This window comes from Pantherophis guttatus, chromosome 6 (genome assembly GCF_059756535.1).
Source record: "Pantherophis guttatus breed Tessera chromosome 6, ASM5975653v1, whole genome shotgun sequence".
Lineage (NCBI taxonomy): Eukaryota > Metazoa > Chordata > Lepidosauria > Squamata > Colubridae > Pantherophis > Pantherophis guttatus.
In genome coordinates, this window is record NC_142068.1 from 62,529,035 (window position 1) to 62,601,123 (window position 72,089).

General features: G+C 36.9%; 1 protein-coding gene across 1 annotated transcript; it reads right to left on the minus strand.

Moving 5' to 3' along the window:
• Positions 1–859: 859 nt before the first annotated feature.
• On the minus strand, positions 860–32,164 carry LOC148113135 (uncharacterized). The gene is made up of 2 exons (XM_087872365.1): positions 31,221–32,164; positions 860–1,050 (listed from the first exon to the last, which is right to left on the minus strand). The coding sequence occupies exons 1-2, from the start codon at positions 32,107–32,109 to the stop codon at positions 860–862; spliced, it is 1,080 nt and encodes a 359-aa protein (XP_087728491.1). The 5' UTR covers positions 32,110–32,164.
• Between the last annotated feature and the right edge of the window lie 39,925 nt (positions 32,165–72,089).

Consider the following 72,089-nt stretch of genomic DNA (forward strand, 5'->3'; position numbering starts at 1 on the left):
AGGAGTCACATGGGAGCGCTCTCTACATGGGGCTCCCCTTGGGGTGCACCCGGAGGCTCCAACTGGTGCAGAATGCGGCCGCGCGGGGGATTATGGGAGCAACGGGGCGCTCCCATGTGACTCCTCTCCTGCGCAAGCTGCATTGGCTTCTGGTGGACTTCCGGGTGCGTTTCAAGGTGTTGGTGATCACCTTTAAAGCACTCCATGGCTTAGGGACGGGGTACTTACAGGACCACCTTCTGCCACCAATTGCCTCCCACCGGCCAGTTCGCTCCCACAGAGAGGGCCTCCTCAGGGTGCCGCCGGCCAGACAATGTCAGCTGGAGACCCCCAGGGGGAGAGCCCTCTCTGTGGTGGCACTCTGTGGTGTCACTCATATCACAGAGATACGAGTGATCCCAGACCTCCGGACTTTTCGTCGGGCCCTTAAAACCTATTTTTTTCAGTTAGCCGGGCTGTCCTGATTTTATGGTTGGTTTTTAAAATTTGATATTGATTTTAATTGAAATGTTTTAAATTATGGGCCAAACTTTATTTAATTATTTTTAAATCTACTTTAACTTTTGTGTACAAATGTTTTATCTTGGCTGTTCACCGCCCTGAGTCCGAAAGGAGAAGGGCAGTATAGAAATCTGAAAAATAAATAAATAATAAATAAATAAATAAAAGTTGGATAACTGTCATATTAATTTTTTGGATCATTGGCTCCATTCCATCCAAAATGGAGTTATAATCTTTGCTATAGCTTTCTTGACTATGAAAACAATACCATTCCTTTTTGTGTGTGTGTGTCATGAGGATTAAACTATACAATCTTCTGGTTCAAAGTGTCCAGCTCTTATTATATTCCATGTTCTTTTTATATTCCAGGTTCCCACTTTAATTCTGTCTTTGCAGCTTCCGATTTATTTTCTTTCACGACAGCTTCCTCAAATGACTGTGCTAAAGGCTTTAATCTCACCACATTGTAAATATCATTACATCTCTGAAAGGTCCTCAACTCCTCCTCAGTAGGACGTTGAACAGCATTATGAAAGGCTGAACCTTTAGCTGATTTTTACAAGTTGCCTGATGAAAATGAAATGATAAATTTCATTTTAAAAGAGAGAGAGAGAGAGAGAGAGGGAGGGAGGGAGGGAGGGAGGGAGGGAGGGAGAGAGAGAGAGAGAGAGAGAGAGAGAGAGAGAGAGAGAGAGAGAGAGAGAGAAGCACAAACAAGTTTTACTGTGGAACTGTGATACCACGGACCAGCTTTTTATTTTTTATTTTTTTGAACCCAGTGAAATTGACATGAATTCTGCCATTTCCAGTCCAGCAGTCCAGTCAAGCAGTAAAACTGGGCTGTTTTGTTTCTTTTCTTATCTGACTATAAAATAGAATCCTAGGCAAGAAATCCACTAGTCAGAGGCTGTGATCCACACAGGACATCAGGCCAAGACCACATCTAAGGCAGAGGAAGAGGTTGAAATAATTCATTTGTACTTATTTTACACATGGAAGACAAGCGGCCTAGGGGAGCATTGTGGAAAAGTCCTTTGTCTCTCACTGCTGTTTCGGTCTGGATGTACCAAATGAGGCTGTTCCAGATTGGGACTACGGTGAGAGAAAGAAATAAAGGTCACTACTACTATGCCAGGATTACAAAACCCCAGGCTTTTGATCCTTGTTGCTAATTGCAAGATTGGCATCTTGCCTACTTGGACTATTATTAGCGTTGTATTGAAAGAAGGCTGAAATTAGCAAATTGATTCTTTGGTTTTAAGATTGCGAAGAAGATTAAGTACCTGGGTATAACTATGACAAATATGAATATGTTATTTCAAAGGAACTATATTAAGACATGGAATGAAATAAAAAAAAGCATATTTTAAAATGGGATGAATTATAACTCTTATTGCTGGGGAGAATTTCTGTGACAAAAGGAATGTCTTGTCTAGAATGATCCTTTTGTTTCAGACAATCCCTGTTTCGACAACTGATGCTCCTTTTAAACGGTGGCTGGAGGATATATCTAAATTTGTGCAGCAGGAGGGAAAAAAACCCCTGAGTTAAATATAAGGTGTTATAGATGCAAAGAAAAAAAGAGAAGGATTGGGAGGATTTCAGTTTGCTGATTGGCTTGGATTAAAGAGTGGGTGTGGTTTCTTAATTGCTAAACAAATCTCCAGTTCCCTGGGCCCACCAGGCCTGATAGCATTACCAGATCTTGAGGGACTTCAGAAACATCAAAGGAGGTGGAGCTGAGAATAGGAGCTGGGAGGGAGAATGTTCCATAAACTGGCGTATGTATGTATGTATATATGTATGTATCAGTGATGAATTGCTCCTGGTTCGGCCTGGTTCAGGCGAGCTGGTAGTGGTGATGATGTGATGTCACCGAATGTTACAATATTTTGAGGATCAGACTCAATAATAAATTCAGAAGTAATTTCTTCAGTTAAAGAAGCATTTAGTCATAATAGGCATTCTACTTATTCTGTCAGATTTACAGTGAGAAGCAAGCATGAGGTAAAAGCACTCTCTATTTATATCAAAGGGGAGGAGTCAAGGATGAGGGTGATTACATATGAATACATTAATGGAGGAGGAATAAGTTAACTCTTAATATCCTGTACATATATACATATCTCTTGTTATAGAATAAGGCATTTACTTATGACAAATCCCCCTCTAAATGCCGATTCGATATATAACAATGATTGCATTCGGATTCAGAAATATATAGTACTTGTAATTTTGAGGTCAAGTATTTGTGTTGTTTAGAAGGTAAAGGTTTAGTTAATATATCAGCTATTTGTTCTGAGGTTTCGCAGTGGATTGCTTTAATGAATCCATCCTGAGATAATTGTCTCACGTGTTTAAATTTGATATCTATATGTCTGGACCTTTGACCAATGGCGTCAGATCTTGATATTTCAATAGCTGCCTTATTATCTTCATGTATGACAAATGGTAATATTGGATTTTTCCAGATATCAGATAATAAATCATTAAACCACACTAAATTATTTGAGGCTTTAGATAAACAGACGTATTCTGCCTCTGTTGTGGAAGTCGCTACTAAATCTTGCTTCCCAGTGTACCAGAATATTGGACAATCATTTAAAAATAATACATAACCTGAGGTGCTCTTTCTACATTTGATGTCACCTGCCCAGTCTGCATCTGCGTAACTGGTGATAATAGGCTCTTTAACATTATTGGGTTCTAAGAGTAGGCAGAAATCTATGCTGTGCTTTAGATATCTTAGTATTCGTTTAACTGCTTCCCAATGATACATGAGTGGTTTACTTACATGTCTAGATAATAGATTAAGTGGTAGAGCTATATCAGGCCTGGTCCAATTAGATATATACAAGAGAGAACCAATAATTGATCTATACAATGTATTGTTCTCGAATTCAGGAGAAGATTCATCCATATTCCTTAGAAAATCAGTCTGCATAGGAGTATCACAGGGTTTGGCATCTCTTAAATTGCATTTTTCCAGAAGTTCTATAATTTTATCTCTCTGAGATAATCTGAATCCCTTTCTTGTCTTATTGATTTGAACTCCAAGGTATTTGTTTACCTTTCCTAGCGACTTTAAAGAGAAATGTTCACTTAGCTTGGATACAAATAAGTCTTTCTTTTCTTTATGTTTGCCTATATACAAAATATCATCCACATAGATTAACACAAATTCTAATGATTCACCTTCCCTTCTAACAAAAAAACAATTGTCTGCAGTTGTGGCTTTGAAATCCATATTTTTAAGCACGCTGACTAGACATTCATACCAACGCTTGCCGGATTGTTTTAATCCGTACAAGCTTTTGTTAAGTAACCAGGTCTCATCTCTGTTTGTACATTGGCTATGAGGTGCCCTTACATATATCTCTTTATCGAGTTTTGCATGTAAGTATGCAGTCTGTACGTCATATTGGAAGACATCAAGGTTGAGTATAGCTGCTATGACCAAAGCTGTCTTAACACTTTCAGTTCTTACAGTGGGAGAGTATGTGTCAGTGTAATCCTCAGGATATTTTTGAGCGTAACCTTGTGCGACTAATCTAGCTTTATATAATTTATTACCCTCTTCTAAATCTTTAATTTTGAATATCCATCTGGTGCCTATAATTGTCTTGTCCTTAGGTGCAGGGACTGGTGTGAATACACCTAATTCATGCAAGCTGTTCATTTCTCTTGTTATGGCTGATTCCCATTTTTCTCTCTCCTCCATGGGAAGTTTCAACACTTCCTCGTATGTGTTAGGTGTTGGTATCTCGTCATTCACACACATTATATAATCCTTATACTTATTAGGTAATTGGTTTCTGTTGCACCTGATTGTTCTTATTGGTATGCTCTCATTATCGTGTAGATATCTTGCTTCCTTTTTGGTTAATGAATCTGTTTTTATCCTGGTATGGTTACCTGTCCATGTTTTGTTTTTGTCATCATGTGTGTTATGTTCATGTTTCTCTCTCTCTATTCTGTCTTGTTGTTTAATGTTTGATTTCGTATTTTGGATTATCTCGTTAAGATGTATCTTAGACCAGTTGGCCTGTTCATGAAACACTGCTGTTCTTGAGACTATGAATTTGTTATTACTGTCAATGAATCTATATCCTTTTGTGCCTGTTTCGTATCCCATGAATCTGAGCCTTCTGGATACGTTATCTCCCTTACGTCTTAATTGTTTTGGTATGTGTACGTCTGCTGTAACTCCAAATATGTGCATGTGTGATATTTTTGGTTTCCTATTGTACATCACTTCATATGGTGTTTTATTTAGGATGCTAGACCAGGTCCTATTTTGGGTATAGTTTGAATATAGTAATGCTTCTGACCAGAATTGTTTTCCTAAACCAGCATCTTCTAATGTACATCTAATCATGGTTTGCAGTGTCGAGTTCTTTCGTTCTGCTGTACCATTCTGAAAAGAAGAAAATGGGCTAGACGTGAAGTGTAGCATCCCTTTGTCTTTTATCCATTGTGAGAATTCTTTTGACATGAATTCGGATCCCCTATCTGTCATGATTTGTTTTATTTTGATATTGTGTTGTGTTTCTACACGTTTGTAAAATTCTTTGAATTTTTGGAAAGTTTCATCTTTGTGTTTTAAAGTAAAAACAAATCCATAACGGCTATAGTCGTCTACAATAGTTAGGAAATATCTTTTTTTGTATGTGATGGATGGTGTTAATGGGCCAACCAGATCCATATGTACCAGATCAAAAATTTGGTTAGAGGTTCTTGTTGCCCTCTTTGGTTTTGGGTTAGTTCTGAGTTTTGAGGATTTACATACTGAGCATTCCAAATAGTTTTTACAATCCTTTATTTTAACGCCATCAGCATGTTCAATCATTTTTTGTATTACAGGGAAACTTGCATGTCCCAATTTTCTATGCAACATGTGTGCACATTCATCATGAATTGGTTTGCCTATATTGGGCCTTCTGTTATTGTGTGTATCACTAGTGGGTGTGTCTTTGTGATTATAGTGTGTTTTGGGTTCTTCATTGTCATTGATGTTACTATGTTCACTGTCTATGTTAATGTCGTCATCAGTGTTTGCATTAATGTTATGCAACCATTTATCTTCTGTCACAAGAAAGGGTAGTCCCCCTTCGATAATCACACTATTCAATTTAGTCCCATCCTTTTCTAGTATTGCTTTTCCTCCAGAGAAGATTATATTTATGTTGAAATCTTGGCTTAATTTCACTGCACTAAGTATGTTATGTGATATTTCTGGTATCAACAATACCCCCTCTATTTTACCTAAACCAGGTATATTTACATTTCCTTTCCCTATGACTTGAACATTTTCTTGATTGGCTACTCTTATCATAAATTTATCATTTGTGAATGAAGACAGTATTTTCTTGTTATTTGTTGTATGATTGGTCGCCCCTGAATCTATGAGCCAAGCATTATTTTTTGAATTTTGTGTGATGACATTGTTATGTTTATCTAATCCATTTAATGATCCTGATTTTCTATCCCTTGAATTATCTCTATCCTTTCTGCGTTCTCTGTAGTTTGGGGAGTCCCTATATCTGTATCTATCAATAGATAATTACCTGTCTTGATATCTACCCCTATAATCACGGTTTTGTCTTTCCCTATGAAACATGGGGCAATCTCCCTTAGAGTGTTTTCTGGATCCACAATTGTAACATTCAATTGTTTTTTGGTGATTCTCTTGGAAGGCTACTCCTTTTGCCTGTCTGTGTTCTGTGTATGCATTGTATCGACTTTTCCTCAAATTATCTTCAGCTATTAACTTATTTGACAGACTTTCTATGGATAAGTATCCTAGATTGATTGAGTCTAAGTGTGATATGTAGTTATCCCATGATGAATCTAATGAGTTAAGGATAACGCTTTTCATTGTCTGTTCTGATATTATTTCTCCTCTTAGATGTAATTCTGCTCTGATTTTGTTTAAGGATATTAAATGTTCACTTATGGTGATTCCAGATCTTAATTTGGCTGAAAAGAAATCTTTAGACATTCTAGTGGTTGTTGCTACACTTTCACTATGAAACAATTTAAACATGCATTGAATTATTTCTGAAACAGTAAGATTATGCTTAATACTGTAGTACATGGCAGGTGATATGCTAGAAATTATTAAATAGAATGCTCTGTGATGCAGGCAGTCTATTTTTAGATTCCAAGGTCTTTTGGGAGGATTGGTTATAAAAAATAATAAATTTTCTTTCATAAAGACAACCTGAATTTGTTGACACCATTCCTGTAAATTGATGCCATCAATTCTAAGTTTTGGGAAATCATTAGGTAGATTCCCAATATTATTATTCCCACTACTTACAACTGTGGGTAGCCCATGGTCCTGTAGATGTTGAAAATTGCAGAATGGTGTGGGTATTCTGCTGATGAGCTTGAGAGGTTCTCCTTCTTCATAAAGTTCATTGTAGTTCTCTGTGTTCATCTGCGCATGCGCGTTGGTCATTTCTCTGCTGAAGCCGCTGGGAGAGGTTCTCTTTGCTGTAGCTCCCTCGTAGTGCTCTCCTTCTGATGATTCGGTCTCCGGCTCGATCTTGGGTGTTCTGCTGGCAGCTGTGGTTCGTCTCTTCTCTTTGGAGCTTTTTCGCTTGGGGTACTTTGTTCTTTGGATCGTTTGCAGTGTGGGGGAAAGTTCGCAGGGCCCTCTGGGTTCAGGCGTCGTCATCATCGTTGTCCGGATCGAGTCGTGCAGGCTTAGAGGTGTCTGTTTATTTCTTCGTCTCTTTTGTATTTTTGTATTATGGGCTTTCATCGATTCTTTTGAAATTGTTAGATTTGAGCTAAATGTTTTAAATAGTTTTCTCATGGGCGTTTCGATTTCTAGTTCGGTGGAGGATTCTTCTGTATCTGTTTCTGATTCTTCAGAAGAATAAGTATATTTTTTGTTATTTTTTGTGTTTTTTCGCACCAGAGTTTTTGAATGGTGCATTCTGATTGGTTCAGCCGTGTTCATTTCTGTTGCCGGTTGAAGAAAAGATGGCTGCCTTTCAAAATTTTGAGCGGGACTTCTGGTCTTGCTTCTGGTCATTTTTTCTTTCGTTGTAGGTTCGCTCACCATTTTTGTATTTTCGGGTTTGGCTTTTTCAATGTCTTTTTCTCTCGCTGCTCCGTTTTCTTCCAAGAAGCCTCGGAGTTCCGCAATGAGTTTGTGGTCATCTTTTTGAATTTTTATTAGCCTCAGTATCTCCGATCTGAGGTCTTTGTCTTTTATTTCGTTCTCTTCTTGGTTGTCGGTTTCATCTGCTGTTTCTTCAATGTCTGTGGTGTTATCTTCAGATTCTTTGATTGTTATATTTATTGGTTCGTCGATCATTTCTTGATCTGTTTTTGTTTCTTTATCATTTGCCCTGGTATTGGGTCTTTCTTTTTTATTCTTGAGGTTTTCTTTCTTAGGCATATTGGATTTTATTGAGTCAGTTCAACCATCGACTGCTACCAGTTTGTTACAATATTTTGAGGATCAGACTCAATAATAAATTCAGAAGTAATTTCTTCAGTTAAAGAAGCATTTATTCATAATAGGCATTCTACTTATTCTGTCAGATTTACAGTGAGAAGCAAGCATGAGGTAAAAGCACTCTCTATTTATATCAAAGGGGAGGAGTCAAGGATGAGGGTGATTACATATGAATACATTAATGGAGGAGGAATAAGTTAACTCTTAATATCCTGTACATATATACATATCTCTTGTTATAGAATAAGGCATTTACTTATGACACCGAACTGGTTCTCTTTGACTGGGAGCTGGGCCCTCCCACCCGCTCTCACGTTATTCCTACCTTTATTTCTTGTTTTTTAGCCCAGTTGATAGGCACGACAGAGTGGATTGCCGCACCTCAGCTGGGCAGAAACCTAATGCGCTTGTGCGGAACCTAAGTTTGATGTGCGTGCGAGCGAAGCGCGCATGTGCGCGGTGATCGTGCACAAAGCACATTTGCAAAGAGAACCGGTGGTAACACCGGTTGGAACCCAGCACTGGTATGTATGTGTGTGTGTGTGTGTGTGTGTGTGTGTGTGTGTATCTCTCTCTTTTTATCTGAGTCATCTATCTATGATCTGTCTGTCTGTCTGTCTATCTATCATCTATCTATCTATCTATCTATCTATCTATCTATCTATCTATCATGTCTGTCTGTCTCTCTCTCTCTGTCTCTCTCATCTCTTCTGTCTGTCTGTCTGTGGAATACTTTTTTATACTTTATAGTTTTGATTATTTGTAGCAGGACATGTGTGTTGTGGCCTGTCAGCGGCCTGTGCAGCTAGTAGCTGATTCCGACAGTGAGGAGGCTGGTGTGGTGCTGCGCCAGCAACCTGTGCAGCTGGCACTCGAGTCAAACAATGAGGAGGCTGGAGAAGATGTGGTGCCAGAGGCAGGGATTCAGCCAGAGCCTTCAGGATCTCCAGAAGCTCCCATAAGTGAAGAGGAAGAAGAGGAGGAGCCTCTTCTCGATGCACGGGCATGCAGAGCTGCCAAAAGGCAGGAGTGGCTCCTCAGGAGGAGGTCTCCTCGAGACTAAGGCTTGGGGCTAATTGGCCACTCCCTTAGCCTATTTAAGGAAGGACGACGACTGAAGCAATTTGCAGGGAACAACTTTGTTCACTCTTCTTCGCGTCTTAATCTTAGTTCTCTTATCAATTTCCTGCAAATTGCATCTGGGCTTTCTGCCAACCATAGTAAGATTACGATTATTTATTCTTTGTAGGCTGTTCAGAAAGTTAATTAACAGCCCTTTGTTTGAAAAAGACTGATTTAATTTAGTAAACTAAGGTTTGTAAAGACTTTGTGTGTGCTGTGTTCTTTGGGGTCCGTAGCTGGGGCAGAACAATGTGCATTTTTCCTGGGTCATCTTAATTCTCAGCATATTTTAGTACTATCGACCTTGGTATCTTTCTGGCCTGACTCAAGAAATTGGGAGTGGATGGCATAGTGTTAGGGTGGTTCTTCTCTTTCTCATGGTTAATTCCGGTCAGTGTTCATTGGAGAGAGGAGAGTCAAGAGATTTAGTTCTAGTCCTCTGCTTTGTGACATGCAAAAGGGCTCCACTCTCCCCACTTTTAACATCCAAATGAAGCTGCTGCATGAGGTCATCTGTAGCCACCAATTCCAGTTTGCTGATGACACTCAGCTGTAAATCTCTGCACCTGGATGACCATGTTATGTTATCTTGGTACCGTCTCAGTATTTGGAGGCAGTGGGGCAACTGAATAGGGAAGAACAGGTTTCTTCCCTAAGCCAGATAAGAACTAGTGGCTGTGGGGTTGTGAATCCCCCAGTACTAGAATCCTTGTCTCTGGGTGGGGTTCAGAGGTGGGCGGCACATGAATTAACAACTGGTTCGCCCAGGACCGAAAATGTGAGTGCACGGCCTTCGGTGCATGCACTTTGGTCATTCGTGCAGCTTGCACGCATGTGCACAGCTTAAAAAACGTGGCTAAATAGAATGGCATAGCGCTGGGCGCGTGGATGGGCCCACCCGCAGGTCACAACTACCAGGTCTCCCGAACTGGTCCAAACCAGCAGCAGCCCACTACTGGTGGGGTTACACTCCCCCATTTAGAATTATGCATAATTTGAAGGTCCCCCTGGATTCTCAATCCCTACTTGAGGATCAGGTGAAAATTATGGCCTTTCCCCAACTCTATATTGTATAGCTACTTCTGAATCAGGAATTTATACTTACAATCATTAATGCCTTGATTACCATCTTATTTGATTTCTGTAATTCACTGTATGTGGGATTGCTCTTGAAAACTATCTGGAAGCTGCAATTTGTCCAGAATGCAGGGGTGTATGCAGTAATAGTCATTCGTGTGCCTCTGTAACATCATAATTCTCAACTCACTGCTGAAGGTAGTTTCTGGGTCAAGTTAAGGTGTTAGTTATCACCTATAAACCCTATATTGCTCAGGCTGGATTATTTGAAGGACTTTCTATATCTAATTATTTCTTTGAAGGGGTACCTGCCCTTTGCAATGAACTCCATCACAAGATGTGGATGGACCTGGTGCTACTTTCCTTCTGTAGAACCATGAAGATCTGGTCCTTCTTGCTTGTATTAGACAAGGATGGCTATTGAGCCTACTGTGTTTGGAAAAGGAATATCTTGAATATTTTGTGTACTGTTGTGATTTGTCATACTGCTTTTATATTTGTTGGATTTTAATTTTATTTTGCTTTTATTAAAGTATGCCATCATAAATTATGACTTGGGCATATTTATAAATCATATAAATAAATATATAAATCTAACAGAACTAATAGGAATGGTATTCACACTGTAATCTTATCCACAGTTATAAGGGATATAGCCCATTGATTTCGGTGTTGCTTAATCCACAATTTGTGGACTAATTATGATTTAATCTTCACCTTTTCTAACAGAGAGATGTACTTACAAATCAGGAACTATCAGGTATGGGATAATTGATTGATTAGTGAAGAGAAGGATGTGAGGATACCAGAGTGCAAAAGATTTTCTTAAAACAACAACACTGTGACAAGATAGTCTTCATGCACTTAATGTGGCCATTGTCCTTTAGCTTTTAACACACTTCCTCAATTAAGCCGTTCATGGTTAGCACTTAAATAGCTAACCCTGCTGCTACAAATTGATTTATCCCCTGGTGCCAGTCAGAGCTGCTGACCAAATTGGAGGGAGGGAGGGAGAGAAAGAGAGAGAGAGAAGGAGAGAGAATCACCCTTTTAATTTTGCGAAATATCTGTCTGGATGATTCTGGTTTTCAACAGTTTTGCTTTTTTAAAAAAAAATATTTATGCAACCACACTTTTTTTGGAGCTAAAAAGAAATACACATAAACAAGACAAGATAATATGTGCTGCTGAGGTCAAAGTGTTAAGAGTGAACTTTGAGTAGACTTTCTGGTTTTCCAAATATATGATGTGATTTAACTGGTGATATCTTTTAGTCATTTTCCTAATTAAAGTCATTTTGATAAATGAAGTCAGACTGTGACCTGTCTATTAGATTTCTATACTATCATTCAACAGTGTGTGTGTGTGTGGGGAGTGGGGAGCAGTATCCTTTGGAATATAAAACCTCCATCATAAAAAAAGTAAAGAAATCAATAATGCAAGATAGTAAAAATGGTCATAAATAATCAGATGATAACATTCGTCAGATAACAAAAGCCTATCTACAATCTCTCTGGAGAGATACTTTCATAAATGTGTTCAGTATTAAAGAAATTTCATGTCATGTCATATCCATATCTTTTGGATCAGACATTTGGACAAGTGCTACCAAAAGTATAGCTGGACAAGTGGATGTGTAAGGAGACATTCTTGCATACATTTAGATCTCAAGCAGTTTAACAATGTAAGAGCCAAGCCAAGCCAAGCCAAGCCAAGCCAAGCCAAGCCAAGCCAAGCCTAGCCTAGCCTAGCCTAGCCTAGCCTAGCCTAGCCTAGATTAGATTAGGTCAAAAGTTGATCAGATCCAATGTCAAATGTTTCTGGGAAGTCAATCACAGAATACAAAATACAGAATATAAAACCAATTTTCTGACTGGGATCCAGGTTTACAGCATATGTTCCTGGGAAATAACAAGTAGCCGACTTCATTTTATAATGGTTAAGTTAGTGGCCATTGATATAGCATTTAATTACAAATTTCATGATGCAATATAACTTGTGTGGAAAAATACTACTTAGGGCTATAAAAATAAGCAAAAATATTTGAGGATGATATATGTATATATGTCTGAATCTATATACAGACATATATACATATACTTATATATCAATATACAATATGTACTGCATATTCATACTGCAATCTTACATTGTTCCAATGCAGCTAGACACTAATTTGGTTTAAGAAACTTCTATCCAGTGTACAATACCTCAGTAATTTGTGGCTAGGTTCAGTCTAGAGGGCTGGGTATAGTAGCCCCTACTGGACAATTCTTCTGTACTTTGGCCATCCCAGCTTTTTGTACTTTGCCAATTGTTTTTCTTTCTTTGAATGATTGTGAGTGTTTATGAGGCCCAGGCTGCACAGCTGATCCTCACCTGGCAGAACTGAAGTTCCCTATAAGGCAAATAAAACTTGTTTCCGATAGAGGTGAACATTCCCCATTAGTATCACCTTTATCAAATTTGAGGTTCATTTATTAGCCTTTATCTATAGTGCATTATTGCATTAATTCCAAGCACGAGTTTAGACCTTCATGTTTTACATTTTCTTTTATAGAGAGCTGCAAAGAGAACAGGAAAAGATAGAGTTGTACAAATGCGATTCAGAGAACACCAATAACCTAAAATATAAATGGTGCCTAGGATTGTTATTAAACTTCTCCATTTGTTAATATGCTATTTAAAAATCAAAAGATTTCATGCCTAAACTATTTTTAATGGTGCAAATATAACATTTTGCAAACATATTACCTAATCAAGTGAAGAAAAACTCCCACTAATTTTAATAGGACCTAAGTAATAGCCCAAAGTCTACACAAAAGCCTGCTTAATTTTCATTATTTCCTGTATTTACATAGCCTGTGTACAGTCTTTAACTTTAGGCTGAATTTTTGAATTTAGGAACTGGTTTTCACTTTTACAATGCAAAGCTGGTTCTGCAAAATGAATTAAAATTTAATTACATTTCAGGAACAAAACAGATTAATATTAAGAACAAAGATTTAAGTTAAATCCATTGAATTCTGTGGATAAGAAATACCCACCTCTGTACATATCATTATATATATATGCTTCATTTTAAATTTTTAACTCTATTGGCCCATATTGGAAATAACTTTAAAAGAAACATAGACTTTTTAGAATCGCATGAAGCTATGTACTGAAAATGTGTCATACTTGGAATTTTGGGAATATTCCATGGACTTTTCAGCTGTCATGTGTAGAGTGCCTGTTCATTGACAAAATGGCTCTCTTAACCAGTCCCAAAATAAACAAAGAAAATTTTAAAGAAATCAGGTAAAATGGTGATCCTAGAAGACTCCAGCAGGAATACTGATGCCCAGGTATATCATGGAATCAGTAGCCATGGAGCCAAGAAAAACCTCGCAGCACTCTGGATCCCAAAAGTTGTAAACAATATGTGCTGTGTTTAAAAGCTATGTTTGGAATATCATCATGAGAAGGCTTGACCAGGTAATTAAATATTAAGGCAAGGCAAGATTTTAGCCACCATGACTTCTGCTGTTTGACCCGAGAGATAGTTGTGCAGTGTCCACTGTGGCTTATTCAAAGCCACCTAGCAGGGAATTTTATAGGATTTGCAAAAGACTTTAAGACCTTGCTGTTAGCTACTTGAGAATCCTCTAGGCGCCACCTCACGTGGTCAGCAATATGTACCTGAGCTCAAAGTCTCAACATAAGGCCAGTTGTGGGAATTCTAAGTGCTCTGTGATCACCAGGAAGGAGCAAACTAATGGCATTTTCTTAAGCACAGGGAAATAGGTTGGGCAACGAGGCAGGTAATGAACAAGGGGGAATAGCAGATAGAATTAGAGATGACTGTCTACATGTCTTAAGCTTAGGGAGGGTGTACAAGAAAATGATTGGGAACAACAACAAAAAACAGAAGGATTAGATTTGGCCATTGTAGATGAGGTCAGTGGTTTGGGTTCCTTTTTTCCCAAGTAATATGGAAGAAGTGTCAAAATGAAAGAAGAAAGAAATAATTGAGGGCACTCCATCTTTTGAGTAGTCATTTAAAACTGAGAAAAATCAATTAGACTTTTCAGTCAAATTAAAGATACAAGAATGGAAATAAAGAGGACAACTTATATGGATGGCTTCTAAGATTGATTTTAATCTCATTTACAAAATACATTAAAAAAAATAATTTAAGCTTTTAATTGAAAAAAAACTTTCTGTGATCAACTAACAGTTGTCAGTATTTTAGCTAAGACTGTGCATGGATTGCCTAAACTGCATTGTTTATGGATCACTTTATGCTGGTCTCAGTTCTGTTAGTCAGCATTATTCAGAAAAAAACTAGAGCATTGTCTTTAATTATCTAACATAAGAACAACATAAACAATTAATGGCACCTATAAGAAAACCTTTTGTTTTGATTTTTTGATCAGATTTGATTAGAATCTGTCAGAAAATTAGACTATTATGAAGGGATGAAGCCTATTGAGTTCGTAGAAACTAGTTCAGATATTTTCCTATGTATATAGTATTTGATTACACAACAAAGACTTAACCATAGTTTCAACTGGAAAACTCTGAGCATCCTCCACCAAGTTAAGTCCAAAAATGCTAGAGAATATCTGGAAGCTTGACACTCAGACAAATCAGCCAACAACAGGCACAAAGAGATAAACAACATTTACATACTATTTAAAAGAGACAATTGAAAAGCTAAAAGGAAGTAGAAAGACCATACACCTCTCCACCAGCCATCAATATCCAAATAGGCAGAGATTAACACCAGAATTAATATCATACCAACAATAAAGCAGTAAACAATCAAGGAACTACCAATTTAAGCAAAAAACAATGAATAACAGCCTAATCAAGGAATTACCAAGAAGAAAACTTTCACCAACACTTCCTTCTGTATCTCTCTGGGTGAGCAGTTTCTTCTCAGAGATTCTCTAGTCTTAAACCATCAAGGACTTCAAATCACCAGCAACTTTAATTGCATCTGAATTGGTTGCCCACTAGCACACTGGACAAAGCCCATTATAACTTAGGTTGTTGCATTCAGCTGCAGCTTCCAAATGGACTTCAGTGTCAGTCCCATGTAAATCAAAGTTACCATACAGGCAGTTGTTTTTTTAGTAACCAGTTGGGCTTGGCATCTTGGCCATCAAGTGAAGCAGTCATTAAGTAAAACCACCACTGTGCTTATGATCCTACTTTGGTTTTCCTTTGCTTTACAGATCTGCAAAGGCCATAAATATAAAAATTGGTTGTGAAGTTAGTTTCTCATCATTGTTGTAATTGCAAATAGTTGCTAAATGAGGCAGTTGCTAAACAAGAGCTACAAATTTTCCAAACGGACTACGGGTGACCACAATTGGCACACATCGTGAAATTATGCAAAGGCCTTCTGACAAGGGCTTCACCTATTTTTCCAGAAACAGCTGCAAATCCAAGAGAAGCTCAGAAACAAACATCCAACTCTTTTGGAACCCATCAGTTTCTGAACCACCAGACACTTCATCTTGCTGGGATTGCGTTTAAATTTTGTTTTTCTCCAACCAGACTTTTACAGTCCTCACACACCAGGCTTTGCCTGTGTCTTTTGACTGACCCATTGTGGAACTATAGAACTATAGCACTTTGGTTATACCCCATTTTGTGTATAATTGAGGGAAATAGACAGTAACCTTTAAATTGGGGGATGAAACATTCTTTTAAACTTGAGAAGTAAGATAGTATTCAAAAGAACTTCAGGTAGGCTGAAGCTGGTGATGGTAATTCATTCTATAGAATTAGGCTTGCAGGATTTTGTCTCAGTATAAGATATAAAGTATAATTCTAATTCTCCTGTGGAGTCTGTTTTTTGATTGCTGCTGCCTCTGGGCTCAGAAATGGACAAGACTCCTGACAGAACTATCTCCTATACCTTGAGAAACCAAGACATCCTCTGGAAACAAATGGATCCATAAGGGATCTGGCATGGATCAACTAAATATGTCCTCCCAGAAGAGATCAGTCGCATGGGAAAAAACTGAGAAGGATCAAAACAGGACAAGGGGCTGATGTAAATACCTCCATCCTCATCATGTCTCATCTGCTTTAAGATATACAGTAAATTTAGGATGTAGATTTGGTTGGCTCAGGCTGATATGACCCAGGATGAATGCATGGCTGTGACTGGGACCATGAATTGCTTCCCACAGAAAAGGCAAATTCAAATCCCCAAAAGAAGTCAGAGAGATCTATCACTAACCAAGCAATGAGCTCCTGTAGCTATTTGGGATAACACTGTATAGTAGGAAGTGTATATATTGTCTCTGCTTAGGAAAAAAAAAGTTTCAAATTCTCAGAATTTTATTTTTTTGACAATGGAACATTTTTCTCTCTTTAGATTCCTGTCCCAATCTTTTGATCAAGAGTACAGCTGTAATTGTAATACTAAAATACTTCCCCAAATATAGATGATGTAAAAGATGTTAACCTGCTAATCTCAGAATTTTCAGGACACACAATTTTCAGGTACTTTCAAAATAACTGGATGCAAATAAGCTGAGCTAGTATCATCTTGTAGGAGGCATAATGAGGAAGGTGGGATAAAAATCTAATAAAATAAAAATGACAGGGAAGAATTATTACTAGCAATAATCTAGAGTTCAACGCATACATTATTTAGGCATATTTTAGTTTTTATTTTGTTTCCTTAATCAATTATTGAGAAGTATGTTTTTATAGTAATTGAATAATAACTTTGAGAACTTTTAAATGGCACAATCATACACAATCCCAGTGGCCTATGCCATCAATATAAGCAAATATAGAATTGCACTCAATAAAATAGCTCTGCTATGTCAATTCCTTTAGGTTATGTGAAGTTGTTTACTATCTTGCTTGGTGTAATACACTGCATTCTGCTGTAGTATTGTCTTCACAGGTATAAATGGATGCTGAAGTGAGAGGCAGTGGAGCATAAGACCTTACAAGTCTTAAAAGCTAATGAAAGCTCTTTCAATTTTCTGTTCTTATTTTGACTCCATGAAATAGTCAGTTGGAACATTTTTAAAAGCAGGCATAGGGAAATGTTATTTTCATGTTGTGAACTGATCTGTCAGCTAAGTCTTCTAGTTAAGCATTATGCACCCTCTCTCAGAGGGAGAAAGTGGAGTTGGGCGACTAATCAATTTAAATAAATAAATTTAAAAACACAGATATTTGACTTGATTAACTTTGTCACAATTGATGAAGCGGTTCTGTGTTCAGAAATCTTGTAGACCAGGCTTATCTAAATAACCTGGCACTCTGAACAATCCTTCAGGTCATACATACATATCTGCACCCACATTGGGACTTAAAACTCCTCATATTTTATAGAAAGTCACTCAGTATCAGCTAGTTACCACAGGTCTGTGAGAAAATGAATTTATGGATGAAAATGCTCAGATAGTCCTTTCATCTTTATCTATGCAGGACTCTGCCAAAAAGAGGCTCAGGCCTTTTTGAAAAGAGCTTATCAGTCTTGGAAGTCAGGCTATCAGGGACACCAAGAATGTGTTGCCATTAGAAACAGTAGGTGAAAAAACCTGGAAAGTAAGTTTATGTCCTGAGATTTCTGGAGGGAGGATATAGGTGGCTGCTACCAAGGAAAGAGATAAGGAGGAACACTGGATGCTGGCAAGGGACAATGAGAGATGCAAAGCACTGGCGGGGACCAGACAGGAACCTCAATGCCCATAGCCACAGCCTAGACCAGAGGTCTTCAAACTTGGCAGCTTTAAGACTTGAGGACTTCAACTCCCAGAATTCTCCAGCCAGTTGAAGTCCACAAGTCTTAAAGCTGCCAAGTTTGAAGACCTCTGGCCTAGACAGATGTGTATTCCTCCAAGTGACCTGTCACCTTAGAAGTCCAGAGCAGCATCAGCAGAATTGGCTGGCATCGATAAGGATATGATAGAAGTAATTATTCCAAGGCCACACAATCTCAAGGACACTATAGAGTTTGGTAGAGTAAAGTTAAGGTAAGTTAAGTAAAGTTAAAGTAAGTTAAGCCACACAATCAAGGACAATATAGAGTTTGGTAGAGTAAAGTTAAGGTAAGGTAACTTAAGAAAGCATTATTAAGATGTTTGGAGTCCAACTTCCAGAATTCCCCAGCCAGCACTTCTGTAGACTATAGACAATAGCATAAAGGAAAACAAGATTGCACTCTGGTCTATTCTTGGGCAAGACACCAATGGAATAAAAGACAGGCGCAATGTGTTGCTATAAGGCAGTATTTCGTTTTGTTTTTTCACCTGTATCTCAATCCTGGTTCCAAACTTCCTCAAAGGTATTAACACAAACACTTTTATGTGGTATAGGTTTTTCATTTGTAACAAGATTGTGAGGTCTCTCTGTGATCTTGTTGTTTCCTTAGTTCATTGAAAGTTAGGTACAGGCACAGGATAAATATACTAAAGAGTATTACTAAAATAGATACGTATCCTCTCCTTCTTGTATTAAGTATCCTAAACCTCTGTATGAAAACAAACTCCCACAGTGTTCAGGTAGCATTAGATTCCCCTTTGTCTGATTTGAATTGGATTTATATGTACACAAGCGACCTACTGTTAATAAAGTTAAGCCTGTCTAACCCAGCAATAATGACTGTGTTTTCTTTTCAGTAGTCTCCCTACAGTTTATAATATTGATTTTACAGACTTTATATACCAGATTAAGGGTTTTAATTTAGATAGAAATGAAGAGAATGATCTTGCAAAATTTAAGTGTAAAGGTCCCCTGATTTCCACAAAAGAATCAAATATATTTCAGGATCTGCCTGAACAGAATATGTTCATATTTTCCTTGAAAATGAACCAGGAACTTGAAATATAAGTAACTTTGCATGTTGGCATAGGAAGCCAAACTTCCCAATCAAGAAATTGTAGAAATGTATTTATGCTCAAAGGAATTTGCATTTCAATGAACATTTTAAGAAATGAAATATTTCAGGACCAGATAATGCACAAAGTATAACTTAACTTATTGTCAGGTTTCGATGCTATCTCAAAATAAATGAATTTCCAAACTGCCGATCTTTAAGGAAATTTTCTCTTTATTCGAGCACAGCAATCTGATCCTGACTCTTTCGCAGTCAGTACTGACCTTTGCCCCCCAATCCCTCCCTTTCCGATCCCCAATTCTCTGCTTCTCATTGGCTATCTTCCAAGTCACTTTCCTGATTCCTTCTTCGTCAGATCACAGGAATGTCTCCCCCCTCCCCATCTCCGAGGAGACAGAATCTTCAAAGGGATTTAGTAGGCAAAAGTTCAGGCTTCTCCTCTTTTTATTGTATTCAGTGCTGGGACGCTGACATTTATTTTATAAGAAAGTCAGCATATTATAACAGGAAAAAACACAGAAAGTTTCAGCTTCGGTTTAATCAGATTTAAACTGATTTCAGGAAGAAAGTAAAAAAGGATGGGTCAATTTATGTCTGTTCCAGAGCAGTTTTTCATATGCTTAGCTGTATTTCTGCATTAATCTATAATGTTATTTTTAAAAACAATCCATAAATATATTTCTGTCATAACATGTGCATCTCTAAATATATTTTTTCTTTTAACCCTTTAAGTAAAGGGTCCCAATTCACTAACATATGAGAATAGTTCCAACATATTTTGGCCTATGAACTGAAGAGCTGAGGATTTATTATCAATTTTTCTGAAAAATGGAGGATATGAAAACTCTAACAAAAAAATAGGAACTGGGCTCTTCTAAACATTTAAATCTTTTTATCAAACAGCATCCAGAATTCTTTGAAGAACACCATGGCTATCAAATTGGTGTACATATATTGCGTACTCAACTTGTATCAACCCAACATTATACAGTAGGTAATGAACTAAAGGTTCTGTCTTGCAAAGGTCCTACAATCAACATTAAAGTCCTACAACAAATATTAAAGAGCTTTCTATTCAGTATGAATGGACTGACACTCCTCTCCCAATTCAAGCCAGTTTAATGTTAAGTGTTATAACTTGGGGGAAAAAAAACCCTCAAAAAGCAATAAATAAATAAATGGATGTGTATTCGTGAAGATAGCATTGACGGCTGTCTTAAATGCATTTATATTTAATCCTGCTATCATCCCAACTATGTGTCATCTTCCAATTCACCTCCACTGATGGAGCTTCCTCCTCCCTCATTTTTTGCCCTCCCTTGTAAATCCATGTAGCCCTCCACCTCTTACAGGGGTATTAACCAAGCAAACCAGGAATATCAAAAGTGTGTGCATTTGTTCACTAGGGAAGCAGGAGATTCATCTGAGGGACAGTCAGTCTGGTATCACTACCTTCCTGATTAGGCTGAAGCATTAAGGAGGGACTATGCATCTTGATCAGTTAATTAGAAACCTGAGCCTGTAGGAGGCTCACCCTGGTGAGCTGCTTTCTGCTTTCGAACATGCAAAGAAATTGTGGTCCCAGCTGCTGTACACTGGCCCCAATCATTCAAACTAGCCAGCAAGTGAAGCCCTCCTCCCTTCAAACTGCTTATCTTTGATCTCATCAATATCAAACTAGGGATGGCCTCAGTAGGATGGGAAGAAGGCAGCAGGCACCACGGTAGTTAGTGGTGGCATGTGGCTTAGGGCAGGTACCTTAGCTCTGTGCTGTAACACCAGCTTCCAATCTGCAGCTCAACATCAAGGCAGATCTGGGGTTCTGGCCGACTAGCACGTTAATTAGGAGGCTGAAATTATAATATTATGTTAAAGAACAAAGAGTCTCCAAAGGGGGAAGAATATGTGCCGCATATCTGACAAAGATAAATTGGATTATTCAAACTATTCCTGATGAAATGTTACATTTTGCAACTAATTATCAATCTGTTTTATCTCCAGACCAGCTGGGCATTTTTTTTTCCCATGCAGGCAGGACCTGCCTTGTCAATGATCTTAAGATGTCACTGTAGCATTTTACATCTTTTATTTTAAGATTTCAATAACTAGGAAGTAGCTCACGTAATTCACTGCTGAGAAGAAAGGCTAGTTAAGTTCAATTCTTTCCAAGTGATCTTTCTTTTCTACCTTTCTTCTTGTTCTTTTTTTTCCTGCACTTTTCTTTTAGTTTAATTTGTGTTAGTTTTTATAGCATTTGTTAAAAACTTTAATAAAAATGAGTAAAGAAACAAAACAATGTGTTCTTCTAATGAAGTTCTGTGAACTGGGAGTAATGGGGCTTTATTGAAATAAATCTTTAGAAAAAGTTTTGCCATGTAATGTTTAAAGAACTCCCAATGTTTAAAACATTGAGAACATTTTAGTGTATTCTGTCTCATGTTGAAATGAAGTAAGAATGAATAGGTTTGGGGCCAGATTTTGGCACTGTACTTGCACTTTGCTTTCAAACAGATTATTGAACAGATCAGGAAAATCTAGTATTTGGTTCTGAAAAGTTCCATGATGTGAAATATCAGTACAGAATGATACTTAATACTTAGACAATAGAATAGAATAACAGAGTTGGAAGGGAACTTGGAGGTCTTCTAGTCCAACCCCCTGCTTAGGCAGGAAACCCTATACCATTTCAGCAGTGGTGAAATCCAGCTGGTACTATCCAGCTCTGGAGAACCGTTAGTGCCGGTGGCGGGAGGCTCCACCCAGCAGCCCTGACGTCATCATATCCTGTTTTTTACCCTCTGCACGGAGGAGGCATGTGTGTGCATGCTCACATTTGCGGACCGGTAGCGAAGGTAAGTAAATTTCCCCCTGCATTTCAGACAAACAGTTGTCCAATCTCTTCTTAAAAACTTCCAGTGTTGGAGCATTCACAACTTCTGGAGGCAAATTGTTCCACTGATTAATTGTTCTGTCAGGAAATTTCCCCTTAGTTCTAGGTTGCTTCTCTCCTTGATTGGTTAATTGCACCTCATAATATAGATGAAAATATGCAATCTGTGAATATGTTTACATATATTAATTATGTGATTTATAAATAAAAAATACAGTAAATGGTCACCAGCACTATCTTTAATTTTGTTAAAGAAATGATGTTAGAATAAAGATAACTTACTAAATCACCTGTATGGTTTTCTCCCTTCTTCCAGAGTTGCTTAGATACTTGAAAAAAGGAAGACTTCAAGCGCTCTGAAACTTTGAAATACCTAGATCAAAAAACCTGGATCAGTGGTGCTGTTAAAAAACAAACAAATCAGTCAATCCTTAAATGTAGTGATATGCTTTTATGCTTCACCCCAAACAATACGATGGACTTTAAAAGTTTGAAATTTTGAAAGTTTATTAGATTTCTATACCGCCCTTCTCCCAGGGGACTCAGGGCAGTGTACAGCCATATTAAAACACACAAAAGATCTTATGTGAACAGAAGATATTTCTTTTGATAGAAAGGGGTTCTTAATTTCTCTGGATTCTACATGTCATGCTTCTAGTTTTCAGAGATGTATTTTAGAATGAATTTACCTTTCATAGTTTGCCATTGTGGAGGCCAGAATTTTAATAGAGGAATATTATAATTGAAAACCAGTGTACTAAAATAAATTGCTGTAGAAAAATGAGATACAACAATAAACCCTATCATCTATAAATGACACTTTTCAATGTGTAACATGGGTGTAATACTTTTCTTTCAGTTTTCAAGAGCCTGAAATCTAAGAAGGAATCCATATATTTATAAATCCTTGATAGCGCAATGTATTTAAAAACCATATATGCTTAAATAGATCCCTAAATGTTTGAACATTATTAATTATAAAAGTTATTCCATACTTTCATGACTTGACAATGAAACCCAAATGTTTTTTCAGATTTCCTGATTTCGGTATTGTTAACTTTGCTTTTATATTCTCCTTTTACTTTGATGTTAAGGGCAATATAGATGTATAAAAGGCAATATTATTTATAATCAGATTAAATTTAAAAACAAAGTTAATCCTGGAAGTAGTTAAGTTATCCTTTTTTCTTAAACCTTGGTATGGAGGATCAAAATTTTGTTTTTCTTGAGACAAACTCCATTCTTTGCGAGAAGTTTTAAACATGCAGAAATTCTGATGGCTTGTTAATATCACATCACTTTTAATTCTTGCTGCTCATAATTAATTCACCAAGGTAGAACAGCTGGAAATGACAGTCTTATTATATTTTGCATTTGCTGGTTTAAGGATAATTAAACTGACCCAAAATATCTATAGTAGTCGCAAGAATAATATAATTAATCTTTACCAAGGTATGGTACATCAAAAGAAAAATGCAATAATTTTAAAATTATATCCAATTAAATCAGTTCATAGCTAATAGATCTCCCGCTGTTTGGGAAGCATTATGTGCATAATGCAATCATTCCATAGCAACTAATATAAGAAAAAGTCCTATAATTTGTATTAATTATGGCTTTATCTAGATGATGGCATGTGCATTAAGCAGGTATCAAAAATGGACACTCCTGGTTAAAGAATGTTTAAACAGGTAAACAAGGATATGGGTGGGTTATGGTGAGAAGTCTAGAAGGAGGCCCCTATGGTGCACTGGGAGCTCTCCATGGTTTTTATCTCTCTGTCTCTCTACCTGTCTATCTTCCTTCACTCCATTGTGGCCATCATCTTGGGCTTTTTACTACACTCTCTGGCCCTCCTGCAAATTCCCTTGAATCAACCTTCACTCTTGATGCTGACATGTCCATGTCTATGAAGTTTTCTTGTCAACAATAGAGGAGCTCCTAGGAGCTTCTGCTGGGTGAGTTAATGAAAGTCAAGATGGTAGCCAACACAACACAATTGAAAGACATACAAAAGGGGCAGGGCTTTAATCACATGGCCATCTCTGTCAACTTAACTTTTTTTATTCTTCTGACAACACACTTAGGGGATCTCTTTTTGAAATGGATTGGACGAAATAACCTCAAATGAGTCTATGGATGTAGGGTGGGAAATGTAAATATAACATGCTACTCATTCCACATTGCATACATACATACCTATACACATGAATTTTGAGTGTGCTGGTCAATCAGTCAAAATTTTTAAAGAACTTTTGGGCCATTAATAGGACTGCTCAAAAAGCTCAAAATAACTTCTGTTTCCTATTCTTTCCATCCTTCCATTTTCTCTGGGGAAGGAGAAATTTTAGTAAGCAGTGGGAGATGCCTGTGCATGAGAAAAGCTTTTCGTGTCCTCATGCTATTTCTTTGCCTGTCTGAAATAACCTGATGGGCATCTAAACAATTTTGTCATACTGAAAAAAAATGAAACAATCAGAATCAGATCCTGTAGCAGAGACCAACCTAGAGTCTATCGTTGTTCACATGAAATGAAAACAAGAGATTCACAGGATACTGTCCATTGAGTATAATGTGTTTTAATCTATATATATAAAAGCGAAATACCACTCACGCATCATCACAAAATCTCCAGAACCGTAAAGCCTACAAACATGAAATTTGCCACGTATGTTCCTCTTGGCTTCTAGAGGCTCACTAAGAAAGGATTTTTCGAAATGACCATCAGAAGATTAATATTTCCTATATTATTATTAACACGCTTTGATGCTAAGGAGTTCTATTCCCTCTCACCACCTGAAAAGAAATCTGTTCCAAATGCAAAACACAAGCAGAGGAGAGGAGTTTTAGTTTCAGTTTTACTTTCACAGCAGCAAGCAGCTTTACTACAGAACAGTTGAGCTAAGCCACGGCCAGGCTCCTTCCTGTCTCCTTCTTGCCCACTCAGCAAATACTGTTTCATTTTCTAAACAGCCCTCTGATGCTAAGAAGTTCTACTCCCCCTCCCCACCTGAAAAGAAATCTGTTCCAAATGCAAAACACAAGCAGAGGAGAGGAGTGTCAGTTTCAGTTTTACTTTCACAGCAGCAAGCAGGGGATAGGATAGGGGAGGCTTCTGTGAGGCAAGCCTGAGGGAGAGAAAGGGATAGGATAGGGGAGGCTTCTGTGGGGTAAGCCTGAGAGACAGAAGGGGATAGGATAGGGGAGGCTTTTGTGGGGCAAGCCCTAGGGAGAGAAGGGAAGAGGCCAATAATAACTACTTATTAATTTTCATGCTGTAAGTGTCAATTTATCAAGCCCGATCACAGTTTCGTAGCAGAGTACGGGTATTCAGCTAGTTAGAGATAATGAAGACTCAGTACCAAATCTTATTGCAAAAAAAAGAAAAAGAATCTTCATTCCACCAGTTTTCCCAATTAGACTTTGCCAAACAACGGGAAGAGTAAATGCAAATTAGGGGTTTTGTTCATTTAAGCAAACTTGAAAAGTTCTAGAAATCATCTGCCTTCTTTGTTGATCAGTTTTGACATGATTACCAATTGTATCTTGACTCCTTTAGGATCCAGTATGTATTGATTGTTATGGATTGGTCAGGTCCTCATCTTATGACATGTCCTGTATCCTTCTCCATAGCAGTGCCTGCCTTCAGGAGGTCTTCTCCATGATTGATTCTTTTGTGTTCTGTTTTTGTGTTTTTTGTGTTGTCCTTCCATTTTTAAATGTTTTTAATAATTTGTAAACCACCCAGAATGTAAACCACCTAAACTGGATGGCATATAAATCTAATAAATAATAATCAAATTTTTGGCACACTGTTCATAATAGTATAGAAAAAAACAATTTGGACACAGGTAGTAAATTAACTAAATATTGTTATTTCTAAAGTATTTTTCTTGTGGCTGTCATGTTGCATGGACAATTCTACAAATATATGAAAATAGCACAACTGGAAGGTCTGAGAAGAAAGAAAGTTAATGAAGGGAAGGTGTACACAAAGCTTTTCAGCATGAACAAAACGCTTCCTACTGCATCTTCAAGAGGTATAATTACAGCATAGCATACTTTGAATATTTTGACAATCCTTATACTGAATACAAAAGTGAGATTATCCTTGTTTACTTTTAAGTAGGTTCTTAGGTTTTTTTTGCATGTTTTGTCTCCGAAATATAGAAATGCATTTGAATGCATGATAGGGAAAGAGAAAATGAACACAGCTTTTCTACAGTTCTCAATTTGGGAACTATTTCTTAAAATTCTGTCACGCCATGATTTTGCCACTTCAAAGACCACACAATCGTTCTGTTACTATATCACAAGAATGTCAAGATTGTGTCCATGAGTGTAACGGGATTTTCAGACTAATATGGACTTACTGTATACTCTATTGCATAAATTAACTTACCAAGCTACTTCAACCCTATTTATGATGGTTACTAAAGCAGCACTTTTTCTTTTAAAAGAGTATCTACAATGCCATGCTTTACCACAGATTGCTGTTTTCCTCAGGGTGTCCTAGATTTTGACACAAATAAATCTTTCTACTCAAACAGGAGAATCAAAACACAGTTATTCTAAGAACACAGTATTTGGTGGGAAAAGGGGAACCTAAACTTGGAAAGCACCCTGCAGTGTAGAAAAACATAACTTTATTATTTCACCAGTTTTCTCTTACTACAAAAACTCTTTATAGCCCAGTTTTCCTTCTCCTGTGTCCAGATTTTATTAGTTTAGATCATTTTATGCTGGGAAGTCAGCCAGTTAAGACTACAAAGAAGCCATTAATTAGAGAGTTTCTTAGTGAAATTCAGTATATATGAACTAAATAGTATTAACTGACATTGAAGAAATTGTATCATTGAAATATCTATGTTCATATATACTCATATATGTACTACTCTAAATACATCTAAGATTTGTTACAGTATAGTTAATAATATCTCCATAAAATAAACAGATGAAAATATGAAAGAAAAACAATCTTTAGGACATCGTTCCCTTTTGGAATTTGTAATATTTCCCATTATTATATCATATACAATTTTAAATAAATAGGGTTTTGATACAGATTTAAATAAGAGTTAGAGCAATTTCTTCTTTATTTTTTTTTGTCAAGTTCTCTTCATTCTATGTATGTGCCTCTGCCTCTCACTAGAATCTGGATTTTAGTTGAAATAATAACAAAAATAATATAATGTGGATCAAAATGTGTGCCAAAATATTTATTTGTGGCTATGTACTCTTTCTCTCTCTCATCTGTCTATCTATCTGTCTGTCTGTCTATCATCTATCTATCTATCTAACTATCTATCTATCTATCTATCTATCTATCTATCTATCTATTTATCTATCTATCTCTTTTTCTCTCTCTCTACAAGAGGTAAGATAATGATAATCTTTATTGTCATTTTTTACTGTGAGCACAGTGACACACATTAAAAATGAAATTCGGTTGCCTGATCTCAAAAGAAATATATATATATACCTACACTCATACACACACACACACACACACACACACACACACACACACACAAATCACTGTCCATTTTGAATATATAGCAGAAATATTTTCTCTTGCGCACTCACTCACTCTTTTCTTTGGACTATTAACAATTCCTTTTTTTCCCCTGTGAGAAAATTTGGACTGAACATTACTGGTCTATCAAATGTTTTATTCTCAGGAGGAAGCGGAAAAAATTACTTGAAAATGGCTGGAAAAATTGTGGTTCCAGAAGGAGTTTTGTAACGGTGGACTCAAGGTCAGCAAAGTGCTAAATGCTGTTCCCGACTCTTTTCAATCCCTTGGTGAACCAATTCATGCTGCTCTTTGATTAGACCAAACGGAGTTGACTACTCAGAGGACAATGATGCATCTGTTAAATTCATTTATTAAAGCCATCCATTTCTTGTTCTTTGTCCTATGCTTGATTTTTTATTTTATTTTGCTAAATTCTTAAAGCGTGTGTGTGTGTATATATTTGTGTGTGTATATGTGTACTTGTGTATAGAAAAAATCCTTTGAAAAGCATGGAAGAAAATCACAATAAAAGTACAAAATACAGATAAAATTTGTGGATGCCTATTTGTTACATAATCCAGATGTTTGAATGGTGCCAATAAACCAGGGTTTAGGATGAGGAACAGCAAGCTGAGTGCTAGGGCTTTTACAATGTGGGACTAAATTTTAACTAGATATTAAAAATGAGGGTAGAGATTCCTTAAGCATACTTTATTCTCCTTAATGTCTTTTAAAAAGGCTATCTGTGGGTTAACACGGACATCAGTTGACTGTTCATGATAGTACTATGGAAAATTTGGTGTTTCATTAAGATTTTAAAAAATCTTTTCAAGCAAACCCACACCATTGGAATTCCCAGATGGTTTTCCAAACCCAACTACTAATCTACTTTAATCTCTTTAGCATCAGGGATCAAGCAAGGTAAGTTAGATGCTGCCACCTGCTGAGGCCAATCCATTTCTATCCCTAATTATATCTGCAGCATATCCCTGCAGATATAGCAGTGATGTAGAGGCTAACAAATTGCAAAGCAATTGCGACTTCCAAATGTTGAGTATAATCAACTAAATATTGAAATATTCAGACAATTTATAATTGTATGAATAGCTTCTTAAAAATAAAGAGCAGTAATGGGAGAGTGACCTGAAGAATGATGGATGATAAGAGACTTTCCATTTTTCTCTCTTCTGTGATTCACTCCTTGGTTGTCCTTCATCCCAACCATCACCCACCAGTACGGGCTGTTTGCATTGTACTAGTGAAAACTTTCCTCCCAATATAAATAGAAGGAGCAGTGTTCCAGATCTAAACCATTATGCTACTCCTTTTCAAGCAAGCAAGGTCATGGAAAGCAAGCACAGGAAAGAAGAAATAAAAAGACAGCAAAGTGAAAGGTATAAGAGAAGAGAAGATAGGATAGGATCTCTTATAGAGTTTCTTTGGAGAATGTTCCTTAAAAATAAGATTTATGCCTGATAGATCTTTAGTATGCTTAATGTTTTTCAAAATCAATAAATATACAGTTTGTTATATTCATACATTTCTACTGAATGCTAAAAAAAAGTGCCCTTATACAGGTAATCCTCAATTTACAACCACAATTGAGCCCAACATTTCTGTTGCTAAGTATTAGTTAAGTGATTTTTGTCCTATTTTCTTGCCATAGTTGTTAAGTGAATCATTGCAGTTGTTAACTTAGTAACATGGTCATTAAGTGAACCTGGTTTCTTCATTGACTTTGCTTGTCAGAAGGCTGCAAAAGCTGATCATGTGACCTCGGGACACTGCAACCATCATAAATATAAACCACTTGCCAAGAATCTGAATTTTGATCATGTGACCATGGAGATCCTGCAGCGGTCGTAACTGTGAAAAATGTGATAAGTCACTTTTTCCCACTACTGTTGCAACTGTGAACAGTCACTAAATGAACTGTTGTAAGTCGAGGACTACCTGTATACCGTCTGGCAAACATAATCATCTTGGCCTTCAGGAGGAGTCTTAAAACCTGGCCTTGCTGATTGGCCTGGGGTCTCAATGGAAGCTCCCATACTGGAGGTAATTAGTGGATTAAGAGAATGTTCCATCTCCATGCTGTATATTGCCCCTTTGTTAGCTATATTTCTTAATTTTAGCAGTATAATATTTATTGTTTTAATGTTCTGATATTCCTGTTTTAGCTTGCTGTAAACCATATAGAATCACTTAATGTGAGATGGGCAGCATATAAATTTAATAAAAAATAAATAACATAAAGCTTTAATTTCCAGGTTTGGCTTATAGTAACCGTGTTTTCCCGAAAATAAGCCCTCCCCGAAAATAAGCCCTTCCTGAATATATTTAAACGCACGCGCAGCCGGTCCCCGCCATTTCCTCTGGTTAGGGTTAGGCAGACAGAGCTGGAAATCAGGTAAGACGGCAAAAGAAGCCCCGTCTTGCTCCACGTGCCCCAAAATAATAAGACTTCACTGAAAATAATGCCAAGCACTTATTTTGGGGTTCAAAAAAAATATAAGACAGGATCTTATTTTTGGGGAAACACAGTATTTTTTCAGTTTCATTCACTTTTGCTACCATTATTTTTATTAGAGAACCAATAACAACAGTCTCTAGTTGTCAGGCATAGATATTATCCTATATGGTATTGTTGGGATTTTTAGTTAAGCAACATTTGGAATGCCATAATTTTTGCACCTAAACCAGCATATTAAATGTGAAACCTATTTAATGCCAATCTATTACCAGGTTACCAAGATAAATCAAATTTAATAAAAAGCCCCTTTGTCGGCCACTTTGCCTTCTCTATTTGTTATATTAATACTATGACCATTTTTGAAAATGATTATTTTTATATAGCCCAAGAGAACCAGTTGGGTGTAGAGATTAAGGCACCAGTTTAAAAAGCAGGAAAGTATGAGTTCAAGTTCTACCTTAGGCATGAGGGCAACTAGGTGACTTTGGGCCAGTCATTCTCTCTCACCCCAACCCACTTCACGGGTTTGTTGTGGGGAAAATAAGAGGAAAAAGATGTTGGATTTATTCACCACCTTGATTTATTAGTATAAATAATAAAGTTGGTGAATGAATGAATGAATGAATGAATGCTGGGATCCCTAAAATAGGTCACTGTGGAATTATGTTCCTTAATTACTTGCCTATAGAATGATGACTGATTGTAGTATGTTGAATAGAAAAGTAAACCGAGACAAGGACAAGAACTGAATATAAATGAGCAAGATTGGTTGATTACTGGCTAGAATTTATTTATGTATCAAATTTAATCATTTAACTAAAACCATGAGAGAATGTTTTCAAGATTTTACATACAATATAAGCTATTTTACAGGCTCCCTGCTTGGATCCCAAGTCTGTTGTTGAAACTAAATTTTAAGGGATTTCTGGAAAATCAGTAAGGTCGGAATCAATCTCACCTGGGGGGGCATGATGTTTTATAAGGTGGGTGACAGCCTAAAAATGTCTTGCTTCCTGGGTCATGTCAGATGGAACTCCTTAGCAAACTAGACCCATAACATTTCCCTTATGCCAGATTCGGTGGAACGAGAAGAGGGAACTGGGGAGAAGCAGCCCCTCAGATCAAAGAATTCTCAAAAGGAATTTTGAGTACCATTTTATTTTATTTATTTAGTTTGTCAAACATGTACGTGATAACAGGTATAAGTATAAACATGGACATGAGCACATGAAATCAGTACAAATAAATGGGGACAGTAGGACAGGGATGGTAGGCACACTGGTGAGTTTATGCACGCCCCCTTACAGACTCTTAGGAATGGGGTGAGGTACACGGTAGATAGTTTAAAGTTGAAGCTATGGGGGTTTGAGGAAGTAACAATGGAGTCAGGTAGAACATTCCAGGCATTGACCACTCTATTGCTGAAGTCATATTTTCTGCAGTTGAGTTTGGAGTGGTTTACCTTGAGTTTGTATTGATTGTTTGCCTGTGTATTATTGCGGTTGAAGCTGAAGTAGTCATTGACAGGTAGGACGTTGTGGCAGACAATTTTGTGTACTATGCTTAAGTCAGACCATAGGCAGCGTAGTTCAAGGTTGTCCAAGGCCAAAATTTCAATCCTGGTGGCATAAGTTATTCTATTGTGAGAAGAGGAGTGGAGTACTCTTCTCGTGAAATATCTCTGGACCCGCTCAATTGTATTAATGTCCGATATACAGTGTGGATTCCAGGCAGACGAGCTGTATTCGAGGATTGGTCTGGCAAAGGTTTTGTATGCCCTAGTTAGCAGTACAATTTTACCGGAGAAGAAGCTTCGCAAAATTAAGTTAATAATTCTTAATGCCTTCTTGGCAATGCTGTTACAGTGAGCTCTGGGGCTTAGATCGTTTGAGATGAGTACTCCTAGGTCCTTGATAGAGTGAGGGTCATCTATGAGGTTGTATCTGCCCAGCTTGTATTTGGTGTTCTGATTTTTGTTGCCAATGTGTAAGACAGAGCATTTGTTAGTTGAGATTTGGAGTTGCCAATTGCACGACCATTCTGACACATAGTCAAGGTTGCTTTGTAGGGCAGCAGCATTATCGGTGGTGTTAAATAGTTTTACGTCATCAGCAAAGGGTTTTGTTTTTTGAAATTTTGATTCCTTTTCCTCTATGATAGTCCCTTCCCTCTTTTTCTTATCCATATAGTACATTTAAAGTTGTGAAGGAGATGTTTAAATGAAATAATTTGAAACTTATAATAAAGAACATTCTACTGTTCCATGAAGCATCAACAATATAATAAATGGATCTGATATTTATAGTATCAATTGCATATTAAAGTCCTGAATAAAAGGTTCTACACAAAGGTTTGATTCCATCCAAAACCTCCAGAATAGCATGTCCAATAGATTAAGGCCAGACATGGAAGATCTGTGTCATGCTTTATATTTCGATTTGAAGCCTGAAAGACCTGATATTTTGAGTTAATGGTCCCTGTAGTTATCAGTGAACAATATGTATAAACCTGATGACAGAAGTTACTTGATTTGATTAATTAGAAATGGTGTTTTTTCAGTTATAAAATAAGAGCAAAATCTTTTTTTCTTTTCAATCTTCAACGTATATTTTTAAATTCTGGATTTGGCATGATTTAGCCATTTTTCTTCCAACATCAACTATCTGCCAAATTATGTAGTAATTTAGTGCAGAGGTGAATATTTTAATACATGGGAGGAAAATCATTCATGACAATACTTTTCAATTACCTCTGCTCTAGTTACATACTATCCATGTGATTTACTCCCACTACTCATTAGTTAGAGAAGTTCAATAATTGTTTAAAGACACAAATAAGTTAATAACATGAAAATACAATGTGCAATCTTGTTTGCCAATTCTAGCTGATGAAAGGTTAGACCTTTTCTAGCAAATTCAATCCTATTTCTTTTTTTGGTTTTGCTTTAATATTCCCCACAGTACAGAACAATTAACTTTGTGTAAGTGCATACGTGTATATATGTATGGGTTTAAAAAGCTCTAAATTGGAAGTATAACTTTTCATGCTGAGTTTGTTTGCAGGAGATGTTGAATGAGTTTTTAAGTTTCAGGAAGGTTGTTGAAAGATATCTAATATATAAGGCATCATTTTCAATATGGCCCTGTTGCTTGTGTGAACACATGGATTTCCTTAGCTCTTTTCTTTCATAGCGCCTTGCCTCTCTTTCTCTTTTTAGAGATATCTCTGTGTGGTATACATTCCTGTGTATCATGTTTATTCAGATAACATAAATCCAGACGTAGATATGGCACAGACATTTCAAATAAGAACCATCTTCAGCCTGGCACCGTCTTAATATATTGGGATTTGTGCTAATTAATAATCCTGGAAATTATAGTCCTGACATATTATGTGGGAATCAGATTGCAGGTAATTTCTTGCAGTTATTGTCACCTAAGGAAAAGACTGAAACCAGTGGTGGGATTCAAATAATTTAACAATCAGTTCACTCAGGGTCATGTTGGCTGTCGTGGGAGGAGTGGCCTCCACATGTGAGACGAGCCTCCTGTGATGGCCAACCTGACCCTACCAAAGTGGATCCTGGGCACTGTGCTGCCTCAGAGAAATGGGAAACAGAGCAGCCGGCAAGAGAAAAAGAGGAGCATGAGGGAGAAGAAAGAGGAAAGAAGAAAGTGGCCTTCTCCTTCTCTCGTGCTGGCCACTCCAGTGCCCATTTCTCCATTGCAGCGCAGCACCCATGATCCACTTTGATAGCTGGGTAGGTGGGTGGGGTAACAACCGGTTTGCCTGAACTGGTGCGAACCGGCTGAATCCCACCACTGACTGAAACTGGTCACAAGAAAATGTTATATAAAATAAGGTACCAAAAAGGTGTGTGGATTGCTTTGCTGGTGAATGGACATGGCTACCATTCCTCTTCTTCTACATTGCCAAATAGTGAGCTTGAGCACACTAGAGCTTAAGGAGAAGTTGAGTTAATTCCTGGAATGTTTACATAACAAGACACAGGGAAACTGATATCTGTAGACAGAAACATATTTGGGAATTAAGGCTACAGAGCATGCATGCTGCTGTGACTTGGCCAGCTGGTTCAAGGAAGCTGTTCAAGTGAAGGACCTTTAGCACAGTAGTAAAGCCGATTCTTCAAATCACACAGCCAACAAATTTAGTTTCAGCCATTCCCCTTCTTATCCCAATGCATTACAATTATGTTTGCTCTGTTACCTACCAAATAGGTCAAAGGAAGACTGGGTCAATTATCTGTGAACCAGATAATAGTTAAGGAAAGAGTTTATTGGATTCTAGTGGATATTCTCTGAGCATTTTTACAGACAAGTGCTGTATTAATCTAAAGTTAGATAAAATTCAGTCAGTTGCTGAAAAGCTTATTCCCTAATAACTCTCCTTCATAAATTTCCCTAATAAATCTCAGCAAATATAACTAGGATAATTCCAAGGATAATGCACATAAATAAGACTAAAATTTTAGTTAGGAATATTTAAACCAGGTCCTTTCATATTGAAATAATGTAATAATGTATTTTGCTTGCTTGAATGATTAATTAATTAATCTGCTATCGTGTTTTCCCGAAAATAAGATCCTGTTTTATAATTTTTTGAAGCCTGAAATAAGCGCTTGGCCTTATTGCCATACGCTCAAAAGCCTGATTGGGCTTATTATCAGGGGCTGTCTTATTTTGGGGGAACAGGGTAATTTGCCAAGAGAGGCCAGAGAGTTTACTGCCCTTTTGACCACAAAGCTCTGTATTATCATTTGTCCATATCAGTACATAAAATTATATGTGAGATTATTTAGAAAGACCCTCTGTGTTAACAACTCCTTCCTTATACTTGAAACAAGCATTGCTTGAGTGCTTATATCAATTTCTGCCCATCTCGAACTTGCAAGGTTGAAGCTTTTCTCCATGTGATTGATGGTTCATATGGGACAAGGAACGAATGCGAGGCCAGGAAGATCCATACTTCTTCCTTATTTCTCAGACAAAAAGTTAACACAGCTGTTGCTAAAGGTTAAATTTGGAGGTCAGTTTCTTATGCTATTAGGAACATCCATGTGGGTTTAAACTGTATTAATGCCCAACCCCTTTTTTATCCACAGAGTGAGTTAGTCAATGACTACATTGATCCATTGTTGTGTCTTCTTACAGAGGTTCCGGCAACGAAGCAATAGAAATCATTAGAGCTTGTGATAAAGAATTCCTCCTGGTCCAGGCAGACACAGTGTTCACATTTCATTTACTGTTGCAGCAGCCAGGTATAGCTGCCAAACCCAATGTTTCATAGTGAAGCTGGATTATTTAGGGAGATGAAGCACAGGGCACCAAATTTTAAAAACTAAATAGTGAACAAAATCAGAATAGATCTTGGAATCTTCAGTCATCTAAAAATCATGTAAGATTTAAGTGGGTAGGGTGAGCAAACTTCAAGCTCCTTCCCTGAAATATTGCTGTCCAATGAGACCAGAGGTGGGTTTCATCAGGTTCTGACCAATTCTGGAGAACTGGTAGCGGAAATTTTGAGTAGTTCGGAGAACCAGTAGTAAAAATTCTGTCTGTCCCCGTCCCCAACTATTTTCTGCCTCCCAAGTCCTAGCTGATTGGGAGGAAATGGGGATTTTGCAGTATCCTTCCCCCAGAGTGGGGTGGGAATGGAGATTTTACAGTATCCTTCCTCTGCCATGCCCACCAAGCCACGCCCACCAAGCCATGCCACACCCACCAAGCCACACCCACAGAACCGGTAGTAAAAAATTTTGAAACCCACCACTGAATGAGACCTTTCCCATTGCAGCCCCTACCCTATCAAACTCCCCCCGCCGCAGCTAAGACCTTGAAAGTCCTTACCCTTTTATCCTTCTGGGTAAAATCTGGCTCCTCCCCCAGTTTTTGGGATAGGGTGAGGCCAGGTGGGCCAATGTAGGTTGGATCAGGCAACTGTGGTTGTGGCACCAGGCTTTTCAATTTTTATTGTCTTGTCATATTTTATTTTATTTTATTTTATTTTATTTTATTTTATTTTATTTTATTTTATTTTATTTTATTTTATTTTATTTTATTTTATTTTATTTTATTTTATTTTATTTTATTTTATTTTATTTATTACACCAACCATTTCACAATCTGAAATGACATTGGGCAGCTTATAATGGCATAAAAACATAAATATAAAAGCATTAAAAGCATTAAAATTAACAACAAATTGAGTATCTGATGTACTGCAGCACGACACTGGAACCAGATGCTCCAAGGACTCCAGTTAAGTGCCTGCAAGCAGTTAGTTCAAATAGTATCATTTCCCCATTAGTACTCCAAATTATTTATTAAAACTTTTAATGGAACAGAATAAATAGCTGCATAGAAGAAAAATAAGGAAAACCTAGTGGATAACGAGTAAAGTATCAGCAAAACACAAGGAGTTTACAATTATGGAATTTAAAATTCATTATTTCATTCGTTAGTTAAATGTATAGAACTAAGGCCTTTATGTCATCTTAAGATCCCTAGAAAAATCTGAACATGATATTAATATTGATGAAACCACTATTTGTCCACTATTCCCAGAATGGAATGTATAGGGAAATTAAATTATGATTAAGTGAGCAAAGATCAGAGGTGGGTTTCAGCAGGTTCTGACCAGTTCTGGAGAACCGGTAGCGGAAATTTTGAGTAGTCCAGAGAACCGGTAAATACCACCTCTGACTGGCCTCACCCCCATCTATTCTCTGCCTCCCGAGTCCTAGCTGATTGGGAGGAAATGGGGATTTTGCAGTAACCTTCCCCTGGAGTGGGGAGAAAATGGAGATTTTACAATATCCTTCCCCTGCCATGCCCACCAAACCACACCCACCAAGCCATGCCACACCCACCAAGCCACATCCACAGAACCGGTAGTAAAAAAATTTGAAACCCACCACTGGCAAAGATGGTTTTCTGAACTCCTATCCAGCTGTAAACAAGTGCTTCCTAGGTAAAGGGTTTATCTGTTTTGTATGGTCCTACAAAGAAAAAAATATCTAAAAGCTCTGAATCTGGAGCTACAGATAGGATGGCCATCATGCTTATTGTTGTATTCAGACAGTGTGGACTTTAGGTGCAGAGAAAGTTTTGACCCTTTAATTTGTCATCCTGGAGTCATGGGGAAATTAAAAATATATCTCCTCTGAATATAGCTAGATTGGGAGTGCAGCCTTACATTTCTTGGCATTGGTGTCATGACTTTCCATTAATTTCTTCACTTGCTTTGCATTCAGTAGATGCACTGGAGACTTCCTTGTGATACTAGTAATCCAAATTCTGCATGTATTTGAAGATCTATTGCTTGACCCTTCTAATTAACATTGTACTGATTACACAATTGCATTTTTAGAAATGACACTTACATAGTTATATTTCTCATTTCCATGTTATGCATGAAATAGTATTTGGTGCCATTTTTCTAACATGGAGGTTGCAACGGCATTGCCTTTCACAAGACATGGTCTGTCTGTCTGTCTGTCTGTCTGTCTGTCTGTCTGTCTGTCTGTCTATCTATCTATCTATCTATCTATCTATCTATCTATCATCTATCTATCTATCTATCTATCTATCTATCTATCTATCTATCTATCTATGTCTTCTTAATATATATATTATTTTTATCTAGGAGTTTTCATACCTATGTGCTTCTTTGAGACAAATGTTGTGGTTTGTGGAAGAAAATCATCTTAAGTTCTTAAGAAAAATCATCTTAAGAAAATAATCAGCTACGTCCAGGCATGTGGCTTGAGACCAGTCTATTCTGCCATGATCTGCAGTTCTGAAAAGCAAAATTCTTTGCCTGCTGGATGTTCAGCACATCAAATGACAGTTCTGGCATTGTTTTTAGAGGGTTAACTAAGATTAATGAGGAAAGAAACACCAAGCCATAGAGGATCAACATTACAAATCAATGCCTGAATAAATTTAACATGCATTCCATCTGCAGAATGCATGGTGTGGGCTTGTTTCTTAAGAGTGTATCTTTTATGCTTCTAAATAACCCACCAAGACATGAACACCGCATCCAGTTTAATAATGCTTTATTTAAGGTTTATACAGTAGTCGATGTATTGATTGGAGAGGAATTTGTAGAATACAGGAGAATGTTTAATAAGATACAAATAAACTCCCACAGCGCTTGCAATTCCCAATTCACCGCATTTGTGAATTGTAACTTCGGCATTTTAATTCATAGAAAGTCATCAGAAAACGTTCAGTTTTAAAAGTATGCACTTGTTCTGAGCTCAGCCACTCCTGAAAGATGAACATTTATATTTATATAGCTTTTTTATCTGAACCTTTTACTAAAAGCCTTTTCTTTCTTCTTTTTTTTTAAAAAAAACTCCTCAGAAAGAATATTGTATTTATTTCTATCTAATTACAGCTTAGACTCTGAAAATGTGAAATCTTTGAGATTTACATCTTTTTGTCATTAAACCTTCCAGAGAAGATGGTGCTTCTCCCTTTCACGCTCTCCTTTTAATCAAAACACTATTATCCTTAGATTGCCTCTTTACATTGCTGCTTGTCTAACAAATCTTAGGAAGTTACTTACCGTCAAATAATTACAGTGCAAAAGAAAAGAATAATACAAAGAGCAGGCCTTTTTACATGTCTGAGTGGGTTTCACAATCCTGTCTCATAATCAGATTCCAGAAATTGAACTTGCAGAAAGTTTGTGCTAGCCTTGTGGATTTTCATTTCAGATGTTGTCAACTCAAGGGCATTTGGACCAATCAATAACTGTCTGTCTTCTTGCACACAGAAAGTTGGCTATTAGAAAAGAGAGGCTTACAGCAGACTCAGCCAATACCATTAGCCCTAGCCTTAGGGCAGTTCTATCCATGTGCTGGGGTAGACACCTGCCCCCTCCCCTCCCCCACCATTAAGAAGGCCACTTGGGATGTCATTTGGACATAGCGGGCAAAGAGCACTTCTTTATTCTTTCTCTTTTTTACACCCAGACTTCACCAAAAATCAATAAATCTGTTCTTTGCTTATTTTCAGAACTTTACTTCAATATAAGGAAGGACTTTCCTTCCAGCTACAAACTCTTGCAACACCAACTCTTTCTCTGCAGTTTCTTTCTTAGTGGCCGTTTGAGAAATAATTGGAAATAATACCAGAATTAAACTCTTCTTTTGAAATTAACAAGAAAACCTTGATTGGCTGCCTGGTTTCAAGATTCAGGAACATACTGTATATATATATATTTTCTTTATTATCGTGCTAAATGATTTTTAATGAATTGGCTCAACACAACAAACCTTTTTTTTTTTTTGCCTTGTGTGGATTGAGTATATTTCAGTAATTGCTCCAAGACAACAAGTTAAAACGATGTAAATAAAATAGGAGAATTAATTGCTGAAGCACCTTTAAAATTCTGTACTTTTATTTGTAGTTACCTGAAGATAAATACATGGTGTTTTTTTCCCAATCCAAAATGGTCATGATAAAAATTTGTGTGGTTATTGGGATTAAGCCATTAGTGAACATTACAGGCATTACTCAAGAATAACCCTACCATTCTTCACCATTCCCATTCTAGGAGGCAAATGCTACTACTAGCAATCAACTACTACTGGTAGTAGTCCAAGACACTGGTCATTATTTCTTCGCTCAGAAGACAGAGTAATATGTATCACACCCTGCAACTAGACTACTTTCTCAGATTCAGTAGAATTATCTATTGCACTGCCAATATTGAGTGAGAAGTCAACCCAGGTCCATCTGGCATCTAGATATGATATAAGAGATGCACCATCAGACACTGAAACCTCCTTATGCCATGCCTTGAATGTCAAATGAGCATAGATTTCATTCTTAATTATGAGATACTGCCTCATCCAGCTAGCCAACAATTCCAAACCCTGCTTATTACATGCCCCTTCCCTCCAATAAATTTAGGCTGTGCTAAACCTTCCAACTTGAAAGATTAACAAAGGATAAGCCAATGTAAGAAAATGGGATCAGGAACCCCATCAAGAATGAAAGTTGTACTTGGGGGCCTAGATTCCATTCTGCCCTAGGCTAACGTTCTATACGGCTAGCTGAAAAGGGAATACGACTTGATGGTTATATGATAGTTTTACTGAAGAGACACTGAGAATGATGCCCCAAGGCAACTGATGAGAGTTCAGGAGCTGTAGGCTGCAACAGATTTGAAGTCCCTCAGGAAATATTTGCAATGACACTTTCACCTGCTCGAACTGAATGGCACTCAACTATTGCTCACCTCTCGGGTTTTATGTTTGGAATGTTGCAAGGTAGGAAGCCAGAAGTAAACATCTACTGTATCCTTCTGATATCCTTTTCTAAATGCAATATAGACATAGTTGGAATGCTCTGATATTCTTGAGTTCAATATCTATAAACACACACTCTGGAAGAATATCTTCCTATGAAAAACTACTTCTAAGCATATTTTAAGTGTCTCTTGTCAAACAAATTAACTCCTAATTAACTCTTTAAAAATGAATGAAGGCCAATATACCTTCAGATTTCCTTCCCTTGCGAATTCACAATTGAGAATAAGACTGTACAAATGACTTTTAATCTTATGAAACCTTTCCTAGTCAGTATATAGTTTCATGTAAGCTCTGATGAGCCATTAAAATAACTTGTTTCAATAAAGCTTCAAAGTGAAATTTTGTTAGGTTAGATTTCAAGTGTCTTTTATTTTATAGATGAGTATGCAGATATTATATATTTCCTATATAAAGTATATTAATTTTATAGATATTAGGTCTGTAGATATTAGGTATTTCTTATATAAAGTATATTACTGAAGCTTGCATTAAAATTTGCCTTGGTCAGAATAAGAAATTTCATTTGCTCATCTGTTAGAAACATCTGCTTGATAAAATAGATCTGCAAATAGTTTAACTAAAATATTAGATCATAACTGATTTGTAGCCTTTTTAAATGAAAGTATGAAAAAAACTTTTCTTTCTATGTTTAGTAGTAAACAAAGCAGAATTAAAATCTAAATTGGTATCTCTTCAAAGAAATATTGAATTCCTATCTAAATTTAAATACAAAAAAAAGTGAGATAGTATCCAAATACAGCACAGGAATATAAAAATTCCTTATGTTGAATAACTAATAATTATTATCCAGGTTAACATGTTACTATGTCAGACAATGATTTTATAATATAACTAGTAAAAGTGGAAAGAAATAGTTTTTATGAATGTTTATGAAAGTTCTTTAACAATAAAATTAATATTTGTTAAAGCAGTAGTAATGCATTTTCCATGTATTATACTGCAGACTTTTCACGCGACCAGAAAAATAGCTGCTTCATTCAGTATTTTATGGAATTGAATAGTTCAACACTTCAAACAGAAAACATTCTCAAGTATAGGATTGTCTTTTATAAACTTAGACACAAAGGAAAACAAAGCTAAGGTATGGTAAAGAGCTAATTAAAATACTAAAATTTCTATTTGCTAGAATCTGCCAGATTCAGGCAAACATTATGTCAACCTAACTGTAGGATAAATCCTTAGATAGTTATCAAAAACATAATAATAAAAGTGGTTATGGTTTTTTCCCCTTTTCCCTTTCCTTTTCTCTCCCCTCACCTTTCTCTCTCTCAAAGTTTCTAAAGATCTTTCTAGGTATATTAATAGCAATAGCACTTAGACTTATATACTGTTTCACAGTGCTTTACAGCTCTCTCTAAGTGGTTTACGGAGTCAACATATTGCCCCCAACAATTTGGGTCCTCATTTTACTGACCTTGGAAGGAGGGAAGGCTGAGTCAACCTTGAACTGCTCAGAATCGAAGTCCTGGAGTAAGCAGTGAGTTAGCCTGCAGTACTGCATTCTAACCACTGCGCACACAGGATTTCTTTAAATAATCTATAGCTGGTGGCAAACCCCATTCTAATTGCATAATTTTCTTCTAAGAGCCATTAAAAAGGGCTTGAGGGCTTGCATACAACTGCAAATATAGATTGTACATAAACCAATCTGTGATATGATATATATTTGAGGTAGGCCTTAGTTGTTTGATCACGCTGTTATCTGTGGGATTTTGTTTCTGCTGATGTGTGACTTTGGATAATTAAAGACTATTCACAAGAATATGGAAGAATATTGCCCTTGGACAACAACAGTAACTGAGCTGGTATCTGTTGCCTTAGAATTATCAGTGGATGAAATATCTATTTATTATAGTTTGTTGATAATTTAAATGTAGTCCAAGGATTATGCATTTTTGTTCTCCTCTGCATTGTTTGGAGCACTTTTAAGAGGTGCGTTATAAACTGACAGCAGAAATAATAACAATGACAGTGTTGTAGCTTTAGTTAATTGGTTCTTCATTATTCATCAGATTCAAAGTGCCCTCCACAGTTTAAAATAAATTTATGAGACTATAGGTTGTAGCACTAGACCTTGGGTTCCAGCAGGAAAAACCCTTATTTTGAAGAGTAACTTTATTGGTGTCTCCTGTGTTGAAAAGTTAATGGTAAGAAGAATAGTCAATTGGTATATGTTGATGTCTGATTTGGGTCTCAGTGGAATAGACATCTATAGTAGAACATAACAAAGTGCAGTTCACTTTTTCAGCTTCAGAGAAGTTATATGCAGAAGGGGAAGAACTAGTAAGGAAATCTTGGACTTCCTTGCAGCTGAACTGAATATGGTTCTAATTTCTAACAAGTTCCTATTTTACAGTAGACCACAACAAAAGCATTTTCTATCTGCTAAATAATTCTATCATTCAAGTTCATAATGTCTGGAAAACTGAGCCTGAATGGTAAGGACCAGTGGGATGGGAAGATCAGTGGAATAGCATTCTGTGGCAGCATTAGTGCCCAGTTTTGTTATTTGTTCAATCTTATCCTTCAACATTTATCTTTGTACATGCCTTAGATTCCCCTGACTGTCTTCTGATGAGATCAAATAGTCTTTCCTGCTCCAGTATTTTTGAATTAGTCTAGGAAGGCTTCTCTACCCTTCCAAGGGTCTGCACCCCATCTTTTCAAGGTGGCCACCAAGGGAATGCCAAGCAGCCATCCAGCCTTTATCTGCAGACAAATTGTGTAATGGAAATGAAGAGCATTCTTTTTCTCTTGCTATGACAAGGGGTGTATTGTTGAGTTAACTTTCCATGAGACCAGAGAAACAGTCTGCAGGTTTGTAAAATGTAAAGAAACGACTGGGTGAAATGCAGGGATAAGCTATTTAGGCTTATACAGCCAAAATTATAGTGGGGAAAGTAAATACGGTTCATCAAATATGTCAGGAACTTATAGATTTTGTATGCTTCCTTGATTAGCTTTCAGCATATTTTTTCAAATGTATTTTATATTAAGTAGCAATTTCGGCATATCCTGCAGTATTCTTCAAAATAGTATATAAACTCTTAAATCTCCTTGAAAAGTTCAATAGACAAATGTTAAAAATCAAGTGGAAAAAAAAACCACAAAAGGAAGAAGAAAAAGATAGCTATTATTCAAACATTTGTTTATCAGGTTACTATTATGTACTATTTAATATACTACAATATTAAAAGCTGTACAGTATTTAAAACTGTAACCTAATGGAAAAATGCTTTGCATTGCAAAAACAAACAAATAAAAACTCTGGAGTACATACATGCATGTGCCCATGATTTTAAGGAGAAAGTAAAAAAAAAAATGGATTGATTGAGAAGCAGTCATGTTGTCCTTCTGCCTACTGCCTTAATGGCTTACACTTTCTGAAATATTCTATATTTCTTTCTAGAACATGAGTATAGACAAAGAACTTTAAGGGGAGAAACATTATAAAAAGTGAAGAGAGCTGAGTACATTCAACTGAACATATTTTCAAAGCTCTTTGTTATGTTAATTTTCCAACAGAAATAATTTTCTACACTTTTAAATATCACTGATAAAATCAAAGAAGTATTTTAATTTTCCAGTATTTTGGGTTAATCCTGGAAGCTAATAAATAGAATCTAATCAGATTCTTATATTGTATTAATTTACATGTCTTAGGAAATAGGTACTATAAATCAACAATAAGATATTGTAAAGACTGGTGGATAATTTTTCCCAATTTCTTTAAATGCATTTGATCAAAAAGATAGCTATATTGGATATTGTCAGTTAAGATGACAATGTGTGCTAATTTGTTTACAGTCAGAAAAGTTTCAATTTACGCAGCATAATTTTATTAAATCCATGTGGGAATTATCTGAAATAGATTTTCAGTGCCACAAGAAGTTCCACAGAAATTCAAGTTCAAGCCCAAATTATCCTCCCAACTTTTTCCTAAACATTCAAGACAACTTTTTTGCTCAATGTATGAGTTTTATATGATACTATCACTATTACATTGTATTAAATGAAAAAGAATTGTATTGTTCTTTAAATGTTAAGGGCTTGTCAATAATTTTTATGGAGAAGATTATCACTCATTTGTGATAAGAGGCACTTTGAGGCATACAGCAAGAAATATTGGAAGGTGACTGATCTGAAGATATCAACATAAAAAATGACCTTCGATCACCTGAGCTAATTTTATCATTCTGATCTCCCCAGAACAATGGAAAGGGTTCATAGTTTCATAGAGATCAATAAAAATAAAGAAGAAAAGAAGAATGATAGTAGCAAGAGACTCATGATTGCATTAGACAGAAGCAGCTGTATGGGGACTAACTTAGCTATCCCAAAAAGTGGGACGTCTTTCCATTGAACATATCCAGGATGTGATAGAGGATTACCAAGGCTTATCAAACAGATTGATTTCTAATCATTTCTGTTTATTCATATGGGGGACAAACAATATTGCTAGAAGAGGTCAAACACTCCAGAAGATTATAAGTGACTACAACATGTTGAGTATGAGGTTTAAAGAGTTGAGAGTAGAAACAAGTATGTGGAAAACATGAGGGCTGAAAGTATTGTTTTCATCCATCATGTTGATGATTACAGAAGAGAAAGCAGAACCTGAAACTGAACAACTGGCTATGAAGATAGCGTCATTTTTTTAAAAAAGAATTCCTAAATCATAGTGTATGTCGCCATTGTAAGGACCTTTTGTTGCAGATCAGCTGTGCTTCCCAGACATATAAAGATATATTTGGTGAGCGCTCCATGAAAAACATGGAGAAGCAGGGATAGATTTAGGGGATGGCTATAAAGATGATAAATGGTCTGTAATCAATGATTATAAGAGCTGGGAACTTTAACTTGCAATGGGGAGATACGATGGCTATCTGCAAATATTTAAAAGGCTGTCACATGCAAGAGTGTGGACTTATGTTCTGTTAATACTGAGAGTAGCACAAGGACCAAGATGAATAATAGAAAGGAGATTTTGGCCAAATATTGGGAAGAATTTCCTAATTGTAAGAACTGAAACAGTACACATTTTTGTTTATTTTTATTTTATTTTATTTTTATTTTATTATCAGATTTATATACTGCCCTTCTCCCGAAGGACTCAAGGCGGTGCACAGTCAAAGTAAAAACATAAATACAAACATTAAAGTACAGTTAAAAAGATATATCTGCATTTGGCCCCATAGTTAAAAAAACAATAACAAACCTATTAAAAACATTTTAAAAAGTGTTAAGCCAGCCCGGTTTGCTGAAAAAGAAAGGTCTTAAGGGCACGGTGGAAGGCACCAAGGTCTTGGATTCTTTGTATCTCTGGGGGCAGCTGATTCCAGAGGGCAGGTGCCCCCACAGAAAAGGCCCTCCCCCTGGGGGCCACCAGTCTACATTGCTTGGCCGATGGCACCCTGAGGAGGCCCTCTCTGTGGGAGCACACAGATCGGTGGGAGGCCATTGGTAGCAGCAGGCGGTCTTGAAGATATCCAGGTCCTATGCCATGGAGCGCTTTAAAGGTGATAACCAACACCTTGAAGCGCACCCGGAAGACCACTGGAAGCCAGTGCAGCTCACGCAGGAGTGATGTTATGTGGGAGTGCCATGCGGCTCCCGTAACTACCCACGCGGCCACATTCTGGACCAGTTGGGATCCCCATGTAGAGAGCATTGCCGTAGTCCAGGCGAGAAGTGACGAGAGCATGAGTGACTGTGCACAAGGAATCCTGATCTAGGAAGGGCTGCAACTGGGGATCAGGCGAACCTGATAAAAAGTCCCCCTGGCTACAGCCATCAGATGTTCCTCCAAGGACAGCTGCGTATCCAGGAGGACGCCCAAATTATGAGCCCTCTCCGTGGGGGCCAAAGACTCACCCCCAATAGTCAGTGATGGAGTCAACTGACTATATCGGGATGCCAGAAACCACAGCCACTCAGTCTTGGATGGGTTGAGCTTGAGTCTGTTCCTCCCCATCCAGATTCACACGGCCTCCAGGAACTGGGATATCACTTCAAGGGCATCATTGGGGTGGCCCGGGGTGGAGATGTACAACTGGATGTCATCAGCATACTGGTGGTACTTCACCCCGAAGCCACGGATGATCTCACCCAGCGGCTTCACATAGATGTTGAACAAAAGGGGTGAGAGGACCGACCGCTGAGGCACCCCACATATGAGGTGTCTCGAGGTCGACCTCTGCCCCCCTGCCAACACAAACTGCGACAGGTCCGAGAGAAAGGAGGAGAACCACCGTAACACGGTGCCCCCCATCCCCAACTCTTCCAACCGGCGCAGCATGATACCATGGTTGATGGTATCAAAAGCCACTGAGAGATCTAACAGGACCAGAACAGAGGAGCAACCCCTGTCCCGAACCTTCCAGAGATCATCTACCAATGCGACCAATGCCGTTTCCGTGCTGTACCCGGGCCTGAAACCCGACTGGAATGGATCAAGATAAATCGTTTCCTCCAGGTATTGTGGAAACTGTCGTGCGACCACACTCTCAACAACCTTCGCCACAAAGCGAAGGTTGGAGACGGGACGGTAGTTGGCTAATACTGCTGGGTCCAGGGAAGGCTTCTTGAGGAGAGGCCTCACCACCGCCTCTTTCAAGGCCGTGGGGAAGTAACCCTCACTCAACGAAGCATTGATAATTCCCTGGAGCCAGCCTCGTGAAACCTCCCAGGAAGCCAGTACTAACCAGGAGGGACACGGGTCCAACAAACATGTGGCCGCACTAAGTCTCCCCAAAGTCCTGTTCACGTCATCAGGGGTCACAGAGTCAAACTCTTCCCAGATAACATTCTCAAGTCTATTCCTCACCACCCTGCCCGAATCTACCAGTCAGAGTCCAAATCCCCCCGAATCTGTGCGATTTTGTCATACAGATATTGTCCGAAATCCTCAGCCCTGCCTTCCAGGGGGTCCTCCCGTCCTCCTGGATGTAGCAGGGAGCGGGTCACCCTGAACAGGGCGGCTGGATGATTATCTGATGACGCAATAAGAGCGGAAAAGTTACAATAGAGATGGATTCTCCCTCTTTGTAGATTTTCAGATTAGGGATTCTTGGATACCTTTCATACATGACCTAGTGAATTGCTACACTGAGCAGATCATATAGATCCTAGATGACATATATTATGACTAGAAGTGGAAGTGGATCTTGATAGATCATTTCTACAATTAAAAAAGAACTATGTCAGCTATTGAATGCCCTTCTTGAGATTTAATGCACTTCGAAGAGCAACATAAAGATTGCTAGAGATTTTGCGGATAGTAACACGATCCGGGGGGAACGAAACTTCCTTCCTTCTTTCCTTTTCATTAACTATAAATATATCATTTTTATCTTTTTAACTTGTGTTCTGTATTCCATAAAAAAGGAGATCTAGGAGCCTCATTACAATGTCCAAGGAAACAACCTTTTAATCTAAACTAAAAGAACATTTTAGATTTAGCTAGATAAAATTGATGGAATTGAAAGAAACAAATTGTAGACCTGGGGCATAGTTAATGGGACAAACTGCAGTAATCTCACTGAAAGAAAATGAGAGCGAATTGAGAGAGAATTTAATAATGCTGTCTTAAGTTTCTGAAAGGAAGAAGGAAGATATAGCATATGTAATAAACATATAAAATAGGCACATGCTGGATTGAATATGGATAATAATATAATATGCAAGACACTTTGTCCTGGGTTTCCATGAGACACTGTATTTTTCAAGATAATTCAGATTCTGAGAAAGCACCACTAAGGTAAATCTCTGGAACTGTGAGAGGATGGTTTCTATTCCATGGGTGCAAATTCTTCTCATCCTACGTACCTCCTGGATCCTCAGAGTTCTTCTATCCTCCTGAAATCAATAAGCTGTTTTTATTGGTTCTGTTGACTTTTCTGCTCCTCTGTATGCTGGTTGATTTATTTTAATTTCCTTGCTGCAAATAAGCATCCTGAGGAAAGGTCAAGAGGCAGCGGGAAATAACGTTGGTCAGAAGAGCATTTTTTGGTGTTCCTAGCTCCTCTGGCTGGAGGAAGCTGGAGGCTATTCAGAAGGTTTATTCCATAAAAAGATGAAGATGAAGTCATTTAAATGGTGGTTTAAGCAGAGCCAGCAGCAATTTGGAAATGGCCATTTTACAATTAATCCAATATAACTTAATCATTAACTCACTGAAACGCTATTAATTTCAATAAACATGTATGACTTAAGCTGGAACTCCATCCCTTAAAGAAAAACCAAGAACCAAAAGAAGAAATCTCAGCTTGTGGCAATTAATGTCTTTGAAAGGTAATATAATCATATTACACATTACACAGTGTACAACATCAATCCCTTTTGTTTCCATCTTCAGACTGGTTTCTGAAGTGGCAAATGGCAGAGCTTTCCCTGTTCCATTCTCCAAAGAGAAAGAAGAGAGAAGTGGCTATTTTTTTTTTTTTGGCAATCTTTGTAAGCTTTATATGCTGAAATTTATTCCATTATTCTATTAAAGAAGAAAATGTGCAACATGCCTTACACCTCAAGGCATCTCTCAGTACATTTTCATCTTCTCTAATACCTGTAGCTCCTTTTCTACGCTAACATTTCACTGCAAGCATTTTATACTCTGTCAGTTAAGTCTCCCTTGAATGCCTATGGCCTTCTTGTCTCTGGTGGGTCAGGCACACCGACCCTTTCAGATCTCTGATGGGGGTAGCAAGGACCACAGTGAGTGCACTGTCAAGTAAACAGATCAAATAGCAGCATGTCCTATAATAAACAGCTCATGTATAAAACTATTTGAAGCAACAATGCATTACTCTCTTTATACTTTTTTTTTTATAGAGGCTCTTTCACCTGATTGTATAAAGCTCGATACATTATTCTGCCCACCTAGGCAACAGAGACAAACTAACTGAAAATGAAAAAACAAATCATTGCAGCTTTTTAACTGTGGCTACAATTCTTAATTAGGAATAAAATACTGGATAGGTGACAGCTTCCTTTGTGCCTAAATATATGGCGAGAACCACACACACACATATATTTTGATGCTTTGAGTCTCGGCTAAAATATGCTCCTGCTGCATTGCTTCTAGCAGCACAATCCAAATCTTTCTCCTCATTTGATACAGTGACCTCTCAAGTGCATCATTGCCCTGAGGGCTGAGGGCAGTCCAGCTACTGTTAAACCCCTTGGGTTGATAATCTTCTCCCACATTTGCCCTTAACACCAGACATACCACCATTAGCTACAGCTCCACTGGTGCTCATTAGAGCCGATCAATATAGACTAACATAAAGGATGCTACTGCACCTTCTGTTATTTCTCAGTTACTGCAGATTTACAGACTTTCTTCTACAATATGAGTGATGTGTTAGACAGGTTTGGGTAGCCGTAGAAATCTCTTCTCTCTTTGCTGTTTGTCTGTCTATCATCTATCTATCTATTTGTCTGTCTGTCTGTCTGTCTGTCTGTCTGTCTGTCTGTCTATCTATCTATCTATCTATCTATCTATCTATCTATCTATCTATGATCATCTATCCATATTTTCTTGCTGAGTAGTATGTTATTTTAATGTCTAATACAATTAATGTTAGAGGCACCTTTAGCAAAAGCTTTAAATGGTATTTTATGTACTTTTTTTTTTTTTTTCCAAAAGTGAGCCTACCTCAGCTTTAGCCCTCGGAAGAGTTTGGATGAAATTAAATGGTATTTTTTTTCCATGTAAATTGAATTGTACTTTTTGGTTGAAATTTAGCTTCAGAGTAGATTAAGCTATTGCTGGGGTAAGTAGGAGAAGAATTAAAATCTGAATCCAGGAATAAAAGGAATATGGATAATGTATTCCTTCTTTCTACCAGTAGGTGACATCAGAGATTACAGTTAGCCTTCATTCAGTATTGAAATGGTAAATCTTTTTTTCCTATTTTTTAAATATTAGTTAAAAGTGAAAGAACATATAACCAACTCTGGGATCATGGACAAGAAAGCAGGACCGTTTCAGGAGGGAGCAGGACCATCAGAGGCTAGATTCCCTTCTTTAGGGGAGGGAGAAAATGTGAGAAAAAGCCTAAGAGTAAGTTTGCGTTAATTACACTAGGTATAGGTTAAACTGGAGAATTGCTTTGGCAAGCTTTCAAGATTCTTTTGCTCTATGAGCAATAAAGATCATTCCAGAAATTAAAGGAATTCTTGTTTCTTGACTTTGCCAGCTAAGAATGGAAATTACCTCACAAGAATTATTTCTTATTTGGTAAGCAGCGGTCCATCTACTAAGGTGTTATTTCATTTTTATTTAAAGCAAGTGTCTGGTTTACCCAATGAAATTAATCAAATTTTCCCCATAAGATTTCTTCCAATTTGGGATTGTTTGAAAAATAGTGAGTATACATAGAGATAAACTACAAACATTTCTATGATTGCATGGCCTACAATAATAATCAGATGTGAGGTAGAGCATGATAGGGATAAACTAGTCATGAATGAAATAATCAGTATGGAATAAGTAAAACATTCAGTCTTAAACAGCTAGATTCTAAAGTGATTAAAACTGAAACTATCGAAACAAAAAGAGTGTTCCCATAGAATTTACTATCTCTTCTGTCTCCTCCATAGTGCTAATTCATGCAGTAAAATTGTGTTCCCTGTAAATAAAAGATCTGAGAAGCAATTTCACAGTACCCAAGCATTTGAGTTACTTGCAATGACAAAAGCTCATTGTAACACATATCATTATTTGTTCTCTGGAAAACCCTCCTTTTCTAACATTCTTTCTCTCACACACACACAAACAGTAAGCTTGAAGATTCCTTTCTCAGGTTGACTGGATCATACAGATAAACACATTTGTTTATGTGTTCAATAGATACCGCAACATTTTGTTGGAGGTCACCACATTTAACAATCTCTGGCATGAGTAAAAGGAAAACATTTCTTCATGTAAATTACCAATTTACTGCAAGACCTTGAGAGCTTTTATTGTATCCAAATCACAACTGTATACAACGGGCAACAGGGAGTCAAGATACAACATATTTATGAACCTTAAATTGTAAAACACAGGATATTGCAGAATTGTTGAGAGGGGGAGGGAGGGAAGGAGGAAGGAAGGAAGGAAGGAAGGAAGGAAGGAAGGAAGGAAGGAAGGAAGGAAGGAAGGAAGGGTTTTCTATTGATGCATCTATTTATGATTTTGCTTTAAATCCAGTGTTGGATTATGTGTTCAATGTCTTTTTAGATCAATATTTTAGAATCAGATAGAAATTACCATTGAATTACCAATTACCAGGCAAAATAATATAATAGTGTGGTCTGGAATGTACTTAGAGATATTTTGAAGTCTATATTCCTGTTCAGGATGAATAAATGTAGAACGGAGGATTGCATTTTAATTACCAACTTTTCCATATACATATGATTATAGCAGTTTTATATACAATGATATTAAATCAGAAGCTTACAATGCTTTTTAGAACATTTGACATGATCTTAGAATAGTTAAAATATTATTTAATGTCAGGAGGATGTAAAAATGGCTGCGATATAAATACAGATGATCACAACCCAATATGATCAAATTATTTGGATTTAAGCTCGTGTATAGTACTTAAGAAAATAATTCCTTTTCATTGTGTGTGGGGCTTAACAGCTTGAATAACAGTTTGGGGTTTTTAATATATAACTTTTATTTGCGATCACAGACCAAAATACAAATATAATTGTAAAAGAACGTGGGGAAAGTAACATCATAAACAGTTGGTGGGTTTTTAATATAATTTTTTATTTTAAAAAAATTCATTAAAAGATAAAAACTAACAAGAACTAATACAAAGTAGAGAAAAGAAAAGAAAAGAAAAGAAAAGAAAAGAAAAGAAAAGAAAAGAAAAAGACAACAAATGCAAATAGAAAGAAAGGAAATAGAAGAGGTAGCTTCCAATTTTCTTCGCAGCAAAAATAAGTACAATTACAAAATAACTTCCAGTCTATGGTTACAAATGAAAAGACCCTCTTTTTTTCCCCCTATTATCTATTACTTCTAATCACCAAAGCCAGAAATGATAAGGTATTTTTTTTATTTCCTGCAAAAAGTCTACAAGGGATTTTCCAGTTAGCAATAAACAGAGATGTTGTCTTTTCTCTAATCAAAGAAGCAGTTTGCCATTTCTGCGAGTTTTATCATCTTTATGAACCATTCCTCCACTGTGAGTGAGTCTTCCTGCTTTTGAGCATTATCATAATTTCGCTGCAGTGATATAGAAACACAAGTTCCATGACCTTTTTCCAACTATCTATTCATCAAACCCAAAAGGAAAGCCTCTGATTTCAATTGTATATTGATTTTTAAGATCTTCTAAATTAGTATATATATTTGTATCAGTAGTGGGTTCCACTTACCTTCGCTACCAGTTCGGAACCGGCAGCGCACGCGCTCGCTTTGCTCGCGTATGCCGCTTCTGCGCATGCACAGAGCATCCGTGATTATGTCTGGGTGAGTGGGCGGAGCCTCCTGCCACCGCCATTACCAGTTCACATGATCTGGGGCGAAATGGTAGAAACCTACCACTGATTTGCATCCAAAACTTTTTTTACATGTCCAACATGGTAAAATATCCCTTCATCAATTCAATCAACAGAGTCATTGACCTACAACCAGCCTACGAACCCCTCAGAATCCAAATCAACCACACAGCCAACCAGAGATAGTACCGGCCCTTAAAGTCTGTAGAGATTCTTAGTCATCCAGGTCATGGTTGTCCCAGAGGTGCTTTTTCAGGAGGCAACTGGACTTTCTTGGTTTTTCTTTGAAAACATTTAACTTCTCATCCAAGAAGCTTCTTCAGTTCTGACAGGATGCAACTCCCCCACCAGCAGTTCACCTCCCAATGATCCTGATCTGATGTAATCTCCTTATCACAAGACCCATCACAAGACTCACTGATGACTCACAGCTGACCCATCACAAGACCCTCAGTTGACACACCCATACCTGAAGCCCTTATAAACAGAAGAACACTTATTGTACATTCCCTAAACTCTGCTGAAGATATTACCTAGCCTGGGAACAAAATGTTCGGAAACCAACCCACAAGCTTGGAGAACAAACTCTCACCCTCAAAATATCCCTTCCCTGTTATTCACATTTCTAACATATATCTATTTTCCCCCCTACATTCTAGACAGTTTCTTCTAGTAACAAATATAAGCAGTGCATCATTTTTTTAAAAAAAAAACATTTCTTTTAAAGATTGGAAAATAATGTAAATGTCAGTCCTTTCAACCACATATTTTCTCATTGTTCCATTTGTCTATTGCAACCAAAATTCCTAGCCAATTTTCTTATACTTTCTTTCACTTAAAAGTTTCAACTTTTAATAAAAGTTTATACATTTTATCAATAACATGTTCATCATTTGTACATAGTTCTGTTTTAAACTCACATCGTTCACAAATTCTTTTGTCTACTTTAAACTTTTCTGATATTTGTCTATATCAGAATATCAGAAAAGTTTAAAGTAGACAAAACTACTTGATAGCTATATCCTTCTGCTCTCAAATCTGCTCTTGATTTCATTTTACATTCTCCTTGAAAAAATTCGGATACATCATGATAAATTAACTATTTATATTTATTTAGTATTTCTTATTTATAAAATGTTTCTAATGCTGGGAGCCACATCTTTTCTGGTCCATCCTGGATTTGTATTTATTCTATATTCTCAAAATGAAATGTCTGACATAATGATCTTTGAAATCTACATTAACCTTAGCTTTATTATACCATGTTACCCAATCTCATATGTGTCCTAACTTCAATAGCTGTATATTTAACAAGTATTTTTTTTCCTCTGCCACACAAATTTAGATATGTTCTCCTGCCATTGTTTAAATGGTGCAGCACTTGGCAAGATAGGAAACCTCCAAAAGAAAAATAACATTACAGGTAAAATATTCATCTTAATCACAGAAATTCTTCCCAACAGTGACAATTGTACTTTGTCCCATCTTAACATATCTTTTTTTTTTACTTCATTCCATGTCTTGATCTAATTGTTTTGAAATAACATATAGTTCACATAATGTATCCTTAGAGAAGTGAGAAATATATCATCATACAAAGGATTATAATTGGATTGAATTGATGTCTGTTGCCCAGAGTCAATTTCCATGGGATAGATGGCTATTAAATTTAATAAACAAATAAATAAAATAAAAAAATTGATGGAATTCATATCAATAAAAAACAGAAAATGAAAGTTGATGGTTATTGATGGTAACACATTTTTTATTTGTGTCAATAAAAAATCATATTTGGGCATCATGTCATGATACATATTAAAAGGTAGACATCCTGGAACATAAGCAAAATTTTTAAAAAACCATGACGATAAATTTAGAATAAAAAAAACTGTTACAGACATCCAGATGGAAAAGAAAACCCAATGATAATCCTCACCTTCCTTTTCCTGAAGATTCTAGATGAAAAACATAAACATAAAAGATATTTTATGTTAGTTTATGCTAGTTTAAGGTATTTTATTGTTTAATGATATTATATGGAGCAATGCTCAAAAATGTGAAGAAAACCAAAACCAAAACTCAACAACCGCTGTTTCTAATGAATTTATTTAAGACAGGCTGTCAAACTCCTGGCCCACGGGCTGCATGCATCACGTGCTGGCCACATCCACGTCCAGTTTAGCGAAGGGGAAAAAAGTCCTGATACATCACGTGATGCTGCCGTGACGACATGAGTTTGACACCCTTGGTCTAAGACTATACCTAAAATATTGCACATTACATGTCAGGTTGACTCATCACAATGTTATAACAATCCTATACTAGTTACTTCAGGTGACTAAAAGTATTCAGGAAACACGTCTTTGAAGGCCTATTATACATCCATAGAACATCATGGAAAGTAGATAATCAGTTTCAGCCCATCCACTTCAGTGATAGAGCCAATGAAATTCTCATTGCTGAAAGTAATTCTTTGCGTCAACAATCCAATTGGTTAATGGTTTCTTTCAAAAAAGAAATGCACAGTAAGGCCTGTACCATTGAACCAAAGGGATCTGGAAGGCTGCCTATTCTGTCTTGCAAAAATGACATCATTGCAATGAAAAGCCATCCAGCCCTTATCCATTAATGAATGAAAATGCATTTTCCTTAGCACTTATTTCTTTCATTTCCCATTCATTTTTCAGTTAGGCCCTGAACTTGCCTAATCTGTTCAAATCTGCTTAGCACTAAAATCACCATAATCATCATCATTCATATTCACACAACCAGATGTTCACCCCAGGCTCCCCCCCCCAGATAACTGTAAGACTCCAAATTACAATTATATGTCAAACCATCAGTATAAAATGGAATGTTTATTGATAGCGGTATTCAATATTCTATGGATAACCATGTTTTCCAATTTTGGCTATCACAATGGTACAGTGTTATTCAGCATGATTAAAGGTTACTGCCAAATTTCATCCATGTATAACAAGTAGTACTTATTGACAATAGATATTAAGCTGCTTTCTGCTCACACAATAGTATAAGGTGTAAGTTTACAACTCAGTTGTATATTTGAACAATATCTGTATGTATGTTTGGATAGGAACCCCACAAATACTTCCAAGTTTCATTGTGAAAAGAGTTCTTACCTTTAAAGGTAATAAATACCTAGAATGTATGCGAGGCAGCACTTCATGTTCAGTCTCAGTTTCAGAAGGAAGAATTTCCTTGCCAATTGAGGACTATATGAAGGAGATATGCTCAATTAAGCCTCCCTGATAATAGATATACACTGGAGAAAGGAAAGCATGCCTGCAGAAATTAACGGAATGCATGTGAAACATTAGGTTCTTGTAATTCTAATGGAATTTAGCACACCATTCTCTGTGCTTGGATTATGCCATCAATCCTCATGATTCGACTTCAAGCCAGCATTTTCTCTCCATTTTTAACAACAGGACTTTTCACCAGCTTAATAGTTGTTTGGGTTGACATTCTTGTACTAAAATTAAATTTGAAATGAAGCATGGATTCCTAAATAATGCAACTAAAGTGCAAATGATTAGGTTTAGCCCACACTAGTAGCAATATTATTTTTGGTGTCCAATATCTGAATTATTTTAAGCACTGCATGGTTTAAACATATGTGAAATGATGGTGAAATATATTATTTCAGTTGCCTGTGGTGCTTTCCCTTCAGTTTAGATACAGCTATAATATTTTGGCATGTTTTTAATGATTTGCACTTGGATTTTGTGAGTTGATTTTAGCTGAATGTAGACCTTCCAAAATTACTTAAAAGAAAGTGTTTTCAGCTGTATGAGAAAGTGAATTTTACATTTAATGACTCGTAGCTTCCATTTATGGAGCTCATCTGTATGTGTCCATATCTGGAAATAGGTTCAATTTATAAATACAGAACTTGATGAATGATGGAATATAAACAATCAAGGATGTTATTCCCAATGCAGAAGCCATGAAGAAATATGTGGACAAGTTAAGTAAAATAGCATCAACAATAATAGTATTTTGAATGTAATGTACAGGGGGTTTAAGTAAATATAGTGGCCTTATGTTGGCTGCTGTGTACAAAGAAATGGTAGGCACAAGCCTACTAATACAATTTCTTTGTTTTCATACAAAAGTATTTCTTCTTTTGTCTTTTGCAGTCATATACATTCCTGGTGAAACTTTTGCAACTGAACTATTGTCCATCTAAATTTATATGAATCATAATAATTGTATATATTATACAATATATATACTATTTCATAGTATAACTATTTCCTGCAGAGATAGAAAGGAAGAGCTGCAAACTAGATTACCATCATGCAAAAGATATCCCAGCCCACAGAAATGAAAAGAGTGTGGAAAGCATCTCAGAAGGGATCACTCCCTAGTTTCCTGGAAAGTAAAAATAAAGGAAGGGAGAAGAGTTTTTAGACTTTCAAAATTCTGTTGCTATAACATTACAATAAAAAGTAATTTATTGATTTGTGCTTCTTAACTGGAGTACCACAAAGGGCTGAAACAAACAAAGTTTGTTGCTCTTGTCCCTCCTCTTCAGTTTGACTGACATTCTTTCTTGTTTTGGCTTCATCAAATTACCATGGATCTGTCTTTGGAAACTTGTTATTGCTCTAGCCTTATAATCCAGAGGCCTTTCTTTTGCTTGGATAGGATCTACTATTGTAAATGGAATGGCAGGCCCCCTCATAGTAGTGCTGTTATACTGTTATACTGAGATCAGCAAACACAATGTAGTGAAGTGTGATTAAGCCTTAGTGTGTTTATATTATTTTTTAATCCAAAATTACATTTTTTTCACATATGGATATGTGCCAGGTGCTTCATCTGTAAGAGATTATAGTTTATTAGGCTGACATAGACACTTGTACTAGAACATGGTTGAGTTGTAGCTTCATAGTGACTTCTAAACAAGTACCTTAGGATAGGAATGGAAAATTGCAAGAGTTCAATCAGCAACAACCTAGGGATGGATGGATGGATATGATGATGATGATGATGATAGACAGACAGACAGACAGACAGACAATTTGCGATATCATTTAAGGTAGGTATGTTTCAGGTTTGAAGAAAGGAGAAAATTAAAAGATTTTAATTTTAAAAATAAAGAATTTTAATTTTTTTAAAAACCCATTTTTCCATATTATAATGTCTAAATATTATAGGGTCAGAGCTAGGAACATGTTAGACTCCCTTCTCAGCAGGTATTTTTAGTTGAACAGAAATATAGAATGTGAAATGATGCTTACAAAATGTTCTTTTTACAATTATGTATTTATGTTTCTAATCCTATGTTAGCCAACTGTTTACTTTCCCCTCTTACATATTCAACCCCAAACTCGGTGAGCCCGTATTAAGGGAACAAGAAGTAATATAGGAATATGATACTTTTATTTTGAACTGTTTCATGAGTTGGATATGCTGTATGTTTTGTTAATTTTTCCCTCTCTTTGCTTCTTTTCACCGTTATTTCACAGAAAGTTTTGTATATTTTTAAATACATATTTTTACAGTATAGGAACCTCAATTTATACAAAATAAAAAGGTGAGAAGATATTTGAGTAGTTTATTATGGAAGAACAATATTTAAATATTAAACAGTACACATGTAAACATTTCCTTTTATTTAGAAGCTTCACAGAATTCTCTTGCTCTTTCCCTCAGAACAGTCAGGCATTTGCTTTTTAGGTTACTAGAATTTAAAACTAAACACCAGTATCTTTCACTGGAGACAGAGCTGAACTAAAAAGACTGAAAATGATTGTTTTTGGCACTGCTGACAGGACTAAAGATGTATGTATTTTGGGGGAAAATGAACTGCGGGAGAGGGCAAGGGTGTTGCGGAAAAAAAGTAGGTGCTAGTCTGTTCAGTGTGATGGGTGTAAAAACGAAATATTTGGTCACTTTTAAAATGATTCAGACAAACCAACTGACAAACCACTCAGAAGACATAACAACTGCTTAGTGACAGAGATCACAAGGGATTTCGTCTTGGTCTTGATATACTAAGAGGATAACTAAATCATAGTACTATTATTATGTAGACAAAAAACACAATAAAATCAGTTTACAGTAGGATTGAAGGTTCATCTTTAAATGGAGGAGGAGAAGGAGGAGGAGGAGGAGGAGGAGGAGGAGGAGAAAAGATAATAAAATTGAAAGTCTATTTTTTTTTTAAAAAAAAGCTTCATTTGATCTGGGTTTACTGAGAAAAGCTGAATTCCCTATGCTGTAAATAACCCATAATTTCAGGACAAGCACTATAAAAGCATCAGAATTAGAGGCATGGAAAGCAAGAGAAAGATGTCTGGAGAACAAAAGAAGAATACTAGTGGCACAACATACCAAGGTGAAGAAAAGGATCCCTAACATCAGTGAGCAATAAACCTTGACATTATTTCTCCTGGTAATAGTGCATTCTCCTCAAAGTGGCTGCTCCCTAACTAATCGAAATATAATATGGTTTATGTCATGTGTCAGGAAGTGGCATAATAAAAATGCCAATTTATGATGGACTTATCATAACTATTTGAGTTTACAACAGCGGCATAGACCCAAAATAATAATAAAAAAACATGTTTGTATTCAGATGAATTGCAAACAACACCAATAATTCTGAAAAGGAAATGTGTATATCTCATGATTTATCACCAGGGCAATGAAAGTATTTCTATGTATTTAATCCTTTTATTAGGTACACTAGTCACTGAAGTAAATCTAAGCTGTGTATAAACTTAAAAGAACAAAACAAAACACCACAATATTAAAACCAGGTACCTCATATTCCATGATAAGAAAAATATCACCAATCCATATCCTGGAAATGAAAGTAAAAAAGAACCCATATCATGGGTGATTATTCTGTCCCCGAACTTATTGAAAAAGCCAAGCCTTCAGAATTTTTCTGAAGAACCACAGGGTGAGGACAATGGACCTCAGTCAGGGTGCATTCTACAAGACAAGGAATCATTAATGGTTAAGCCAGTTCCTTTGAAGACAAATTATATTCTATTAATCTGTAACTGATCCATGTCAAGAGTTTGAGTCCAGTTACATGAAACAGAGGTATGAATGGGCAGATGTGTCTAAGGAAAAGTCCATGTGGAATAGTATAGGCATATTTCTATCTGAAAAAGAAGCTAGAACCATTTCAATTTATCACAGACTAGTGCTACTTCATCATTTTAATCCCTGCAATTTTGCTAATGACTATTTCCAAATTATTAGTAGCAGGAAATGTTTTCGGTTATTTATTATTGCAAACTCAGTAGTGAAGAAAACATCATTTTAATACTAGGCTCTTGGCTGTTTGCATGGCTTGAATGTAGAATTTCAGCTCTTTTAGACTTGTAAATGAAGCATCATTGATATGTGAGCAGGGATCACCCCATTGCAAAGAACTGGGGGGGAGGGAGGTAGTAGCATATACTAGAAGGCAACAACATGATAGAAAGCTGGTGCAATATCAATGTCTATACCATTGCAATAGTCATTTCTATTAAAATGTTTAGGAGGTAGTCAGTTGCAAAATCCACAGACCAAGCTTCAGCCACACCCACCATCTTGACCCATAGGCATTACATTCGAAATAAAGGCAGTTGGGGAATTTATGTGAGTGTCTATGAAGTGGGAATTCAGCTAAGCAATGGCTTAGCTCTAACTGTAACAGAAAGGAGATTTGAGTAAATTATAGAGATAGGCAAAATCTAGCACCTATCTAATTACATCTTACCAGGGTAGAATTAGGGAGTAAGTGTTCCACCTATGTGTACCTGGAAAGGATCAAAAGAAAAAAGTGACTAAGATAAGCAACCTCATACAAAAAGGCAGGGGGAGTGATTGGCTAAGAGGATGCACAGAGTAATTCCTGAATTGCTTGTTAGGATATGTGGGTCTGCTACATTCAAGATTGGTATGCATACTGGAAGTTGTTCTTGACTCAGCTCCTACTCAAGTGGGCATTTATACAAAAATTATCAGGTGTGCCAGCTGCACCCATTCCTAGAGTATGACACCCACTAGAGCAGGGGTATCAAACTCGCATCGTCACGGCGTTGTCCCGTGATGTATCATGACTTCCCCCCCCCCTTCGTTAAATGAGGCATGGCCGTGGCCAGCACATGATGCATCTGATCTGCGGGCCGTGAGTTTGACAGTCCTGCTCTAGATGGTCACTCATCCCTGGGCACCTCTCAAATGGACTATTGCAATTTTTTCTGTATGGGGCTGCTCTTGAAAACTATTTGGAAGATGTAACTGATCCACCATATGGTTGTTGCTGCTGCTTCATGAGCTTTACTGGTGCCACTTTGCTTCCAGATACAAATACACACACACACACACAAACACTTAGATACACACGTAGATAACATACAAGACTGTTGAATAGTCAGTACCACTGAAGACGTACTTCCAACACGCTACTGATGAGTATTTAAATCAGAGGAAGAATCAAAGGGGAATATCTGACAATCAGGAGAGAGGAAAAAGGTAGTATAGAATGAAGACTCAGGTTGCTTACAGGGACAGATAGAAAATGGATAGAAATCTTGTGGAAGATGGAGAGTGTGGGTTTCCAGAATATTTTGAATCTGGCACCACTTCTGATGATTGGAAATCCTGCTTTAGGTACAATATAGAGCACACTTAAATCCAAACTCCATGGGTACTAAGCAGGGTTGGTCCTTGTTAGATTTTGGATGGATGACTACAGAGCATGCTGAGGCTCTAGGTCTAGGAGTTTCAATAATACTTTGAAAGAAGGAAAAGGCAAAACACTTCAATTTATTGCAAAGAAAACTGCTTGGATGCTTCATCAGAATTCTGACTTGAGTAAAATGTTGCTTTAACCACTTCCAAATAACCCTGCATTTATTTTATTCCCTTTTTGTATTCAGTAACATCATTCACACTTTTATCGCTTGGCAGTTTCTGATTCAATTTGGATGTCACATTAAAACACACTTTAGTCCGACAAAATGAGCTGCAGAATGTCTTCCAATTGTGAGGTCTCCTTTCTTGCTGAGAAGAAGTATTTGGATGTGCTCTCTTCCATTTTTGTTCATCAGTAGCATACTGTAATTTGTACCAATAAACAGGTTACTGTTATTATTACATAGTTAATATTAACTATAGTTAGCCTTAAAGAAGCCAACTTCCAGCTATAGTTTAAAGATAAGGCATTTTCCTAAATGGTACTAAATTTTAACCTTATTTATTAAATGTGTGTTCTTAACATTTTGTATCAGTGTTGCTAAAATGAGTGAGAATCCTGACAAAAATGCATTTGTAGCCAATGTATTAAGCACTAATTTCAGCCTTTTGTGGGACAAGGTTGTAAGCCTTTACATAATAAGTGTATTTAAAATTAAATTGATATTTTTCAATTTGTGAAGATTATCTTGAGTTAAAGTACTAATTAAAAAAAGCACTATTAATCCCCCCTGAACCCCCCCCCCCAGATGTATGTAGTAATTGAAAAAAAGTAAGCCAAGTTACAAAATGTAAGAACTCAGAAAAATTTATCTGTCAACTTAAGAGTAAGACAAGGAAACTAATTACCTAAAGGTATGGATGGAGCACTTTAAAACTCTCCTTAGTGTTACTACCTGAGCTCCTTCATCCCAAATACAGAATATTTATCTGATTGGCCTCTAATATTATTTCTGAGCCATTTAAAGTCATAATAAAACTGCTGGGACTAGTTGGGTGGGGTGAGTTGGATCCTATCTGAACTTATAAAACCAAACTATGATTGGTGGGAGTCTGGAGTAGAAATCCCATCTACTTACAAAGAACACTCATTTTAGATGCCAAAGGAATAGTGATGAGTAATTAAGTATTCAAAACACCAAGAAAGGTACCAAGACTGACCTGGCCAATTACCACCCAATTAGATTGTTACATATCATTAGTAACCTTAATGTTAAATACCTACATGGGAAATTTGTGGACCATGCAACCTAAGACATGAGAATATGCTCACCGTAGAAGAGATCAGATTTAGAACTAGGCAGTCAACACTGGACAAATGCATAGTTTTATAGCACCTGGAAGAGAAATATCCTAACTGCCCTGGGTGCGTTCTTAATGCCACCTTGATTTCAAGACAACATTTGATTTTGTACCAAGGGAGAGATTATAGGCCAATTTAGCAACCTCTGCAGTAGATTGTGGATCATTACTATTCAATTATTTTGCTACATGAAAATCCTTACATGCAAGTCAGGTATACCTGTTCTAATGGCCTGAGTTGACTCTATACTTACCCACAAAGGAATCTTGCTTCTCTGTTATTACATTTACTTTTCTTGTTAGTTCTAGTTTAAAAAAATCCTCTCAGATTGATAAATGTTGATATTATTTCCCTATCTTCATCCCAAATGAACCTAAGGAGGAGTTGGCAAGTAAAGAGCCATGGTGACGCAGTGGTTAGGATGCAGTACTTCAGGCTATCTTTGCTGACTGCCGGCTGACTGCAATTTGGCAGTTCGAATTTCACCAGGCTTAAGGTTGACTTAGCTTTCCATCCTTCTGAGGTTGGTAAAATGAGGACCCAGATTGTTGGGGGCAAGATGCTGACTTAGAGAGGGTTGTAAAGCACTGTGAAATGGCATATAAGTCTAAGTGCTATTGCTATTAGCCACCAACTGCAACAATAGCAAATTAGTTATATCAAAAGTGAAATAATTGGAAATATTAATAATATCTTAATAATAATATCTTTCACTGAACCAGTGAAGGCTTTCAAATATTTAGGAGTTATTCTTTATACTTCCCTAAAGTAGAAGATACAAGTAAAAAACTATCAGCCTGCACACACAGAAAAATCCAGGGTAAAACGTGTTCTTTCAGCTATAGTAATGTTATCCTGGCAGCAGGAAAACTCTTTAAGGCAAAGGTATTAAGACTAATTCTCGATGGTTCACAGTTCTGCCTGGATAAGGACTCAAGAGCTTAAGAATTAGTCCAGGTTTATAAAGGCGATACTCTATTGCATTGCAAAGGCACTGATGCATCTCGAAACTTCTCTGCCTTCCATAGAGGAATGTACAATAACTTGCTGGCGATGATATTGGCTAAAGGTAAATCTCACACACTTCTGAATTCTCTCAGACAAGTTCAATTGGAAACAAAGCATGGATACAGATTTAAATTATGGTGGTTTTTCAGCCCACTTTCTGCTTCAATAAGGTTATGAGAAAGTCTCTCTGGAAATAACACAGCTTGTGTTTCACTCTGGCATACAGAGAAATCAAACTTTAGCCCCCTACATTAGATAGATAGTCTATGTGGAAGGCCATTTATGCCAGCCAATTATTTTAATGATATTTTGTCTGGTCCTCACAGGATAGACCCAATGCTAGGCCTTCTGTGGATTTATAGGGCAGATACAACAACATTCCTGTGCGAGATCTTCCCTGTTGTTGTTTGAAAGGCTCAATACAGCCGTTTTTACATGTTTGTTTCATTCTTCTATATATCAATACACCAGCAAAATATATAGTCCTCTGGATAGCAGGTCAACTCAATTGGACCGATGGAAAAAAGGTACTATTTCTATTAGTAGACAGTTCCCTTGAAGCATCTAAGGTGGTGCTTAGTTTTGTTCACTGGCATTCCTGTAAACAGAGTGGCCTTAATATCATTATTGTACTGTCAAATTATTTGTAGTTTGGAGGTATTATCATTTATTAAGTTATTAAACTTATTATTTATTGTTTAGTTAATGTTCTCTATACATTTTATTTTACACACAGGCAGTGCTTGACGTACGACCACAATTGACCCCCAAAATTTCTGTTGTTAAGTGAGACATTAGTGAAGTGAGTTTTCCACCATTTTACGACTCCTTTGCCACAGTTGTTAAATGAATCACTGCAATTGATAGGTTAGTAACTGATGGTTGTTATTTAAAAGTATTTTTTATTGAATATAAATATTAAAAAAGACATACGTAACATATACACAACAAACATTTATACAACATATACACAAAAAGAGTGTAATTTCTTCTTAAGCATTTTTTCAGAGTGATGTTCTACAATTCTACTTATGATATATTCCTTCACCTCTCCTTAATCTAATAATATTTTTTATTATATATATATATATTTAAATCGGTAATATTTCCCCTATATTTTTTGTATATTTCTGATTTTTAAGAGAAAAGTAACATGACTGTTAACTGAATCTGGCTTCCCTATTGACTGTGCTTGTCAAAAGGTGGCAAAAGTGATCACGTGACCTTGGGGCACAGCAATGGTCATATGAACGAGTTGCCAAGTGATCAAAATTCACTGAATTTTGATCACATGATCATGGGGATGCTGCAAAGATTGCAACTGTGAAAAACAGTCAGAAGTCACTTTTTTCAGTGCTGTTGTGACTTTGAACAGTCACTGTTGTAATTCTGACGACTACCTGAACTTATCAATACTATATTTTATGTGTTTTGGCCTTTTATTTATCACAAGTAGTTTTTAACAATGAGCAAAGAGGCAGCTGCATAATCAAGAGGTCTGTTGTTTCCTGGACCTACAGTTTTAGTAATAATACTTAAGGGCTGCTGTCATTTGGCCTACCTCCTGGAAACAGTGTAGCCATGCTTCTGTTAAGTCTTTTGTGTACACCAATCTAGAGCACACTTCCATTTGGCATATTTAACTGCCCAGGACTAGTTCAGCACAGTGGTGGCATAAAGATCTCTTATGCTTAATGTTGCAGGTTAGAGGTTAAAGCCATTGGCAGGCTGTACAGAAAAGCTTGTAATACAGCTGCTTCCACAATATTTGATCCAGAAGACCTTGATTTTCCCAGGCAACCGAATGCCAATATCAAAATTAAAAATCAGTCAATTAAAGGGAAATTAAAAACACATCTTTCCAAAATCAAGCCTTATTTTCACATTGCTTTCTCACTACATACAGTGGAGACTAGGGTGATACAGAACTGAGAAAATGCAGGGAGTTTGAAATTGTCTAGTTGCTTCTGAGATTTTCAAGATTTGTTGACTTTTAAGTGAATGGGTAATAAATGCATTAGATGCTACTGATAATGCGATAGATACACTCTCTAAAGTGAAATCTATTATTTTATATTTAGTTCAATTGATATAACAAATTAGACTTCTATGCAGTCCATATTCAATACGGTGTTTCCCCGAAAATAAGACCCTGTCTTATATGTTTTTGAACTCTGAAATAAGTACTTGGCCTTATTGTCATATGCTCAAAAGCCCGATTGGTCTTTGACACAAGTTACAGGCCCCAGGTCATATGTAATAACCCTGGGGAATGGAAGAATGTGGAGAAGACACATAGACCAATTAAAGGGGCAACACATTGACTTAAATGATTCAAATAATAAAGCACAACCACCAGATAAAAGGTTTCTTACAGATGAGCCCAGCGAGCCGGAGTCGGAAGTCAAGGACTGCGACGCAACTCGAGGCAAGGACAACTTACCGGGACCTGAGGACTTTGTTCCAGTGACGGCACTTCCCCAAGCCGACAAAGAACCTACTGACACCACTTCAGGAACTTCTTTGGTGCTTCCACCTAATTCACACGAACCAGAAGGCCTTGGGAGGTCAGGATGTGTCAGGAAAAGGCCTGCCTACCTCAAGGACTATGTGTGCGCCCTCTAGTGATGGAGGGATGCTGCGTCCAGGCTCCACTCCGGTCTACAGATGCAGCCGTGCTCTGATTGGCTGTTTCAATTCAGGCACGAGTATATAAGGAACTGTCAAAGGCTGACAGCTGCTGCTCCTGTTAGCCGAGCAGCCTAGCTAGCCGCAATGCTAGCAAACCTGTTAAAACGCACGTTAGCGAAATAAACCTGTTAGCTTTTACCTCAGTCTGTTCATCCCTAACAGGAACGAGCAGTCTTATTATCAGGGGATGACTTATTTTGGGGAAAACAGGGTAGAACTAAATGTATTTAAACTTATATTTAATTTTGCAATGCCACAAATTGGACTGAGTTAAAAGCAAGGCAGAATTAGCTTGTTCATAATGCTATAGTTCACTAAATTTAGTGGTGGCAAAGAGGTTGTTCGCTGTTGGCTAGATCTCAAATGAATTTTCTTGAGTTTTAAAAACAAGAGTAAAAATTAATACAAACTGAAATAAAGAAGGAAAAAAGAAAACGAAAGAAATAAAAATGCAAAAAGAAAAAAGTAGAAGAAAAACAGAAATGAAAGAAAAAATATATACAAAATGACTTTCAAAATGACTCCTTTACAGGAGTTATAAACACATATATAAATTTACCTCTTTCTCTAAAGTTACATCTTCTTTCTACAATTTATCCTAATTGTCCAAACTATAGATCGTAAGTTCTTTTTTCCTGTTTTATGCAAATAATTCATGAAGGATTTCCAATCAGCAATAAACATAGATATTATCCCTAATCAAAGATTAATTTGGCCATTTCAGGTTGCATACCAATTCTTTAAGATCTGGGTAAGACAATCATGAATTCAATTCGCTGTTTTGGAAAGATCATTGTGTTTGTTAACACTCACACAAGGACAACAGGGCAGTGAACACACCATCTTCCCCCTCTGCTTTTATAATCCTATTTTCTGCTAACCATCTATTGAAAGGGCATATTTGTAGGGCAAGCTTCCCCTATGAGAATAAATTCCTTGATTTAAAATATATTTATCCCAGTTTTCACATCATAAGAAAACAAATAGGGCAGACTCTCTATATAGATATGTCAAATGGCGGGATAAAAATATGGGAGTCTCTTTGGCCATTTTCCCTGAAAACCTTATTCTAGATTTTTATCTCTAAAAACTACTTCAATCTATTCTGAAGGCATTCTTAATTTACAAACCAAATTGACAGATTAAGGACAGTCTGTGTGAAATTTCAATTTACCTGTTCATGCTTAACTCCCTCCCCATGTCAATCAATGATTCAAGAAGGCTGGCTAAGGAAAAGCTAAGCAAAATATGTTCTACTTAGCTATATAAAGGGTTCGAGTTTACTTAGATGTTTTTTTCGGAAATAAAATACTGTTCTCCTTTGCTGAAATGGACTTGATTGGATTGAAAATATGCTGAATACCTGAAAACAATTCTCTCTGTGTTTATTTTTTGCTACTTCCTTCTTGAGAGCATCAATGAATGTAGGAAAGAGGGAAAGGAGCAATGAAACAACAGAAAAAAATGGAAATGAATGTGAACAATGTATTTTTTTTAATTAATGCAATTTGAATTAATTGATTTGAAAGTATCTTCAGTAAATTAAAATCATGCAGAAGTGAATCCTTAAAAAAAAATCTATTCTATTACTTTTTGGACTGTATGAAGCCCATTTCCAGGTAGTCTGTTTTTCATCAAATCAGAATTAATTTCATGGGAATATAAGAAGGTTTTTGTAATTGTATGATGGAAACTTACCTAGATTTATCTCCTATGAACTTGGTTATAACCAAAAGAAGAAGGATACATGAAAACACAGCCTGTGCTTCTAAATCTGATTTTATTCTAGATCATTTTAAGCTTTCTTTTGTTGAGGCACCCCCTCCCTTAAACCAATGGGACAATCTCAGTTAAATCTGTAGTAGTGTTTATGGGGAAATAATGATTACTGACTGTGAAGTTCTTCTCAAACTTTTTTTTTATATGATAGATAAACCTTCCCAGGAGCTAGTGAAGTTTTCAAGAAAATGACTGATAGCTGATGTATATTTTCTCCTTGCTAGTACTTGATAGAGAAATATGATAGGTCATACCAATGGAGTATCAAGGCTACAGCCATTTTTCTTTCAATTAAATCTAAGAGGAAATAAGCAATCTTGCAATGTTTATTTGAAAGACGATGGCTCCCCCCTCATGAATGGGCAGCCCCCAAATGGCTTGTATGATTACTGTGATTTTTCAAGCCTGTCATAGGCATAGGAGCTTCCAATACAAGAGATTCCTTTCTCTTGTGTGATCCAGTGTTTAGCTGAGATTGCTAACACTGCTGTAGGTAAGAGCCTGTCAAAGTTCCCATTATAAGACTCTCCTCTGAAGGATTTATTACAACCAGAGCTGTACCAAACTATTTTCCCCACATACTGCAAAGTGAGGTAAGCTTGAGGCCAAATGAGTTACTACACATTGCAACAGAAATACGGAACAAGGCACATTGATAAAGTGCTAAAATGCCTTTCCAGTTTCTTCCTTCTCCCCAGTTATTTCACAACATACATTTTATTTTGAGATTGGATGATCTGTAAGCAAATATCTGAATGTTTTCCATATAATTATCTTAAATAGCAAAGCAACGTTCAGGTATCTTTACTTTATAAGACACTGTAGACAGAATGTTAGTCTATAACAGTGTTTTCCAAACTTGGACAAGTTTAAGATGTATGGACTTCAACTCCCAGGATTCCCCACATTTTAAGAACTTCACCTAAGTTCATAAAGTTGCCCAGAACTTCACCTAAATTCATAAAGTTGCCCAGTTTGAAAAACACAGGTCTATGGTATCCCCAAATTAGAAGTTGGACAGCAGCTTTGCAGGCTAATAAATATTCTTAAAGGCATTCAGCTTCATGAGCCACAGCTCACTTGTGAGACAAATGGAAATAGCATTTCAGGCTATTTCTGAAGGTCTAAATCAGTGTTTATCAAACTTGGGACTTTAATATGGGTGAACTTCAATTTCACGTTCAGCTCAGAATTCCTCAGCCATTCATGGGGATTTTTTAACTCATAGCCTATATCAATTTACTTGTGTCACAAACAACCTGTATTGGCATCCCTATCCTCTGTCCAGCTTCTTTCTAATGCAGATCCTACATCAGTTTAGCTGCTGCAATGCATTTGATGAAATGAGCTGCAGCTCAGGAATGCCCAGGCCTTTTAATAAAATATGTTAAATTGAAAATGTGTTAGCAGACTCCTCCTGATTTTCATTTTATAAGAGTACACAATGAAACATTTCCCATTCTAATCTTGGCAGTGTGAATAGCAAATACTTGTACCTTGTACTAACGGCAAAATGGACAACCCTAGTACCTCTGGCAAATAGCCAGTCACGGCCAGAGATGTGGGCAGTTTAATGGTTCCCATTTCTTAACATTCATCAGCCAGCTCCATCCGTTCAAAGACATAATTCAAAACATAAGGCATTCTGAAGCTATTTTATCTCCATGTGATTCATCAATTGCCAGTGCTAACATTTATGTGCCAAAAGCTGTATCTATTTCTCAGTTTACTTTAGCTTCCTGCAGCCATTCAGCCTGCTCACATGAGGGTCCCATCCCTCTTCCCAACTTCTCTGCTATGCCATCCTCAGTCCCCAGTCTGTCCACAGTGAGGGAAAACTACTTAAGAGGCTTTTGTTCATTTTCACTGTAATGTGATCAGAAGCCTAATGCAAGCAGGAATCCTATCTTAGCAGGTTTTCAACTCGCTACTTGAATTCTGTTCAAAAGAGCCTAAGTGCACGTTCTTTTCAGATTTCGCTATTTAACATGGAACAGGCAGGAACTATACAAAAACTATAAAATTTGCTGGCAACCTTCATTTGATTACTTTCCTTCTGAAATGTGTAAAATTTAATAAATAAGCAAACAACCATGCTATTTTCATGGGAATAATCCTTCCTAGATCATTCCATTCTATTCCAAATATGTTACATGCTGATTTGTAATGTTGGATAAATGGTAATCACTCTCTTATCAATTTCTAGAAAAAAAATTTAAAGTCCTTCCTTCCTTCCTTCCTTCCTTCCTTCCTTCCTTCCTTCCCTCCTTCTTTCCTTCCTTTCTTCCTTCCTTCCTTCCTTCCTTCCTTTTCTTAGTCTCCCTTCTGCAACTCCATCTTTACTTCCTTGTATATCTCTGTCAATTGCCCCAAATCCTAATTTCTCCTTAATCTATATGTCTTTCTAGTAAACCTTCAATCTGGCATAGTAAAAATTAGCAATTTGCTTTGTGTGTGCTGCGGTACTCCAAAACCCATTCACTCTTGAATGTTTACCAGTAGCCATGAGAATCAGGATTTCCTGAAGAACTCCAGGTTGAAAGTTTGTGATTTAATACAATTCCAAAAAAATTCTGGAGGAGAAACTGAGACATGAGATTGATAATATATTTTTTATTTACAGAAAACTTTTACTGGAAAAAGAACATACCACCGTATTTGTGCACCCTACCTGCCAATAAGAAAGAAGCCCTAAAACTTGATCTTTTGGCTTGCTGTTTGTAAACTCTTTGTATGATTGTCAGAAGTAATAATTTCCTAGTAAATATTGCTTACCTAAATATTTATTATTTTGAAATGAATCTTATATCAATTCAGAATTACATCATTTTCAACATAATCTATATTCCTTTTTTCCAATCTTCACTCTTATAAACCAGGTTAAATTGGAAGCAAATTCTAGTGTTGCTAATGTGAAAATTAAGATAAACACTAAAAACATTCTGTTTTTGCTTAAAACAGAATAATTTGTCTGGAAATTAATGCTTGACTCTGTTTATGAGGTCTTTCCAGTGGTGGGTTCCTCCTGGTTCTGCCTGGTTCTGCCGATATGACGTCACCGAACCGGTTCTGTCCTCCCTCCCCCCGACCCCCATGTTATTCTTACCTTATATTTGGCCCCACCCCCAATCTATTGCTGCCTCCTGAGTCCCAGCTGATGGCTAGAGGGAAAAAAAAAACTGTTTAAACTCAAAGGGCTTCAAAGGGCTGCTCTACAGCTGATCAGTGTTAAAGAAAACAAATGAGTAGACCGATGCCTGCAAAAATAAATGGGTAGACCAGTGCCAGTAAAAATACATGAGTAGATCAGTGCCTGCAAAAATAAATGGGTAGATTGGTACAGCTCTGCAAGCAGTTAAAAGCCTGGTAGACCAGTACCTCTGCTAAATCCTAAATAATTGTCACATGACCATCAAGCCATGCCCACAAAATAAGCCACGCCCAGAGAAGCGGTAGTAAAAAAATTTAGAACCCACCCCTGGGTCTTTTTATGTTAAATAATATCTCTGCATCCTTTTGAACATTCTCACTAAATTTGGAACGGAGCATGTGCAGACATTTTTATTATACAGTAATCCATGTGTTCCAAAACAGGTCAGTCTAATTCTGAAAGTTCAAGTGGCTGTTACTGTGGGTTTGTCATGATAGGGACTCAATCTAGCATTTCCCAAAGTGTTTGTACTCCATTTCCCTTTAACATAACTATGTGATGTTCAGAAACAATTTTAATTTCTATCTGAAATTAAACAACTGTGTCTAACCTTAGATATAGTAATTTGAAACAATTTTA

Excerpts from the sequence above, each read along its gene's own strand:
- LOC148113135 (XM_087872365.1), bottom strand. The coding sequence starts at position 32,109 with ATGTACTATATGGATAAGAAAAAGAGGGAAGGGACTATCATAGAGGAA. Across the intron at positions 1,051-31,220 it reads CACCCCATTCCTAAGAGTCT|CTAAAGGTTCAGCCTTTCAT; the intron begins GTAAGGGGGCGT and ends TGTAAAAATCAG.